Source organism: Momordica charantia (assembly GCF_013281855.1).
Source record: "Momordica charantia cultivar OHB3-1 chromosome 4 unlocalized genomic scaffold, Mcharantia_2.0 BLBB01000004.1, whole genome shotgun sequence".
In the NCBI taxonomy this organism is placed as follows: domain Eukaryota; kingdom Viridiplantae; phylum Streptophyta; class Magnoliopsida; order Cucurbitales; family Cucurbitaceae; genus Momordica; species Momordica charantia.
In genome coordinates, this window is record NW_028275162.1 from 3,830,347 (window position 1) to 3,891,294 (window position 60,948).

A 60,948-nucleotide genomic window follows, 5' to 3' on the forward strand; every position below is an offset into this window, starting at 1 on the left:
ATGATGAAATGAGTAGAAAGACAGAGCAAGAAAAAGAGATCCATTCAAAAAGTGTATTTTTATAGTGAAGAAAATTTCAACGAGAATGAGATGCTTAAAGATAAGAGTTCCAATAATGATTTGGTAAAAGTCAGAGATTTCTACATCAACAGCAAGTTAATCATTCTCAAAGATAAGAGTTCCAATAATGATTTGGTAAAAGTCAGAGATTTCTACATCAACAGCAAGTTAATATATAATTTGAGAAGGTGGTGCTCTCATGACAACACTAGTCCCCATATCTTATAAAACAAATTAAAAATTTGTTAAGCTGAGTGTAAATAAACTGATTAAGCATCTATTTTTTACCAAAAATGCGTGAGTTCAAATCCCCACATCATATTGTATTAAAATAAAAATAATTAATACCTCCTACTTAAGTGACTATCCAATGAAATAAAAACTTTTTTTTTTTTGCTTCTTTTGCCATAATAATATAATCTTTCAAAAGGTTGTATACTTTATATGCTAAAAACTTTTTGCATTATATATATGATTGGAAGTATATATTTCATCACATTCACACAAATATTATATTCTCTTCCTAGAAAAGAGGTATAGGCTACACTAAATATCCATTGGAATATATAGGTAATTAAGGGTAGGGGGAAACAAGGGCATCAGGATCATAAAAGCTAGAATTGTCCTACCATGGCTTTAAGCTGCAACTTGCTCTAGGGCAGTCCCCAATCCTAAGGGCAATACCTTGTCACACTTGATGGTTTATTCTATTCACTTCTGTGAAGATCTAAAACTTGTTGGGACATATTTGGTATGATAAATATTTAAAGGGTTTCAAGTTTTAAGGCTATATATGGAATCTTATAAGAAAGGCAATTTGAAAAGAAAGAACCCTAATTGGTTAACTCAAATCAAAAAGGTCCTATAAGTATTGTGATCTGACTCTCCCATGAATTTACTTGTCCATACATTTCAAATACATGTTATTATAGTTGCTTACTTCATATTAAAGAGGTTGATGCCGAATTTTTTGGTGAGGTCCACGTAGGTGCCATATATGCCCACGTCTCTAAAATCCTGATGCCCATGTAAAGAAATTATCTGGCATAAGTGTGGTGTTGATCTGTCGAATGCATTGCAATGCTTAAGTTAGAATCCAAGGATGGAGCAAATAAGTATGGAGCAGAAAGAATAAGGAGGCACTAATCTCAAGGGTGAGAGTCTGTTTCGAGGTAAAATGTGGCTTACCTTCAATTAGAATTGCTCACTTTTTTATATATGGAGACAGATCATTATATAGAGAGGGGGTTCCTCCGACTCACGTGTCCACAGGGAGCAATATGCTGCGCCAACTAGTAGCCCAAGTATATTTATTATAAATCTTTGTTAAGTCCCTTATTTTTTTTCAATGTAGGATCCTTAACACTGAGTGATCGTATTGACAAAAGGTAAAATATTCGGCTCCGGTGAGTATACGTCTGAGTTCGGATTTGTGTTAACCTTCGGAAGCAACCAGCATATATACGATTTAGCACCGTGGTCGTGCCGAAATTGCTTTCAAGGTAGTGGTTCAACCATGGCACAACAATCGTTTATCATCTAATCTCCTCTTCTAGTTCCAACAGTAGTTTGTGTACATAGTTTCAACACTCTACCCACTGGTTGTCCTCTGTATGGGACGTTCAATAGCACTTGGCCTCTCTATGCACCCGGATCTCCTCCAATGTGCTCGAACGTGCTGGATTGGTTTCCTGACCTAGCCCATGTAGCTTAATTGGCTTTTTGACACCACTCAGTTTTTACCCGGAAGGACTATACTCAATTAAATACAATTTCAATGACTCGTTTTGTTGTATGTAATTCAATTTATGTTTCACTTTGTATCTAGAAAAGATAATAGTAATACCATTTCATTTGATCACTAAATAGCTAGATTAATGCATGAATGTATCAAAACTAAATCACCCAAGGTACTTTCTTTCCACATGACTTTTAACAAATTTTTCTTTGTCAAAATGAAGAACACCAATTAAAGAAAATGAAAGACAAAGACTCGTGACATGTTATGATAATCAGATTCGCTAGCGATGAATATTAGACCCACACTTTCAAGATGAATTGAATGGTGATGATTATTTGAAAACTACACATGAAAATAAACTTTATGCTTAGAATCTTTGTCCATTTGAAAGTAATATATATCTTCAGAATCTCCCCTTTTTTCCCTTTTTTTTTTTTTTGGGACTATTCCCTTCTATGGTGGTCCTTGAATTAGTACTTCGAGTTATCTTTGACTTTCATTTTTCTACATATAAATAATACTTGGTCACTGTGTTTACATATATGATGGTTCTTTTTAAGATCTAAGAAAAAAATAAGGAAAAGTAAAAGATTATGACCACCGACGAGCTATGTAGAAGTAGAAATTTGAATCAATATTAAGATTATTTCCAAAAGATATGACTCACTTTGCGAAATAGTGTTGTTGGATTTGTAAAGTGTGCAGACGAAGTCTCACATTGATTAGGGAGAATAGTGATTCATGGTATATAAATGAGAACAATTATCTCCATTTATATGAGATCTTTGGGGGAAAGCAAAAGTAAAGTCGTGAGGGTTATATACACAGTGGACAAATTAGTGACACGTGGCTACAGTGGCGTCATTGATAGTCAGTTTTACCTAGTTTTTTTGTAGTGAGTATTGATTTTATATGAATTTTTAAGAAGCATATTTTTATTGGTTAAAATTATTTGACTAAACAGTTAAGTTTGGTAGATTCCATGGGTGAAAGTGAATAAACCAAAGACAAGTGTGACAAGTCTTGTCCATAGAACCCAAGTTGCAACATAAAGCCATGGCATGATAAAGCCCTAGCTTTTGAATCCTCAATGCCTTTTGTTTGCCCCTATAGCCTATTATATATTCCAACATATATTTAGAGTAGCCTATACCCTCATGAGGAAGTGTCATTTTCTTTTCTTTTGTAGGCTAAGAATATAATATTGAGTGAAAGTGATAGAAATTCTTCCAATCATTTATAAAGACTTCTTTTTTTAGTAATGTGTTTTCTAATATACTAATTTCAAATATATATTGTCTACCAAACTATTTCAAAAAATAATACTTGAAAAATTACAGATTTGTCTCCTGAAAAGACAAAAAGACGACCCGTGAGTTTTCCAATCACATGGCGCTTCTTTGGCACCATGTATTTTTTTTTTTAAATCCTAGCATGTCGTCTCTTAGAGATGACATATGTTAAAGTTATACAAATCTGATGCTCTGGTAGTAGTCTCTTGAGTTCAAGTCACCATAATGTCATTTTTTTTATCGAATAAAATGTTATATTGCAATTTTTTTCTCTTTTAAACAAAATTTAAATAAATATTATCTATTAAATTTTATCTTCCTTTATACAATAAAAAGACATACTAATTATAAGAAAATAAAATAAAATCTTCATATTAAAATTTCAAATTCAAAATCGGAAACCACAAATAACATATGGATTGCCTACCAAACAATTAGTCTTCCTTGGCGCCCTGTTTTCTTTTTTTTTTTAATCCTAACATGAGATGTCATATGCCAAAGTTATATAGATCCACAATGTCATCTTTCTTTATCCAATAAAATGTTATATTACACTTATTTTCTCTCGTAAAAAATTTAAATAAACCTTACCTATTAACATTTATCTTCTTTCATAAAATAAAAGAACATACTAATCCTAAGAAAATAAAATAAAATTTTCATATTAAAATTTCAAATTGAAAATTTGAAAATAATAAATAAAATCTTGATTGCCTTCTTATGAGACCTAAAAGAAATTTATAATATACCTGAATTATCTCTTATTGCTAATTAATTTTAAGATGGAATCCCATAAACATCGAGAAATTAAAAAAAAAATTCAAAACAAGTTTTTTTTTCTAACATTCTAGATAATTGGCTAATCTCTTAGATAAAAGGCTGCTTTTGATATATTCTCCTCTTAATTTATTTTATGGATCTGAGTGGGTTCATGTTGACATGAGTATCTCATTTTAGGTTTTTTTTTTTTTTTTTTTGGTCATTTGTGTGTTTGTGTGGTGTGGTGTAATGTTTTTGCATAGGAGAGAATCGTGTAGAAAGTCTTATCTTCGAGCATCTCATTCTCGTTGAAATTTTCTCATTATTCAACATACTTTTATTAAGTGTCTTATCTATCTTTGTGCTTTGTCTGTTTATATATTTAGCATGTAATAATTTCTAAATGAATTTAATTTAAACTCTCGTTTCTAATTTATTACTTTTTCACAGGAACATCAACATAATAATAATTTTTCTCAATCAATTACATGAGAAAATACTCCTTTTGAAGAGAATGAATTATCTAGGCTTTAAATTCCAAATGAGGTATGCTACTTTAATAATAATTGAAAAAAAGACAGAAACCCTTTATTCATATATATAGCTCAACTCATTATATAATTCTGATGTTTATGTTAAGGATCTTATATTGAAAAGAAAATGGATCTTACAATAGTTTATAATAGACATTGGTTTTGAGATAAAATCCCATGAAGAGCTTAAAATGCTAAAACGAGGCTAAGATCGATGAGCCAAAAATAGCCACGATCTTGAGGGAGCATGTTAATTAAGGATCCCACATTGAAAAGAAGAGGACCTAAATTTATAATAGACATAGATTACTAGCTCCTCTTATTTTACCCTTGTTTGAATCGTAATACTTTTAAATACATGTCGATCGAAAGTAGGCTTAGTTGATAGTTAGATCTAATTGCTAAGTTTTGAAAAACCAAAAATATTTTTTTTTAATAAGAGAGAAAAAAACTTATTGATCATCATGAAAGAGTATTTTTTCTTTTCCTTTTTAAATATATCATCATGAATCAAAATGAAATCACATAGGAATTGCTTTATTTCACTTTGTAATACAGGTGTGTGGTAATAATGGGAAATATATAGAAACTGTCAAAAACTATCTTTGAAAAATGCAAAAGATTATTTCTTTGAGTGTGTCAAAATTTACAGAGGACCAAGAAATATATTTATAGGATTTATGTCATCTTTTTGTATTATTTAGTACATTCTTTGAGAGACTGTTCAGTGTTTGTAGATAGATAAAATAGTAATTAGTTTTCTTGATATTATCCTCTTCCTATTCATCATATTTAGAATTCACTTCTTACACCCTAATATAGGGTTCTAAATACGACGTAAATAATTTGATATATGTATAAATTAAGGGTGTGTTTGGGAGTGATGGTAGAATGAGTGATTTTGAAAAAAGAGATTTAATTATAATTGATTTTCCAAAATTACCTTGCAAATGTTACCTTAAAAATCAATCTAAAAGTGATTTTAAATTTTTCTAAAATCAATTTTTTATTAAAATTTATGGGGTTCCATCCCAAAATCAATTGGCAACGAGAGGAGTAGCCCATGTCTATTATAAACCATTGTAAGGTCTCTTTCCTTTTCAATGTGTGATACTTAACATTTTTTAATTTGTCAAACATGATCACTGGAAAGGGAAGTGATTTTTGGGCAAAAGTGATTTTGGTCATACTAAAATCACTCTCAAACACACCATATATAAATATAGATTTGGCAGCTAGCAAAATCTCATATTACAAAATAACATAGTTCAAAAAATAAATTGTGCCAAAGCGAGTACAGCACAATTGTAATTGGTATATATCTTCAACTGAGAGGTTGTGAGTTCGATCTCTCACCACACATGTTGTATTAAAAAAAATTGCAAATACAGTAAAAAAAAAAGTAAAATATGTGACTGCACATCAATTAATGTTGATGGAGATATATTAAGAGTATACTTCTATCTTGCTTTAGCTTTCTTGGTGTCGAGATATTCAAATATGAATTAAATTTATCCAATCTATAAGCTTAAGCTTTTGAATTGAGTGGTAGTTTATTCATATTTAACACTTGGCATAGATCATATTCGTAGGATTATTGTTAACGATCTTACATTAGATACTCAAAAAAGTCACCATTAGATAAGGAATCTAACAAAGGTTTATAATATATGGATCTAATTCAAATACAACAAAAAAACGTTCTTCATTTGTGGAATGGCGAAAATTTCGAAATATATCTATGATAGACCAACATATAAAACCTTCTTCCACTACTCATCTCTCAAGTAATTATATTGATGTCAACCTTATAAACAATACTTAATTCTTCATCAACTATATTAGTACTTGTCAACACAACAAATATTAGCAAGAGACATTCAACCTCATTGAACACTTCTGATTACAGAGAATATTACAACCAACCATATCTAGATTGTTAGCCCCTCATCTAATTAACTTCTCACAAATTCCATTACAATTTCTTGTTCTTTTGGCCGGGATGGGAAAAAAAGGAAAATATTTGGCTCTATATCGATGAGGACTTATAGTGTTCTTACCGCCATTAAATATTTGACAACTAAGAGAAAGAAACGTAACATGTAAATTTTTTTCAACAAATGTGAAGTATTTTCTAAAAAGCAAAGCCCTTTCTGAAAGAGGGACTGATTCTACAATCTCCAATTGTTTCTACCATATTTTTTTTGTTCTTACTTCATCTTGTGGTTTCCTAAGGACCCAAATCATTAAAATTCCCTTTTCCAATGCAAAAGATTTCCCATTGCCCAACTAGGAGTCACCCCACCTATAAACCCTATTGGCTTCTTGCTTATAAAGAGCCCCCAACTCCCCAGTTCTTTTGGCACACACATCATTCTTTTCCTTGCAAACTTTTGAGTCCTCTTTCCAACCTTCTTGTTTTCTCATAACTTCATCAAAAGCTTCCTTTTTGTGTTTTGTATTTGGAAGCATTATTGTCAATGGCTTCAATGTCGTCTCGTGGGTCGAGTGCATGGACTGCAATGCAAAACAAGGCGTTTGAAGAGGCTTTGGCAGTGTATGATCAAGACACGCCCGAGCGATGGCTGAATGTTGCAAAGGCTGTTGGAGAGAAAACTGAAGAGGAAGTCAAGAGGCACTACCAACTTCTTGTGGAGGATGTCAAGCATATCGAATCCGGTCATGTTCCCTTCCCCTATCAAACCTCGAACGATGATGATTTTCCGACAAAAAGAGGTATATGGTAGTCTTTACGTTAGAATATTAATAAAGATTTGTTAAGAACAATGGTATTCCAAGTATCCCTCGTATCTCCATAGGGTTACGGCTTAACTTTTAGTTTCACCCAAAAGACCTCATACTAGTGGATATAAGTGTCCATTATATATCATGGGACTCACTCTCTTCCCTAGTTAGTACTTGCCCTTTGACGACGTAAAAAAATGTCACGATAATGTCACAATGCTCACACATTTCGGCTTTTTTATACTTCAAATTTATGTCACGACACCTAATCATATATTTGAGATTCTCTTATATTGACATTGATCTTCTACATTATTTGAATGAATTTGAACCGAACTTATTTGAGGATTAAGAGCTCCCAGATTTAACAGTTTTTTTTTCTCTCAGGATGAGAAACAAGAGCTAATCATTGAACCAGCTGGTGCAGTAGCTGGAAGAATAAAAGAAGAAAGAAGCATTTGAATTTTCTTCCTATATGTAACCCTTTAAATGTAATTGTACTACTCAAAGAATAAAGAAGAGTTTTATTTTGAAATTTTGTTCCTCTCAAAGAGGAGAGATTTGGTTTTGTACTTATGGTATGTATATGGCATTCATATCTATAAGGAATGTCTTGAATAAATATCCAAATTTTCTTAGAAGGGTTTAAAATCCAAATTTGGAAAGATTCTTCATTTCGTAGTTTTATAGTACAAAATATATAATCATTGATCATACATCCTTTTTTTCTTTTTTCCTTAACCAAACGTAGAGGTGGATTAAAATCTCTGACTTTTTAGTCAAAAATATATGTCTTAATCAATTTAAATCTCTCCACATGGCATGATATTGTCCGCTTTGGACATAGCCCTTACGGCTTGGCTTTTGGTTTCACCCAAAAGGCCTCATACCAATGGAGTAATTGTCTCTCCCTTATATATCCATGATCATTCTATTTCCTAGCCAAGTGGGACTTTGTTTGCAATCACCTTACAAACCCAACATATTTAACATTAAAAACAAATGCAAATTAACTTATATAAAACGACAATGTTAAAGAATTATTTAGGTTTTTAATCCATATACTTATAATCTTTTGTCATTTTTTAAGTATATAATAATATGTGAAGTTTTGGAGATTTAAATTTGTGACCTTTTAGTCAGGATATATATTTTAACAAGTTAATTATACTTTATTTTAGTAGAATAAATATATATGAGAATTGAGAATTGAATCTTTAACCTCTAAAAAATTAGCAAAATGTCTTAACCACTAAGCTATACGCATTCATTCTTTTTAAGTTGTCAAGGTTTATACTTTTTTCCATTTTGATTTTCGTATTTCAAAAGGTTTCATTTTAGTCAATGTATTTAAAAAGAATGGTTTTAGTCCTTTTGCTTTTTTTTTTTTATCTTATGTTTTTCTACCGCAACTTCAAAATAATACTACGCTCAGTACACTTCTTGAAATATTGATGAAATATTTGCATAGCCTTTAAGTTTTTTGTTATGTATGAGAATTTGTGTTATAATTTTGCATACAGGAACCAAATTATCATTTTCTAGAATACAAAAACCAACAAAGACGTTTCAAAAGTATATATAGGGATAAAAAATTGACAAAATTTGAAAGTATGGATCAAAATGGACATTTTAAAATATATGGATTAAAATAAATAAAATCCGAAAATAAGATATACCAAATAATATTTCAACATATTTTTTTATAAGCAATGAAATTAGTATTAAAAGATAGTTAAATTAGTACCCCTCAAAACCAAATTAGAAATTTGCTAAAAACCAACCAACCAATCACACTAAATTCAAACACTACCAAAATTGATCTTCGTCCAAATATAGCCTCTCAAAAAGAGAGAATTTAAAAATTAAAAAAAAAACAAAAAAAAAACAAACAAACATCGATCATCGAACATATATAGCAAGAAAAACCGATGCTCCTACAAATGATATCATCGTCCAACCATATAAAATTAGCCACAAGTCTTAAAAATAATAATGACAATAATAATTTCACTGCTAAATTTAATGAATTTTTTTTTGAGATATGTCAGAGATTGTTTTAGAAATTTATTTACACAAATGTCTAAATTTTTCTATTTTTATATTTTTAGATTTTTAGTGGTAGGATTTTATTTTAATTCTGATTTTAACCTTATTTATTACATTTACATTTATTATAGTTATCCTCACATATACAATATTCCACGCCAAATCAGAAATTGAAAACATCCCTTCCAAACCTTTCAATCTGGAAATGGACTGTTCTGGCGACTGAGAAAAATTGAGGCGGTCAGAGATGAAGGTAGGCTAACGTCGGCCGGAGACGAAGGCAAGCAGAAACACCTGGAGAATAAGAACCGATGGAAATCTCTTTTCGAAGGCGGTCAGAGATGAAAGGCTCTTGCGACAAAGAAAAGCGGAGTCGGCCCGAGAGGAAGGCAGACGGTCGGAGAAGAGGAACGAAGGGTCGAAGAAGAGGAACGGATGGTCGGAGGAAGGAAAACCGACGGTCGGAGGAAGAAAAGAAAAATGAGGAAGAAGAAAATGGTGAGTTTCGAAAATGGATGGATTTTTTGGGATTTTGAGATTTTTTTTAATTTTGGAAGGTACCATTAGCGGGATTTGACCCCCAATTTACCAATTCTAAATTTTAATAATTATTTAAGATTGAGATGGGTCCTAAAGATATACTATTAATTTGTGTTATGGGTACCATCTAATTAGGATTGTTTCATGATAAGAGTATAAATTCTATAATTTTTCATCCTTCTATGTAATTACGATTTCTAAATAGAGCATCTATGTATTAATTCCATTTTTTTATATATGTATTTGTCATATATTTTTTATATATGAAAGTAAGGTCCAAGTCCAAGTGCTAAGTTTATTTTTGGCTTTTGTGTAATTATTCATCCATATGACCCATTTGAGTGTGGGCTTTTGATCCATATATTAAAATTGTGTAAACCATCTAATAAATATATTTCATATATTTCTGTCTCAACAAATTTCAAGTGATTAGGCATTTTTATATTTTCAAACTCAAATTTGAATTCTCACATTTATAATATTCGACAAAAATTTTCCACATATAAATATGGTTTAAGAACTTTTCAAATGAGTCTTTTTTTTATTCATCACATTTAGTGAATATGGTTTTTTTTTATCACTAAACAAAATTTAGACCTAAGGTTTGGAGAACAAGATTTCTCTTCCTTTTTTTTTTTTTTTGGTCCAACCCCACATAATAATAATAATAATAATATTACCATTTTTAAAAATAGAAATATGACCACTAGAACCTAGACTAATTTATAAATTATTTAGAATTCTTTACCTTTTTATAAAAAAGTAGCATTGAATTTTCACAAATATACAATTTTGATTCTCATCCTTACACTTTTTTTTCTTTTGTTTCTAAACTTTCGCACAAACTTGTTTGAGTATTTGTTAGTTAATTTTTGTTTTACATTACAAAAAACTCAAATTCATCCATTCTGAATATAAAAGTCAAACCAAATAAATGTTATTTTTAAAGAGAGAGCAAATTCATCCAGTATTACTTAGATTTTTGTCACGTGCAATACAAAAACTTGATAACAATAATAATCCAAAAAAAGTCAAAGCGAGCCTTGCTCAACCGTAATTGATATATAGCGAGTCTTGCTCAACCGTAATTGGTATATATTTCCAATAATAATAACAACCCAAAAAAAGTCAAAGCGAGCATTGATCAACGGTAATTGGTATATATTTCCAATCAAGAAGTTGTGAGTTCGATCCCACCCTCATGTTGTACTAAAAAAACAACTAAAAAAAAAGGCATGGTTCAATATCCAAATTAAAATCATCTAAAACAGCTCTCAAAAACTAACATAAAATAAATTATAAAATTTCAAGGATGAGAGCAATATTCAAAACTAACATTTATAATATTTCACATATGTGTGTATATATTAATCACCTGTAAAGTCACACCACATCAATCATAATAAGAAAATTATTGTCTTGCAAATATTTACTATTTTATATTGACCAATATATGAAAATATGACAAGATTTATTTTGCTATATGTCAATATTCTCACTTTATATACATACATGTATACGAGGTTCAAATTCCAATCCAGATTGAAGTCAAATATATATATATATATATATATATATATTTTGAAGGAAAAATATATAAATACACACTTTATTATATAATAAAATAATTAAATGTATGGTTCCCATATTCACATTGAAATCTTATGTGACTTTCCATTGGGCAGTTGGATCTAGATTTTTTTTGCATTAAATATTACAAGTAATTGTAGAAGAAAATCAGTGTGTGCTTAGCCACTCATTGACAATGCATTAATTTATATAACCAAACTTTTCTCTTCCTTCCCTTTCTAGGTTTAGAAAAAAAAATCTAAATAATTATATACTTTAAGTTAGATGAAAACCCTAAAATACCCCTGATTCCTTTCTTTTTCTTTTTCCCTTTTTTTCTTATTTTTTTTTTTTTGAAACACCCGATTCCTTTCTTAATGTGCAATTAACAGTCAATTCATTTATATTCTAAAAATTATATTATTTGCCTCAATGGAGAGAGAAAATATTTTGGATCCTTTGCCAAAAAAAAAAAAAGTAATAATAATCTGATGGCCATTAATTGATGTTTGTGAGTATAAATTATTTGGCCTCAAACTTCAGATGCACCTTGTGTGGCTCAGTCACATTGTTTGTAATAAAATATTAGATAATTATCTCATAAAAACTCTTCTAATACATGTTTTTATTCACTCATAACTTTACCCTGTTTCGAATACTTGATTCATATATGATAGCATTGCTTATTGTATGATTATCATCTCGGTGTGCTCAAACCATATCGTCGCATAACCATCATCAAACTCGTGTAGCTTTCTCGTCATAGTGAGCATGCGATAATTGGCATATATTCCAACCAAGAGGTTGTGAGTTCAATTCTCCACCCCTCGTGTTGTACTAAAAAGAAGAAGAAGCTAAGAGCGTGTCTCAAAGTTATCAATTATTTACTTTAAATTAAAATTTCAGTTTCTATACATACTAGCTCTACCAAAATAATAATAATAATAAACAAAAAGATCCTAAAAAGAAATTAAAAGGGTAGAAAATAATTTCAAGAAACTATCCTGAAAGAAGTTAAAATAAAAATTATTCATTTATCATATTTTATTATTATTCCAGAAGTGGATTCCAGTAATAATATTATATATATATATATGTATATATATCTTCTTTTTATCAAAATATTCTATATATCAATTTATCTGTTAAAAATAAACAAATAAAATATTAAAGTGGTGGAATATCTACGTGAAAGGTCGTCAGTAGTATATCTGGTTTATTTTAAAATTAAAAACATATATATATTAGACCCTGATCTCTGTCTCAGTATTATTTTATTCTATTTTAATTTAAGAAAATTTCATCTTACTGTTCATTTTAATTTCACCAAATTGAATCAGTTCAAATTCCAAAAATTATTAAATATGATATCCACCTATGTGATTGGTTGTAATGAATACATATCCAATAAATATATAATTTTTAAATTTATCTCTCGTCAACCTAACTTCTATACTATAAAATCGTGTCAAAGTGAACATAGCTCAGCGGTAATTTGTATATATCTCCAACTAAGAGATCGTAAGTTTGATCCCCACCTCATATGTTGTGTATTAAAAAAAATATAAAATCGTGAGCATCATTAGTGTAACTATAAATAATTTATGTCAGCTCAAGCATAGTTCAAGTGGATAAAATCTTGTTATCATTCTAATAGTTTAGAGTATGTCAGCTCTGTTGGGTCCGAGAGTAGACGGATGAGTGACTACTTGAGGGGAGGCTCGGTGGTACTTTGTTTGAGGGGAGGATTGTTGGGTTTGTAAGGTGATTGCAAACAAAGTCCCACATTGGCTAGGGAAGGGAATGATCATGGGATATAAGAGAGGACAATTATCTCCGTTGGTATGAGGCCTTTTGGGTGAAACCAAAAGTAAAGCCGTGAGGGCTATGCCCAAAGCGGACAATATCATACCATTATGGAGATACGTGGGGTACTCGGGGTACCGTTGTCCTTAACCAGTGGTAAGTGGTGAGTCTCGAAAGGTGTGGTCATGGTGTAATCCGTAGGTGTGCTCTATCAGGTTGTGCCTCGTTCGGGTCCGAGAGTAGACGGATGAGTGACTACTTGAGGGGAGGCTCGGTATACGTGGGGTACTCGGGGTACCGTTGTCCTTAACAAGCTCAAGCATAGTTTAAGTAAAAAGATTGATCAATTTAGAGGACCAAGATGAAGCAACCGTTTTGATATCATCCCGAGAAGCATTCAAAAAGAGATGGGATATCAGAGGGCGTGATGTAACATGTAAATTTAAGGGTGGTTTTTCAACTTCTCCTCGAAGTTTCGAACAATTTATAGGACCGTAGGATTTTGATCCAACGGCTCCAACCACTGCATATATTTCTTCATGCTCATGGGTTCTCATGGACTGCCATTGGAGCGAAGCCAAGTGGTCCACATTCAGCTAAATTTCGCGTTGACTCACCTTATCATTTACTTTTTGTTTATTTTTTTTTCCCATTTTTAACTTTCAGAAAGACATCAACGTCGGAGGATGGAAAAGCAAAGGAAAAAGCTGAGGGAATGGAAAGATGAGAAAGCTAGCTCTTTCGAAATTTTAAGTGTCGGTCAAATTTCAGATCGATTAGTTAAATAAAATATACTTGATGCGTCGAATAATTGTATGTTTATTTAGCGAATGTTGATAAAAATCGCGTGAGATGATTAGGACTGTCTAGCAAAACTTACTGTGCAACAAAGAAGAACAACGAATATGTCATTTTTTTAACAAAAGAAGGTAGATGAATACGTCAACTTCTCTAGCATAGTAGATTGAGATCTAATTCATATTCCTCTTTATGGTGCTAGCCACGTGCATAGGTCCTCAAAGAAGTCAATTCCAAGCTTAAGGGGAAGACAATGCCCAAAATAATTATCACCTTTTTAGTTAATCAACAAATGGAAGACAACCGTAAACAACACCAAGTCAGAGGTCACTTTTCTTAATAGACTAGTCACAATAGTGACAATGACAGATTAATAATAATTATTCCGCTTCTATTTTCGGGAATTCGAGATTCATTGTTAGAAGACATAAATCTTTCTCACTTCTCAACTTTGCTTGACACCATCTCTAATCTAATTTAGGATCGAAGGGCATTTGATCCTAGAAAAATTTTCTATTCTTTTTAATATATAACTAACTCTACAAGAATGAATATAGTAATTAATAGTAATGGAATAGTTTTTAAGTTAATCTATATGTTTCTATATATAATTAAAAATTCAGAAACAAACCCATGGATTCACGTGACCAGCTCAATTGAAAAATTCAACCCAAATAGAACAAACTTTTTTCTTATCGGGTTAATTTATAAAGTTTAGGGATGTGAAATCGAGATTATAAGCCGTTTTGCAAGCTCGCTAATAAACTCAAACTACTAAAGATCGTATTTCTATTATTATTTTTTTTAAAAGAGGAACTAATTCCATTTCATTGATGTATGTGAGGAATATACACACAAAAAAGGAGGCATTAGATAAAAGCGCTCCAATTCAAAGATATAGTGCTTACATCATAATTACAAAAGAGAAAGGATTTTGTAGACCAATGAGATGCCGAAATTTTAATATCTTCACATAAGTTGGATATAGATTTTCTCCTATCTGAAAAGATCCTGTTGTTTCGTTCCAACCGTATTTCTATTACTCATCTCTCACATTAATATTTTTTTCCCTATAGCATAAACTTTCAAACCAAACACACAATCTACATAAACAAGTTTATGTGACTCGTTCATCTACACAATTCAGGTAGAATCTATTCAAATTTTACACTTTGATCCCTTGTAAGTTCATACTTATTAAAACCGTAATAAAGTATATGATTAGGGTTAGGGCAAAGAAATATACATGGGAATAGAGAAAGAAGCTATGAGCACATGATTGTGGAATCTATGATGGGGCATGCACTACAAGGAAAAAAAATTTCCTAACGTTTTTATTTTCGACGCGCAAAAAAATGTCGGAAAAAATCACTTCTCTCAACACCTTTGAGTCGTAAAGGGTATAACGAACCTACCTTGTCTCCACATTGGATCAAGAACAGGATCGGAGGGATCAAAAACTGATAATTTGTATAGGGCCATTGAACCGGCCCACGCTCGTTCCAATCCTCAATTCTCTTTTCTAGGCTCATCGATATTGAATCAATCGAATGCACTTTAATATACTTGTTCCACTTTTGGAGGACATGAGGGGGTGGGGATGGCTATATTTCTGGGAGCGAACTCCATGTGAATATGAAGTGCATGATTACAAGTTATGCCTTGAATTTCTAAATCTGTGAATTTATCAACATCAAGTTCGTAAACAAAACCAAATTCTTGTTGATTCAAACATTGTACCCGCGGGATAGGGATAGAGAAATAGGAAAAAAACGAAGATTTCACGTAGTACTTTTGATTGAAAAATATTGGAACATCTATTTGGAAGAGATGATAGAAGCAGGAGTTCATTTTGGTCATGGTACTAGGAAATTAAATGGAATCCTGACGTTTTATGAAAACAATCGAAAAAGGTGAACTTTATCCCAGCGTTTGAAAATCCGTTCGGCCGACGATTTTTCTGACGAAAATTTTTCATCCGGAGAAATCATTCTCGACGTTTTTAACATAGGAAAAAGTCTTTTTTTTTTCCTTGCAGTGATGGGAGTGGAATAATTTTCAAAGTCTTTTAGGGTTTTTTCATAAGAAGATGAGAGAGAGATCCTCTGTTGCATGAGAGACAAGAGTAATGGACTAACTGGCCTCTCCACATTGACTGATTTGCAGAGTGTTTGACCACTACAAAATATTGTGGTTGACTCTCTCTTTCTCTCTCCATACTTTATTGTCTCTTTTCCAACCACTTTCCAAAAAAAACACACGCATACATTTGAAAACCCTAAAATTATCATGTGATTTGATGTTTTAAAAAAGGCAATTTGGAAAACTTTTATGATTTTTTAAAATTGTGATTGTTATTGGTGAAAAGTAAATGCTTCCTTGTAGGTTGAAATTACTGTTTACAAATATGTGACTTGAGTATAAATGGTGAAATTCTCTCCCATTTATGAATTGTTTCTAATTTTTATGTTTTTGAACTTTTAAAAACTATTAGCATTTTGTATCTAAAAGATTTTTAGATTTTAGAAAATGTTTAATAAATCATAGACTTATTATTAGACACAAAATTGAAAGTTTACTCTCTCTAATAATTATTTTGTTTTCTATTTTTGGTTTTTGATTTTTGAAAAATAGGTTTTTTTTATAACAAATTCAACTTTGTGTTTCCGGTTTCTTTAAAATGTTTTTAAAATTCTTTGTAATTTTTAGAAACAAAAAAATAGTTTTTGAAAATAAATTTTTGTTTTTCAAAAGCTCATTTTATCTTCTAATGTTCAACTTTTTTTTTCTTTAACATATTTTTCTCAAACAAATTTCTTTATCGATCTAAAAGTTTTTCCCGCCTAAATTTCTCTTTTTATCTTTGAATATAAACTATTATTTCTTTCTCCAAAATTTTCATCTCTTTATAGTTGTATTCTTTCTTTTTTTTCTAACATATCACTCTTAACTTTCTCTCTCTAAAAATTGATATCTTCTCAAACTTTTCTCACTCTCAAGTTTCGTCTTTAAATATTTCATCAACTTTTATATATCTAAATTTTTTCTCGTTTTAACTTCTTTCACTATACCTTTAATTTTTTATTTATTTATTTTCTCTAATAAATATATATTTCGAAATTTTTTGTCTATCTTTTCTCACTATAATTTTCCTCTCTTTCTATTTTTCTTTCTTTTAACCCGTCTTTTGCTCTCAATTTTACAGCCTCTATAATTTTCTATTTTTGTCTTCAACTTTCTCTCGCTAAATTTTTTCTAACTTTTCTCTTTCTTTAAATTTTTTCTTTAAAAGGTTTTTTTATCTATCTGACAAAGAATGATTATAGGTTTCGATTCTCACTCAATGATCAAAGAATGAATTTTCCACCATGTCTCGACCCGACTCCGTCCCCATTCCATTTTTTTTAATAAACTAACATACATTTTTAGCAACTCTTTTACTAAACTAAATATTAAATATTTTTTAAAACTAATTATTTATAGCAGTAAAAATAATTTTTTTAGTAAAATATATATAAATTATATATATGTATTACTCATTTATTTTTAAAATTAAATACTAAACCGGTAATTTTTCTCGCGAAGATCACACTTCCTTCAATGAGGATTCCTCAACCTGGACCTCGATTCTCAAAATCGAAAAACGAAGTGGAGACAAAGACTAAAAATTTATGGGAGGATGAGGATGGGAAAGAGCATCTCGACTCCCGCCTAACACCATTATCATATTTACGATTTTTCTCTCTTTAATGCATCTCTCCAAACATTTTTTAAATATTGGACTTTGAAATTGAAGGTGTAATATCAATAGTTTAATTAGTTTGAGTTGATCATTAAATTTATTTTGTCCCTGTTTTTTTCCCTATTTTTAGCTTATTTATATTGGCTTATTTTCTCTTGATATGACCTATTTTCTGAGTTGATCACTAAATTTATTTTGTTTTGCATCTTATAGTTTTGCCTTTAACTTTGTCTAAAAAAAATATTTTGGTCTCTGGCATAAAATTTTCTACAGTAAATTTAATATAAGTCTTGTGTTAACTACATGCATATATTGAGTTTGGTACTATTTTAGGTGTTCAAATAGTTAAGTCACAAACTATGACAAAATTAAGTAGCCAATAACGAACATTGGAAATTTTGTAGTATTTTATACGTACTACCTATGATAATAATTAACTGATTAAGATATATATTCTCGAAGATAGAAAGTTTAAATCTCTTTCTTCACATTTTATTGAATTCAAAACTATAATAATAATAATAATTGAATAATTAAAAGTGGTGATATATATTGAATATATCTTTTGAAAATGGGTTCCGGAATTAATTTTACAAACTAATCTTTTGAAACTGTCTTTTAATAATGCTTTTAATTCTAGAATTGGTTGTAAAGATAATATTTATTTATTCCACATAATAATATAAAAAATCTAACGTATTTAATTTAAGTTATACTTGTGAAATCTAATAATAATTATCTAAAAACAATTGACTTTTTTTTTAGAATATATAATAACAATTGACCTAGAAACCATCAATATTCTATTTTATATTTTCAATTATTTTTAATTTTAAAAAGAATCTAAAATTATTTATCATGTTAAATTATTTTCAAACATAATTTCCAAATCAATATTAGAACTTTTCTCATACACTCAATTCAACTTAATATCACTCGTATTAAATCTGGGACCAAAAAGTCGTATATCTTAAAACCCTACTCCAAGGTGTTGTTGTATTAGAAGAAGAAAAGAAAAAAAATTCTTGTATTAAAGGCAAATCCCCAAATGTGAGGTTGTGGATTGGCCATCAATATTGATTCCTACATTGAATTCTTAAGGGATAGTTTGAGGAGGAGGTTGATTCCCTTGCAAATGGAGAGCATCCAATTCAATGTGAAGAATCCCTCTAGCTAGAATTGATTTTTGTTGAAAAAATGTCGTGTGGTTTGTCTACGTTAAGTAAAATTGTAATCAGCGTCGTTTTTTAACCCAAAATCTCATGATAGATTATACCACAAGACTCGAGGATCTTGCTGTTACGTCATCTCTAGGGAACTTTCATTTGTGTTCTTCTAAAATGGATTGGTCATATAATAGTTGTTTTTGAGCATTCTATCGTTTAGAAATATTTGTAAGTTTTTTTTTTCAAGTTAGCTATAATAAAATAAAATATTATTTTGTAAGGAATAGAGGTAAAGAACAATCTCCAAACATTCTCTCTTTTTCTTTTTTTGTAATGATCTCCAAACAAATTTATTATAAAAAGAAAAATGAACAAAATGATTATAGTTTGGACTCTAATTGTATCATCAAAAGCATACGATCTTAATCAAAAGGATTAGATGACACAATTTAATTAGAATCCAATGAACAATTATTATTTGAAATATTATGGAAAAGTGATTCTTTGAGTGGGAGTGGCTTTGATGGTCATAGAATCATCAAAATGCAATGACAAATCAGGGAAAAGATTCAGTTTTAAAAGGAAAAAAAAATCTGTAAAGAGAGAAATTATTGTTTGGTTCTTTCCACCAAAAAAAAGGAGGAAGAATCCTAGAAAATAAAATTCCGCCTTTTATAAAATCCATGCAATGTTTCAAAATTTATAATTTATTTTTTTATTTGTTTTCGTTTTATTAAAATTATTTTTTAAAAACTTTCAAACATTTACAAAAGTATGGATTTGATTTAAATTGTTCTAATAATAATTTCCTATTTTCTAGAATAAATATTCAAGTACTATATAAATAAATGACTTCGATGACATTGTTCTTTCATACTTTATATTATATATATTTACATTTTTTTTCAAAAGTAAAATTAATAAAGAAAAAGGAAAAAGAAAAGAGAATAGAAAAAGTGGAAAACAAATCATGGCTTCAAAAAATAATCAATCTCTTTAGAAGATATGTAAATAGAAATTTCTCTCACAAATATTATTTTACCATAAAATCTTAATTCTTCATTTTGATATCTCAAATTAAAAGGGTTTTTTATTGCCAACCTGAACATTATTCAATTAGACATATATATCAGATCAAGAAATCTTGTTTCTTATTTTTTGTTTCTCATTTTCAATTTTTGAGAAGCATGAGGGTTTGCTTACCATTCTTGTTTATCATTTCTCTTTTTTAAGAAACATTTTCAAAATTGTGTAAAAATTTTGGAAAAGAAATTTGGAAACAACAAAATCAAATTTCTTATTTATGGTTCTCGATAAAGAAAAACTTTATTGTATCATTATTGACCTATAAAATAAGTAAAAAATATAACATAAAATTTTGAATATTTAATTAAAAGATTAAATGTCATATAAAAATTAATAACTTTAGTTTAAAATTTTAAACAACGAGAAACAATACATTGTCACACAAAAAAAATATATCCTCTTCTTTTTTTATAAAAATAAATAAATAAATAATAGTTACTCAGTGCAGTTCTATTTTCATTCATAAAAAAAAAAACAACAGATATAGATAAATAAAAAAATAAAAATTAGAAATACATTACCAATGGTATCTTTGGTATTCTCAATTTTAGTTATCAAACTTTTATTAAATTTTATATTAGATCTTTTAATGTGATATAAAATCAATAAATAAGTTGCATCATATTTTGACACAGAAATGTAAAGTGGTTTAAATGTATGGTTGAAATGTTATTTTCAAATCGTTAATCGAATATAGTTCAAATGGTTAAAATTCCCACTACAACATGTTGCTTAATTTAAAATTAAAAAAAAAAATTGATCAAACCTATTTTGTAAACTGATTTTTAAAAACTGTATTATCTTTTAAAATTTACTTACTTTTAAAAGGATTCTTGAATGTATTTTAATTTATTTTTTAACATACTAATTGAAAAACAACACATTTTATTCAAGTTTCACAGATGGTAATATGTAAACACATTCGACTTAGACAGCATTTTTTTTTTTAATGTTTTATTTTATATAAACAAAACTTTGTTTTTAAAATTTTTTACCTCAAAAGACAAACTTTTTATTTTTGAACACTAATTCGCTAACAATGCCCACTTCAATCATAGATGCTCAAGCAAGAGATCTCTTAGACTCTCAAATCAAACCTAAATGCTTTATTTGGGACATTCCTAAATGTTATTGCTATTCACGAAACAAAAAGAGCGACGAAGAATTTACGAGAATCCTACAAGATCTATTTGTTCTTTTCTTTTTCTAAAAAATAGTCACAAAAATTTTAGACGGGTTAAAATTTTATTGAGATGAGTCATGGCATAGTTATCCATAGATCCATACTTGAAGATCAAAGATTTTTAGTTATTCTAATATTACCAATCCTTCCACATTTTCAGATATATTAATAGACATGAAGTTTCATCTCAAAATCAATTAGTAATGAATGGAACATTGTAGCTCTTTTAGGCTCACCAGTCAATCTTGGTTGAATCCCATTTTTATTTTTTTTACACCAGATGCTCGTTTGAGTTTATAAGGTTCTAATAACGTCTCAACAATAGATGAGTTTCATCTCAAAACTAATTAGCAACAAGAGAAGTGTCCCAATACCTTATAAAACTTGTTAAATCCCTTGATCTAATGCGAGATCCTTAACATGCTTAGATTGAGCCTTAGATTTTGTTGTTTTGCTACTTTTGCTAGCTCAAAAAAAAAAAGAGTAAAATATAGGTTATTTTAAAAAATGGTATAAAGTTCATATAAGTTTTCTCTGTCAACATGAACTTAGTTCGTCAATAATTGACACTTATCGATCATGAGTTCGAGTCTTCCCACTCCTATTTGTTGTCCTAAAAAAACATTTTGAAAGAGAGAGGTCCCACGTGTTTTCATCTCACATTGAAGCCATAATGCAACAGATCTACCTTCCTCTCGCACATCAAACTTACCATATATATTAAAAGTACATCTCCCATTTTATTTTTCCACAGATGCCCTTTCTCTTCCTCTCTCTCTCTCATTTTTTTTTTTTCAATTTCTTCAACTGTATTCTGTTCTGCCATAACTTGGCAGAGACATGGTTTCTTTCTCTGCCCAAACAACCAAAATCCCTTTCTTTTTTAGACCATTTCCAAAAAAAAAAAAAACTAATTGCATTTACACCATTGCACAAAACTCCAATATCAATTCCATATTATTATTTTATAAAAATCCCTTTTTTTGTTTTTGTTTTTTATCTTTGGTCAAATTTTCTAGTTGTTCAAGTCAACTCTTTAGTGTCGTAATTAAGAAACTTCCATGACAACAACATATATATCTTTTCTTCTTTTCAAAAAAAAAAAAATAGATTTTGGAGAAATATTATCTCTCTTTGAACATTCAAATTTAAAACTATATGACATGTAGAATTGAGATATCTTATTGTAAGATCTAGAAAAGGAAAATAAAAAGATAACCTTTTAAAAAGTACACCCAAATAATAAGCACCATGTGGTGTGAATTATTTAATACATATAATTATTGGTTATATATTGTTTATACATCCTTGAAAAAGGTAATAAATTTTGTATTAGAAAAATTAGTCATTTGGTAATGATTAAGGTCCACTCCATGATCATCAAGGTTGTATTCATCATGGTCTTTTTTTTTTTTTTAATTCAAGTAAGAAGTAGATTTCAACCTGAACAAAAAAGTCACAAAGTGGTAAATTTCACAAAAAATATATTTAATTTATGTTAAATAATTAATAAACAAATTAGTAGAAAAATATTAAATAAGACTAAATTACTTTTTTATGCAAAGCTTAGAACATTTAAAAATGGGATGAAAATGAGATACTTTCAAGACAAGGAGACTAAAACAGAACATATGTGAAAGATTAGAGGCAAAATAAGATTTTAAACAATAAAATTAAGAAAAAGAAAATAAACAATATGTAATAAGTAATCTTAGTCCTTAAAAAATTGAGAACTGAAACCAAAATTGTTATCGAATGTAGCTTTAATTCTATCATGTCTAGATTTATTAACATTTTTGTTTTCATTTACGTTTTTTAAAATTAAGAAATAATATTATCGTTTTTTTTAAATCATGCTGTAAATTTTTTATTTTCTGAAAACTATTTTCTAAATTATTAATTTTCAACGAACATTACTCATAGGTTAGGTAACAAAGAAAAATACTACTAACTAAACATAACTTTAAAATTTTAAAAATATATATATATCTGCTATGCATGCCCCCAATTTTCTGTTTTCCAAAACAAACTTAAATTACCAATAATTTTTCATTTCCCAATGTGTTTTTCTTAGAACACTTTTACAACTATTTAAAGAAGAAAAAAAAAACTTTTAGAACTCCAAAATAATTATAAAAAAAATTCTTTATAATTTATCTATTACTTTAAATATATTTTATCTCAACCTAACTTAATAAGTTAAGACATTCTTACTTTTTCTATTTCTATTGAACATTCAAATCTTCACTACAAGTTTGTAATTAATATTTAATAAAAAAAAAACCTCTCAAACATAAAATGAAAAAAAAAAACAAAACAAAACCATGAGTCTATACTCTAATTATTCATTTCATATAGTTATTTACTTATTTTGATTCCTTTTTTTTTTGTTTTATTTTGATTCTGTATTTTTAATTTATTTGTTTTAGTTCATATATTTTAAAAGGATCTATTTTGATAAAATGAACAAAATTCGAGAGTCCATAAATTAAAACAATATTTATTTATTTAACCTCCCACGCGATCAGAAGCTCTTAATCGACAACGACGGAGGGAGAAAAAAATAGCAACCCACGGCTCCAATTTTCGAGAGAGAGAAACTCCCCAGAAAAACAAAAAAAATTAAAACTTCCAAACCTCCGGTTTCGGTTCCCGCCGGCCGGTGGCTCCGCCGTGGGGGCGTTACCGGTGGCCGAATCTCATAAACTTAACTGCCCATCACTTGCCTCTGGGATTCTGGTGCCGGCGTTTTATTACCTGCTTTGGCCCAGCCGGCCACTACAATTCCCGGCTGAAATCCGCCGTGGGCAGCGGCGAAGGTAGCTCCGAGTCGCTTTGCCATACCCTTGTGGAACTTTTCAGCGGTTTTGAAATCCAAAACTCAGCGTTTCTTCATTCTTACTTTCCGGCTGGGCAGTTGGCAAGAGGGTCGGATTGAAAAAGAGAGAGAGAGAGAGAGTGATAGTCCACTCTCGTATTTGACTAACCTAATTTCTCTCTCTGAAATTATTATATCACTGCAACTTCTCTGATTTTTTTTTTTGGTTTTTTCTTTTGAGTTTTCCCTTTTTCTGGATTACCCATCTCTCTGAATCAAAGAAAGTGAAGAACGATGGATTTTGTCACAGAGAGGGAGGATGAAGAGTAGAAGTAAGAGGGCAGAAGATGAAGGTTGAAGGCGACAGATGAGGAAGCTTCTCTGTTGAGGAAAAGGGTACGAGTTCCTTTGGGGTTTTTCAGGAACAGGGGAAGAAGATTATACAATTTTGGGAATTGGGTAAGTTTAATTTTGTGCAATTTGATTACAGTGAAACTAGAGTAGGTAGTAGCCATGTAAATAGAAAATTGTGAGAGAGATGGGAAGTTGTAGGGTTTTAGATTTAGTCCTCTGTTTATGAACCATGGTTTTTAAGCAACTTATGATACAGTTTGCATTCTGGTTGTTCTTGCTCTTTGAGCCCACATTTCAACAACAAGACTCACTGAGTTCTTCACCAGCCGACCGAGCTGCGTTGCTCGAACTCAGATCATCGTTGGGTTTGAGAAGCAAGGAGTGGCCCATAAAGGGTGACCCTTGCTCTGGCTGGAAGGGTATCAAGTGTCAGAATGGTAGGGTAACTGAGATCAACATTGCTGGATTTAGAAGAACAAGAATTGGTAAGCAGAACCCTCAATTTGCTGTTGAGGCCTTGACTAACTTGACCTTTTTGCAGTCCTTTAATGCTTCAAATTTCTTGCTTCCGGGTGTCGTTCCTGAGTGGTTCGGGCAGCGTCTCGGCTTGCTGCGAGTGCTTGATCTGCGGTCTTGTTCCATATTTGGTTCTATTCCATTGAGTCTGGGGAATTTGAACAACCTGACTGGTCTTTATCTGTCTGATAATAGACTTACTGGGACACTGCCTTCTAATTTGGGCAAACTGTTCAGCCTTTCATTTCTTGATTTGTCACATAATACATTCACAGGAATGATTCCTCCCTCGCTTGAATCTCTTGGCAATCTTTCTCTGCTTGACCTTTCATCTAATTACTTAGCAGGGTCGATCCCTCCAGGCATTGGGAGCCTATTGAAGCTTCGGTATCTAAATCTTTCAAATAACAGTTTGTCTTCTTCAATACCTGCTCAATTTGGAGGGCTTGTTAGCTTAGTTGACCTTGACCTTAGTGTCAATTCTTTGTCTGGACCATTGCCTACGGATTTAAGAAAATTAACGAGCTTGCGAAGCATGGTATTCAGGAGAAATTTTCTTGTTGGTTCCTTGCCTGACACTTTGTTCCGCACTTTAACACAGTTGCAATCCTTGGTTCTGAGAAGTAATAACTTTTCTGGCTCGATCCCTGATGTGTTCTGGTCAATGCCCAGATTGAAGCTTGTTGATGTTTCCGGGAATAGTTTAACGGGAATGCTGCCTAATTCTAGCTCAAGTTTGAATATTACTGGTGCTGTACTTAATGCATCTCAGAATATGTTTTATGGGAGCCTTACACCCATATTGACAAGATTTAGTGCCATTGATCTGTCGGGAAACTACTTTGAAGGCAGAATTCCTGAATATCTACTCGCCAACCTATCTTTCGTGAGTAACTGCCTCCAAAATGTGGCTAACCAGAGGACACTGGCTGTATGTACATCTTTCTATTCTGCAAGGGGCCTCACTTTCGATAATTTCGGCTTGCCCAAGGCGACAGGCCCAACACAACCTCCGCCAGCAGAAGAATCCAAGAAGAGCAGTAGAAATGCTATTATCTTGGGCAGTGTTATTGGTGGAAGTGCTCTTATCTTGCTACTAGTGTTGCTGATACTTTTCTTCCTGTGGAGGCGGAAGAGAAGCACTACTAATCAAAGAGGAGGAGGGGGTGTTGTGGGACCAGTTCTCTCTGGGGATGCCGAACCACCTCCCGAATTGTCGATCAACTTTTCGAGTTTAGGAGAAGCATTCAAGTTCCAGCAGTTGCTTCAAGCAACTAACGATTTTAGCAATTTGAACCTTATCAAACGTGGCCATTCGGGGGATCTTTTCCATGGTGTATTGCGAAACGGGATCCGTGTTGTTATCAAACGGGTCAATCTGCGTACAATTAAAAATGATGCTCACTTGGTGGAATTAGAATTCTTTAGTAAGGTTTCACATGTAAGATTAGTTCCCCTTGTTGGCCACTGCTTGGAGAATGAAGACGAGAAGTTCCTGGTGTACAAATATCTGCCAAATGGTGACTTGTCATCTTCCTTGTTCAAGGAAGTTAAGGCAGATGATGACAGTTTGCAGTCACTGGATTGGATTACAAGACTAAAAATTGCATTAGGAGCTGCTGAGGGCCTTTCTTTCCTGCATCATGATTGTACTCCACCCCTTGTGCACAGGTACCACAAAATTTTTCCTTTTTCTTTTGCATTCATCTTTTCCATAGCTTTCCCATTTAGATAATCATACTTATTTTTGCTCCACAAATTGCAACATTGTCTTGCATCTCCTTCATTAGCCTTAATTTTCTTCCTAACCATCATGTTTGGCTGTCTATTGGATGTTTGGGATAGCTTCCAAAGCCCCCTTAGGCCATAGGTGAAAAACTCGACAATTTAAAACCGTTGTTGTCGTCTCCTGAAACTAGCTTTTAGATGGGAGAAACCTCTCAAAGATTAGTGCGGTGGGCCATGAGCATAATTCAGGGTGTGAGGCCCCTCGGTACCTGGTCGTAAAAATTAGATACATATTTGGCTGCTTAATGTGCATCACTGCATCTTAAGGATTCTGCACTAGCATAGTAGATTACCGACAATAATAGTATTGACTTTGATTTCTTTTGGTAATCAAGAGATGTTCAAGCAAGTAGCATACTTCTTGATGATAAATTTGAAGTGCGGCTCGGAAGCTTGAGCGACGTGTGTGCCCAAGAAGGGGATGGCCAACCGAGCAGACTTACCAAGTTGCTGAGGTTGCCACAGTAAGTAGTTTCTCAACAGACGAGTCTATCTGTTTTCATCATTTTTATGTTCTCTATTTGTGATCATGGTGAAAGAACTGTTGCAAAGATTTGACTATTGTGTGATATTATTCTTTTATTATTTTCTGATAATTGTTTTCTCCAAATGATGTGCAGGTCATCTGATCAAGGCTCTTCAGGTATGTAGAAAACTAGCCGATTTTTCGTCTTTGTATCTGTTTTCCACCAACAGTTTCATGAATCATAGTGTCGTGGATGTAGTAATAAACTTAGCATTTCATTCAACTCATGTCATGGTCTTGCTTAGCATATAACATCAAAGTTTAGTTAGAAAGGAAATTTTAATTCATTTTCGTTTGGCTGAAACTACAAACCCCTTGAAATTAGTAAATTACAAAACTATCTAGTTTTCCTGAACTAGTTGTCTAATTGGTTTGCACTCTTGGGTCTGGCTACCCATTTCTCAAACATGAGGTGAAGGGTCGTCTTCGAGAATTAACAACAAAAAGTTGAATCCATATGAACAGTGTTGCACCAGGCTCTTAGATATATCGGTTGCCCACGGGCTTCACATTGGAGAATTGTTGTTGTCATTTACTTCTCTCTGGTATTAGTGATCACATTGATAGGCATAACACTATTGAGTGGCTATGCCTATTTGAGAATGAGTTGTAAAATTCGACCCAAAAAAGTAGCCATTTTAAAGTTCTCAGTAAACATAGTTGAATATGTCCTACCATAGTCTAGTCCAACTTTGCTGAACTTTTCTTTGTTCAATCAAACATTACCTACCCAACAGAAAAATCCTCATTTTCTACGGTTTCGGTATTCGAACACCGCACTTTGTTTTACTTGTTCCACTGACAGCATAGAACTCTGTATAAGTATATACTAAATTCATCCATTTCCACAACCAGGTTTGCAGACAGCAGTATGTACCTATGATGTTTACTGCTTTGGCAAGGTGTTGCTTGAGCTGGTGACAGGAAAGCTCGGGATTAGTGCCTCGGCCGACGCCCAAATCAGAGAATGGTTAGATCAGACCTTACCGTGCATCAGCATAAACAACAAGGAACTCATGATGAAGATACTGGATCCATCCTTGATTGTGGACGAGGATCTATTGGAAGAAGTGTGGGCTGTGGCTGTTGTCGCCAAGTCCTGCCTCAATCCGAAACCTTCAAGGCGGCCCTTAATGAAATACATCCACAAGGCTTTGGAAAACCCATTGAAGGTAGTTAGGGAAGAGAATTCAGGCTCAGGACGGTTTAGATCGACTTCCATCGGCAGTTCTTGGAATGCTGCTTTGTTCGGCAGCTGGCGTCAAAGCCTGTCTGATCTAACAGTGCTTCCATCGGCCTCCTTATCAAAAGCAGGCGGGAGCAGTTTCAAAAGATCAGGAACAATGGGTTCACAAGGAAGCGGTCAGAACGGCGGTGGTGAACATTCGTCGTCTCGTCGACAGCATTCGAAGGAGATATTCCCGGAACCGTCGGACGTGCAAGACATTGAAAGATTGGAGAATGAGTAGGCAGAAAGACATTGATTTGGTGTTGATTCTTTGTTAATAACACAGCACAGTTTCAGATTGAGCCCATTTTAGCTTGGTTTTGCAGCAAATGGTGACACAATCTCTGCCTTGTTCTACTGTTTTATTGGAGAGAGAGAGATAGAGAGAGTTCTGTTTTTTATAAGAACAAGCTGCATTTTTTCTGTAATTGATCATTTGTTTGTTGTAGCTTTTGGAATGTAAATTGTAACTTGTTTTCTTTTTGAGGCCAATTCTCTTTTGTTGGGAAAGGAAAGTTCAGTCTATAAACAAATCATACTTTTGTTTTGCCCTTGGAATTCAATTCTATTTCATCCATTTTTCCTCTAATAAAAAGTTAGCTTCATTCATCACATCACTATATACAAATATCATTTTTAAGTAGAATTTTATTTTGTATTTTTACCCCTTTTTTTTAGTTTTTTTCTTCTAAATTAGTGGCATTTGTCGTGAAAAAAATTTCACTTTAAACTCCCAATTTCATCGAGTTTGAACCATCGTTTTAAAAAAGTAATAATAATAATAAAGAAGATCTTTAAAAAAATCATTAATTTAATGAAAATTATATTTGCCATAAAATTAAATTTGATTATTGCTCAAAATGGATTAATGAATAATTCTATCAAAACTCACAAATGGTAATGAAAAAAAATCAGCTCTATTGTCATTTTTCTCTAAATCGCTATCAATGTTATATCATATAATTATATATATATAATTATATAATTTATTGAAATCACGTGAAATAAAATTTTCAATTACTTTTCAAATGGAAGTTTATCAGAATGTAGAAATTGAAAATTCTGTTCAAGTTTAAGATAAAGTTGCAATATTTTTTCAAGTATGTGGCAAAGACAGGCTACTTTTATCCGAATTTAGACATAATTGGATGAAATTGAACTCACCAATTTTAACCCAAAAAAAAGTGCTACTATTTCTCTTAATCATACCAATTTCATAGCAAATATATACTTTATAATTCATTGAACATAAAAGAAAATACATCTTTCAACAATTTTTTTGACGAAAATTTATTAGAAAGTAAAAACGGAAATGCTTATTTAAGTTTAAGGTAAAGGTTGTTACACTTATTTAAATTTAAGTGTGTATTTGATAAAATTAAAAGTTTATAGTAAAATTTGATATAATATCCCAAGTTTGAGGTAAAAATGATATTTTTCCACAACAAAATTCATATGAAACAAGCCTTATGGTGAAAACATTTTGATGGTTAATTCTTAAAGATTAAAAAAATTAAAATACACTTTTGGTCCATCGACTTTCATTAAAGTAAAAAATCTATAAACTTTAATATCTCAGAACAATTTAATTCTTATAGGCTAAAATTTGTAACAATTTAGTCTTTATCAAATTGAAGTGTCAGTTTTTATTAAATATAGATTTAGTCGAGGTAGTTTATAAACACATTTGGCCTATTTATTTTATTGATCTACATAGGTAAAAAAACCTATTGAATCTTAACAATATTTTTTTATGTTAGTAATTTTAAACTATAAGAAATTATTTGTTATACATACTAAATTTACAAATTAAACTGTATGAATAAATCATTACTTCAATATAATGAAGTTATAAGAATTTGATTTTTTTTATTTCTCTTGATAAGAAAACATCATACAACTTATAAGAAAATAATTTTCCCTGCCCCTTTTTGCCCTTTTGTGCTATAATATAAGGGTTATACTGATCCAATGAATAAGAATATAGTCAAGCAAGGATGCATTTTCTGAGAAATTTGAAGCAACCTTTTATATGCATTCCAGGTCTGCAGCGATCGATTGTATTGAAACTTCTCTGGAGTGGGTTAAGATCTTGTCGTCTGAAAACTCCAGGGCATCTTGAGCTATGTACATCACCGACACCATCAACAAAACCGATTTTGATGGATCTTGTTGCATTTGTAATTTCGATGAGGTTCGTGCCAATGAGGAGAACAGCGATGAGAATGAGCATGCTTTTCTTGGAAACAGCCATAGTGTATAGATAGCGAAAGTAGATACGATGTATAAAATGTTGAAAGACCACGATTGCTTGTTGTGACGAGAGGTTTGAAACGTCGATATTTATATTCGACTTAGACTTCTGTGTTGCTTGCTTGGCCGAGTTAGTTTTAAATGGCATCTTCGAAATTTGTTGGGAGTTAGAACAGAAAATAAATAAATAAAAGGAATGAGTTTGAAGTTTGGGGTTAACACTTTTCCAACTCTTTTTTTTTCTATTTTTACATGTGTACAGATCATATTTTGTCACACTAACACCATCACAAATTAACAACATTCATCTTTCTTGTTTCACACCCTCTAACAATTTATATTTATCATAGATTGTCAAAATTATCCCATTAGATTCCAATAGTTTTTTAATTTGTTAAATTTGTTAATAACACAGCACAAAATCACTGTATATTTGTTTTATAGCTTTTCGAATACAAATGGTAAGTTGAAGCCAATTCTATTTTGTTTTGGGAAGGAAAGTTCAACCAATTTTTTTGGGCTAGGGTGGGGTAGAGAGGGTTTTTTATTTTTATTTTTGTTTTTATTTTTCATGTCGCCAAAAAATAAATATTTTTTTTTCATCCGCGTAAAAAATGATATAAACTAAATTTCATCTTGAACTAAATAAGAATCCAAGTCATAGATTTTAAGGACTCGTTTGGTAAAGTTTTCATTTTTTGTTTTTCGTTTTCAATTTTATGAAGTAATTTAAGTATTTTGCAACTAACCATGTTTCTTGTTTTTTTTTTTTGGAAACGACAAACAAGTTTTTTTTTGTTCTCATTTCCCATTTATTGTTGTATCATACTTGAATTTATGGATATTAAGGTCATGGAATTCATTTGTCTCTATTAAAAAAATGAAGAAACAGAAACGAACTCTAAAAGCAAGGACAACCATATATATCTTATGCTATAAAGTACATTTTGGTACAAAGTAAAAGCAAAATTATGAAAGTTTTGACCCAAAATCTAGATCATGTTTGGACTTTTTTATGGTAACAAAGGATCTTATCATATTTTGCCCAAAACTAAATATCAAATCTTTTCACATTTAATCAATATATATATGCCATATTATGTTCTCAAATTCTTCTTCCAAAAATTTTATATTTTCCTTACTATTGTCTCTCCCCTTCTATTAATTTTCATTTTTATTCATATCGGGCGGAGGCCAATCCAATGAACTTTACATCGTGTTCGTGTTCTTGCTTTCTTCTCTTACCAAACAAATATGGGTACTATTTTCAAATATATGTACATTATGTACCATTTTACTTTAATTGTGTACAATTATATAAATTATGTGTAAATTACTTACCGCTTATATTGTTTATTAATCATATATTAATACATGTTCTATATACGTGCATGTTAATTTTTCTTTTCTACTATATATGTCTATAAGTATATAAATTATATATGTCGAGAGTAGTTACAAAATTGTGAAAAGTAAAATTTTACTCCTAAATTTGGTAGAGGTGTATCAATTCTTACCCTAAACGTGAACAATCAATTTATTTTTGAAAATATTTTCTGCAATGGAATTAATTTCTCTTTATTTTCCTTCAAAAAAAATTCTCTTTATTTGAATAGGGACTTGTAGATATGAATGATCCTCAAATTATTTTAGAAAAAATCATGTCATAGATTGTAAAGGCTAGTTGGTCGTATATAAATTCATATTATTTTATAGGAGATCAAATAATCATTTATTTCTTTTAGTGTTACAATTTGCAACAAAATGAAGATTTAATTCTGCGATTTTTAGGAGAAATTACTAATATTCTCATTAGCTATGTTTAGTTTTGTAATGATATAATTTAATGTAATAGATAAGAACTATGATTTTGATATTGTAATTAAATTTTACATTTTTGGTGTTTGAGCTTTTAACTCTAAACTTTTACAATTTCTATTTTAATCTCGAACTTTTAAATAATGACATTTTCGGTCCTTGAACTTTCATAGTATCCTCTAAACTTTAAAAGTAATCATTTTGGTTTTTTTTTTATTTTATTTTTAATAGATTAATAACACAACTTCAGGTGTATATCTATAGTCAGTCTTAGCATAATTCAACAGGTTAAAGCACCTGTATTCAGCCAGAAGGTTGTGAGTTCGGGTCTCTCCACCCTACATGTTGTTCTAAATAAAAAAGAAATACATATATGTACATATTAACATGAGCATAACTTTAAACCATATATGTAAATATATATGTATAGTATTAGATAAGCAAAATTTAGATGGCAAAATAATAACAAATGCCAAAATGAACCTTTTTTAAAAATCTAAGGACTAAAATACATTTTTGAAAGTTTCGGGACCAAAACAAATAAACAATTGGAAAGTTCATGGATCGAAATGGAAAAGAAAAATTTGAAACCAAAATAATATATAAAGAAAATATAATTTGACTAAATAAATATTGATAGGTAAAAAAAAAACTAAATAAATGTTGTAAAGATTTTACTATTTATGTGATTAATAATTACTATTTTAGAATGAATATTACAATCCGGCGAAAATTAAGAGATGCATAATCGGCTGTGTGAAAAAAAAAATCATAAATTTGTTGAGAGTGGGATTTGAACCCACGCCCTTTCGGACCAGAACCTTAATCTGGCGCCTTAGACCAACTCGGCCATCTCAACATTTTTATTAATGAGTGCAGAACTATATTAATTATTCTCTATATATTTCAGATTATTTTCTTTTCATGTGCAAACAAATTTCTTTCTACTTTATAACTTTTTTTCTTCTTGGGTAATATGACAACAATTTGGATGAACTTTTTGCCCCTAAGTTCTAAATGTTGAACATTCATTGAAATATCAAGGTTTTGATTTTATAAAAACATTGATGGAATATGAATGAATACTTTTTAAGAAATTATAAAAACAAAAAAGTTTATTAGAAATAAGTATTTTAATTTTTTTTAAATAGGTTAAAAATTATTAATATTAAGATTATATCTCATGTTATGTTGATGCTTTTATATTTTGTATAATTTTTTGTCATACATGAAAATATCAATTCACCTCTCGTGTCTTCGTAGAATCCAAAAATATATAATATTGTTGATTTAATACCCCACCTTCAACGTTAAAATATTATTAAGTTAAGTTTAAAGTTATCCAACTAGTATCCTAGTTACTAAGCTTATAATTCTAAAATTGAAAAGGAAACTCAAAGAAAGGATATTTTTTCCTTGAAAAAGATTTTTAAGTATTATCCAAGAGAATTGGGAGATGAAGAAGAAAGGAAGCTATCAAAAACTTGTCACACAACTGAAACCACTGTTATCTTCTTCACAAATCACACCCACAGGCCACAGCTGCCGCCATTTTTTAGCAAAATCCAAGCTAAAATGTTATCCTCTTCTTCTTTATGTTCAAACCCACATCTCTATCCTCTTCATTTCCGCCCTCCCAATCCCAATTCCAATCCCCTCTCCAATCTCTTCCACAAACCCAATTATACCGCCGCCGTCGCCGTCGCCTCCGCCGCTCTCTCCGACGACATCCACCCGGAACCACGAAAACACAACTCCAAATCCGCCGCCCTTCTCAGCCACTACCTATCCTCCGGTGACTCCCCGAACCCAGAAAAGCTACAGCCCCCTTTACCCGAAGAGGAGAAAGTGAAGCTTCTTGAACTCTCGCTTGTGACAAAGCGAACCCCTCAATTTCCTGGCTCCATCTACGTTCAATCCCCGAGTCATGATTCCAATGTGGATTCCTCTCTGCAATCTCGGTTTCGAAATGGGGGGAGCGAGTTGGACGTGGAAGATGACCGGAGAATTATCAATCGGGCTCTGGAGATCCGCCGGAAGGTGACCTCGGAGATTCTTAAGGAGGCCATGCGGAAGGGGAAATTTGGAATCACCTACGCCACCAATTTGCTTGCTTGGTTGCCTGATTTCATTGATTTTGTGATGATTCAAGCTGCATCGATGAAGCAGTCGCCTGAATTTTCTCGTTTATCTTTCAGTGTTCGTGCCAAGACCGTCATTGAAGATTCAAATGTGGTGCCACTTATCAGGTTAGGTAGATGGGAGTAAAATATCATCTGGGTTTTGATTTGTTTCACATTATAGGTCGATTAGGAGTAAAATATCATCTGGGTTTTGATTTGTTTCACATTATAGGTCGATTAGGAGTAAAATATCATCTGGGTTTTGATTTGTTTCACATTATAGGTCGATTAGGAGTAAAATATCATCTGGGTTTTGATTTGTTTCACATTATAGGTCGATTAGGAGTAAAATATCATCTGGGTTTTGATTTGTTTCATATTATAGGTAGATGGGAGTGAAATATCATATGGGTTTGATTTGCTTCATATTATCTATCAGGTTCTTGGTTTCTTTTGGGAACAATAAAAAAGGGATTCATGGTTGAATAATAACCCTATGAGCATATCACAGTTCAAACTTGTTCCATATTTTTCAGTCTTGGAAGTTCTTCCTTGAATTCTAGTGAGTTTAGAATGGATTTTGACAACATGCTCTTTCCCTGAAGCACTCTAGAAGATGTCCTACAAGAGGAATTGTTAGATTTTGAACCTATATCCAACTATTATTTGGAGTTTGGCAGCACATTGAATAATGTCTCTTTGATCATGGAATTGGCTAAAGCACTTTTCACCATAACAAACTCACCCTTCCTTCATCTCACAGGTGGTTGAAGCATAACTCATTGTCATATCCACAGATAGGAAAGCTCATTTGCATGTCAAGGGGAAAGCTTGAATCCATTAGACGTCTGGTGGAATGGCTGAAAGGGATTCATGTGAAGGGGGGATATCTTGGACTTACACTCACGAAGGCTGGAGGGAATATATTGGAACGAAGCAATGAGGAATTAGATGAGATTGTGGACTACTTAGAGAGCAATGGAGTTAGAATGGTTTGGATGGGGTTTGTCATGAGTCGATGTCCTTACTTGTTGTCTTACAGCATGGAAGAATTGAGAACTCGTGTAGAGTTCTTCTTGAATATGGGTATGAATGAAAGGGACTTTGGCACAATGGTTTTTGATTATCCCAAGGTGCTTGGTCATTATACTGTTGAAGATATGAACCGAAAGGTACGTCGAATTTAGTTTGAGCATTATGTCTATTGAGTCCATGAACTTTAAAAAGTTTTCGTTAAGTTTCTAAACTTGGCAGACTCTGCCGTTTATGCTGTTCGGAATGCAGAGATGACATGCTTATTAGATAAATGTTAGTTCGTTTGGCGTGGCATGTTCATATTGTGTCTAATATGGCTTTCGAACGCAATGCGGGATGTCTAATCTGCGTATGTGCATGACATTGTTCTCTTGTCAGGATCATGAGAATGAGGAGAGGGAAATTCTTTTCATTGATGAATGATCAGGGGATTTCTAGATGTAATAGTTGTCTTAATTTCTAGACCAGCTCATTTTCCTTTAACCTATTTTTGCTTTCTACCTTTTCAAAGTAGTAGGATTAATGTACCCTTAAGGTTTGCTTTCCTAAAAATGTGAATCACTTATTTGGTCGGGGTAAGCGCTAACACTCGTGTTGATCGTCTTATACGTCCAGGTCAACTATTTAAAGGAGTTCGGCGTTGAGATTGAGGATGTAGGCAAATTACTAGCATATAAACCACAATTGATGAACTGTAGCATTGAGGATAAATGGAAGCCTCTTGTCAAGTACTTCTACTACCTTGGAATTTCTAAAGATGGTTTAAGGAGGATGCTTACAATCAAGCCAGTAGTCTTCTGCCTTGATCTGGAGACAATCATTGTGCCAAAGGTATTTCTTACATGTCTTTTTGTGTCGTGTCAATATTTTAAGACAAAAAACAAACCGCAATGCATGAATTGGATTATGGAGATTATCAAGCGAAGGGAGAAATGGGATGTGTTTCTGTCATGCCTTAGCAATGCCAGAAGTTTCAGTGAGAATATCTATGATGAAGTCTGAAGGTGCATTTTTTTTTTTTCTGTTGCGATGAAGGTGCAATTCTTCAAGGACATTGGAGTTCAAGATGATGGGATTAGTAATATGCTTGTGAAATTTCCATCATTATTGACGTACAGCCTCTACAAGAAAATCCGTCCAGTTGTGAGTTCATTTTCCTATTTATCCTGTCTTTATATACTATGATTCAGATTATTTATTTGTTTAACCACCAGCAGAAATCAATCCCATTTAGATATTTAGGAATCTGGATTTGTGAAATCTTTACGCGGGGTGTGTATCTGCAGCATAGCTTCATAGGCATGACGGTTTTTCCTATGGTGCATTCCCATCACTCTTTTTAATAAGAAATCCTATCCATAAGATCAAGTGGTTGTCCCATGAGATTAGTCGAGGTACTCGCAAACTAACCTGGACACTCATAGATATCAAAAAAAAGAAAAGAGAGGGAAATGCTATCCATTTGGGTTTCTTTTTCAGTACATAAGTTATCCATGAATGTTTTCTGTAACACATGGGTGAAGAGTAGAGTAAGAGAAGGGTTTAAAATGTTGAGATTTTGCTTGTCTTTCGGCCTACTACGTTTTCCTTGCACCTCATGGGCATTTATATTCATTTTTCTCCATTTTCTCCTATTTTTCGAATTTTGTTAGACAAAAATACGACGTGGGACAGCCTTTTCAATATTAGTTGGGAAAAATGGCGAAGTACTTTCTCGTATCAAAATGAATTCACTTTTCAAGATATACTTGCCAAGAACACATTATGCTCTCTCCTCTGCTGATATAAGAGTATATTAAAATTTTTGAAGATTTGCTCAACAGCCTTAGCTGAAAAACCATGCAGGTCATATTCTTGATGACCAAAGCAGGAGTCAGGGAGAAAGACATTGGGAAAGTTATAGCTTTGGGACCAGAACTTTTCGGTTATAGCATTGTGCATAAGCTTGAGGTTAATCTAAAGTACTTTTTGTCGCTCGGGATAAACGCCCAAAAGTTAGGGGAAATGATTGCTGATTTTCCTATGCTGCTCCGATACAATATCGACATTCTTCGACCGAAGTATCAATATTTGCGGAGAACCATGGTCCGCCCTCTGCAAGATCTTATAGACTTTCCGAGGTAAGAATCCGCATATGCCTATGTTAACTTCTCGTAAGCTTAGTTCGAATATTATTTAGGTGACTATTCAACTAATACAAGTCCTTTGGCTTGTTAATCTTAAGAAATTATGATCTGTGTATATATTCCTCTAGTGTTCAACATGATTAATCATGTGCATTTGTACAATGAAGCCAACTTAGTGGAGTCAAAGTTCTTATGATATTATATTACAGGTTTTTTAGCTATTCTCTCGACGGGCGCATTATCCCGAGACATCAGGTTTTGGTCGAGAATCGTATGAATTTCAATTTACGTTCCATGTTGGCTTGCACGGATGAAGAGTTTAAGAACAAAGTTGCAGATATTGTGGAAAAACGTCAAAGATTTGAATCTGGTAATGTGGATGGTTCTCTCTCTACTGTCCTTACAACCAGTGATTTGATAGATTCGAGAACACCAGATGACTTTTCTGGAGAAAATGAAGAGTGATTTCATGGTTGAAATCTCAGAACTTTCTCCCCCACTTGAGCTTATGGAACAGAAGAATAACTTGCGACAGAAACAAGGTGAGGAAATCAAATAAATGTGTTAGAACTCGAACAAGAAATATATTGAAAGATAACGAGATATAGAAACTACAATAACTACCAAGTAATTATTGGATACCTTCATTCTTACACCTCATTCTATTTATAACAACACTCCCTAACAACTTTCCTATATAATTACTAAGGTACCCTCGATACTCTAATAATATCCCTGTATTATCCTAAGGGTCATTCCTATCATTACCCGACCCATTAAAACACACCTTGTCCTCAAGGTGTGGCTAAACAAAAACTTTTTTTTTTTTTCACAACCACAAAAATTGGGATTCAGCCTTCAACAAAAAACTGCAAAAAGAAATCCCTAGTTGGTTCCACGGCTACTAAAACACAAAAACACACCTTGTCCTCGATGCATTGTGCATAATCGTGACCCGTACTGTGACCCGCCAATTTACTATACTGCCAATCACTTTATCGACATTGTTTACTATACTGCCTACTCCTGTTTCTTTTCAACCAATTTTCTTTTCGTGCAGGTAGACAGTAGGTTAGAATGAAACAGTGCTGATTGACGAGTTCAAGATGATATGCAGCACAGCGATTTCACAACGAAAAGGCTGAAAGAAATAGGAGGACCTAGTTAAATCAGCAATCTCAACTCAAAGGCAAGGGTGGAAACTACTGTGGCTCCAAGGTATCACCTATCTGGATGATATCAACATCTCTCTTAGTGTAAAAAGAATGTGGCACCTTCTCATTGTAATGTAAAGAAAACAGTGTACATCGACGAGAAGGAAAAAAAGCTTCTTTGTGAAGCATTGAAGCTGCCCCTGAAAGTAGACACAAATGCTCGTCTCTAATAGGAAACGAGAGTTTTACCTCTCAAGAGAAAATGCCACAACTCCATGGATATAAGATTATTCTTTCAATACTTTCCTCCTAAAACAAAGGATCCAAGGTTGACTTAATGGTCGGGAATTCTGTACGTAAGCTGCCTCAAGTTTGTTGTCATAAATATCTCCAGATTATGTCAGGTTCAGTGTTGGCTGAGCAGGCAACTCAATTTGATTGAAACAAGAATAGCTTCTATTAACAAAAATGTCCAAATAACGATATTCAATTACAAGCCCAAACCGAACATAGTTCAACTAGTTAAAAACATATATCTCTGATTAAACAGTTGTGAGTTTGACTCCTTAATTCTATGTACCGGAAAAAAATGCATATAAATGCCTTACAATTTAAAGTCTCTTGGTGCATCCTAATCTTAATTCTATCGATATCCATCTTAATTTATCCATCATCAAATAAGATTATATACTCAAATTGTGCATGTTCTATGAAAATTTCTAATATTTTCATAGATTTTCTTTTTTAGAATTAATACCAAGGATTGAAGTCATGAAGAACATTCAAGAAATGTTGAGGATAATTGTTCATATTTTAACTACATTACAACTGTTTGATGAGAAACCATAACATTCCCATTTTTATTGGGAAGAAAAAGAAAAGTGACTTTGAAAAATCCCAAACTTGGGCCTAAGAGCAGAAGCAGCAAGAATTATGTTCTCAACTCACGATTTCAACAGCATGCACGGGTTTATGTTATTATAAACGCACTAAGAAAAGTCAAATGCAGAGTGCACCATTGATAACATATCAGCGATAGAGGCTTTCAGATCTGAGATTTTCTGCAATTTCGGTCTCCCACCGGTCTCCGTTCTCAAGCAACTTTTCTTTGTCATAGAGGAGCTCCTATAACATCACAAAACTATTAGGCTCACATTCATAGCAAGACTAGCGGCTTATATAATACAATTTAGAAACGTAATAAAATCAACCTCGTGAGTCTCCGTTGCAAACTCGAAGTTGGGACCTTCAACAATGGCGTCAACAGGGCATGCTTCTTGACAAAATCCACAGTAGATGCATTTGGTCATGTCAATGTCATACCTGAAAATTAAGATTAATTAGAGACATGGAGAAAAGATGACGGGGTGGTGCGGAGGTGATAGATCACCTTGTGGTCCTACGACTACCATCTTCCCGTTCCTCAGCTTCAATTGTGATCGCTTGGGCTGGACAAATCTAAGAAGAAAATAAAAATAGAATAACAGACATAAGTTCAAAGCCGTAAACTCAGAGTAATGATCAGCTATGCTCGAATGGTTAAACACGTAATAAAAGATTGAATTCTGTCTCCAAGGCTTTTTAAGAGATCAAAACCCTCGGTATTTCAAGTATGGCCTGCTAAAACATTATGTAACATTATTAAATCTGTACAAAATTTTGAAAATAATATCAACTCTTAAATTACGGGGCTACCAAGCAAAACTTCTACGAAGATGCAGTGTGATCAAATTAACCAATGATGGAATATATGAGCACAAATAGTTCTCAAAGTTAGCATTTCTTACAGAACTCATATTATTAGGCTAGATCCCCTGCTAGACCTCCCCAAGGCCCAACCCCTTTGCCCTCTTCGAATCTCCAAACCTCATTACTCGATGTAGTTTTTAGTTTCTTACAGCATCATGTCCATTGATAGGAACTAGAAATTGAAGTAGAAAATTGAGTATGGACTGTTTTTACACACAGTTTCTCCACACCAAATGCCACACCATCAAGACTATACTACCATGAGAGTATGGACTGTTTTTTTAATAGGAAAATATCTCTCCCCCAGATTTGCCTCCGTCCTCACTCCAACCCTTTATTTACACTAATAACACCTCTTTTTATAGTGTAAACACCTCTTTTTGTAACTCTAACTAACAACCTGATATAACTTTTACAAACTATAATTTTAACTTCACATACAACCACTTATTGGTTACTGAGACGAGAAAAAAGATAGCTACTTAAAGACTTTGTGACTGTATTACCTAATAAATCATAAGCATATGGGTTAAAAAAAGCATACAGTAGAGGCATACAACCAGCCACATTTGAACATAAAAATTTAATGGCAAAAAGGACACAATAAATCCCTCTCAAAAACAGATGCTTGCACAAATACAGTCTTCAGTCAACGAGACAAAGCATGTCTCTTATTCCTGATCACCTTAGGTGCATTCTATCCTAATTATATTTCTCAATTGACTGCATAATTAGGACTAAGACACAGTGCTATAGCCTAAGAGTAGGAGTCTAGTAGGAACGACAATTATTATCACCTTCAACTATGAGGATGGTTGTTAGACTAAAAGTATTATTAAGAAAAACTTGTTGGCAAGATATATACAGACTTCTCTAACTCTAACATTTCTTTGCAGAATTATACTGTGCAATCCAAAATGACTTAAAGTAAAAGATTAAAACACAGATCCAAATTCTTACAGCTTCACAAAGTTTGCATGCAATGCATCGTTCTTCTCCAGTTGCATATCGTCGGAGGGCATGCTCACCTCGAAAACGAGGGCTTAGTGGGCCTTTCTCGAATGGGTAATTGATCTAGACAAAAGATGTACAATAATCAGGAATCAGCCATCAGGATCAACCAGAAGTTTAGCTGATTGCTAGAGAATGCTGGGGGAGGACACTTACAGTAACTTTTTTCTCAAAGAAGTATTTAAGAGTCAACATCAAACCACGAACCATTTCAGTGAGAAATAGTGTGTTTATGCTACGCTCAAAAACTACAGATGGAAAAGAAATTAATTTTTGTAAGAACCATCAAATATAATCAAAACAAATAACTTTTAAAGATTTAAAAGAAAAAATGGAAGAGACGATGGAAGGAAATATAAAATTACTAGAACTCCAATCCTTCGAGATCTCCTTGGCAAGCTGCTCTCTTTCTTCATCGTCTGCAGAAGTAATGAGATGCAAAAGAAATTTAAGCAAAGAAAAAAAGAAACCTATAACATAATTTCAGTAGAAATAAAACCAATAAGTTCATATCACGGAAATCATCTATATACTGACTGCTTAGTTCATTAGTCATTAGCACAATTTGGAGATAAATTATACCAACATGTACATAAAAGTGTATGTTCAGACAATGAGAACCCGAAACAAAACCTTTTTTGGTGCTGAACAAGTGTGCACTTGACCGAAGACCATGAAAAGGAGAACCTTGCAGTGCTTGTCCAGACACGGCCTAACAACAATAGATTACACAAATAATAAATAATAAAGGATAATAGGTTGCTACAACTACCAGAAATGAGAAATATTATTTTTGTGGCATAATTCCTATCATGTTTTCAATCAAATTGGCATACATCTCCGTGACAATAAGAGCTCATGAAATAACATTTTTCATCGAACTTGAAGTGTTCACAGCAAAGCTAATAACACCTGAAGGCCATCCAAAGGTGAACATTGAACAGGATCCTCCCACACCAACGTAGAAATAGATGAATAATAAAGATTACAAAACAAATAACTGGTAATTTAGATACAAGAAAAATAAGCCACATAACACCATAAATTAGATCATTAATTTTTTTTCCCAATCATGAGCACATGGATAGAATTCAAGGAAGGAACATGAATAGCATAACTCTCACTAAAATTCCAGAAACCATTTGCAGATCTTAGCGACATTATCTAGATAAAAATCTACATTTAGCCAAAAAGTCCAGAAATGTTGCATTGCATAAACAACCTAACCATCAACTCCCCAGTCCGCCAGCAGTTATTACCCCGTTCACATGTCAACCTCGTCTAATTAGCAAATAAAACAGTAATGGAACAAATTATTTACGCAAAAAATAATTCACAATGACCATCACTAGTAATCATGGTTCAGCCAGATTGCGCAAAACAAAAGAAGTAAATCATCACTCGGAAAACCACGGCTCATTCTTCTGCCAGCTAAATTTATAAAAAAAAAATCTCCTAAAACAGAAAGAGAAGCCCATCGTATGGTGTTTTCAAGCAATTTGTTGTCACAAGTCCATCGCCAACAAAATAGGAGAGGGAGAGAGAATAAAAATCAGGGCAAAGAAAACTGCTTACAAGGTGTCGAGCACGAAGAGCGAGAAGGGATTTCCGAGCTAAGATCGCAGCCATGGCACACGGAGGCTCTGCAAGTATTCTTCACCGCTACACGGAGGGTGGGATTCGGAAATGTTCTGCAGACTGAGCTATGCGATCGCTGCGTCCCTGAATCGTTCCGACTTCCGGCCGATAAAACGCCGCGTCTTGGGCTTGGGCTTGGGTTTGGGCTTCTTGCCAGATATTTGAGCAGGCCCAGATCTAGGATGACACGGGCCCATAAAAGATGAGAAACTTGTGTGCTGATTAAATTTCAGACTTAAACCATGAAAGTATAAATTTAGTTTGATTGGAAATCTAATCGTCATTTGATGAATATGATAAATGGGTAGCTGCAAATCTAGCAAATTTTAATTAAAATATTAAAAGGATGTAAAATTACAAATTTGGCTCTTAGGAGGGAAACACATAAATATTTAGATGTACTTCATATTGAATGGATAATTTACGGACCGAGTTTCAGACCTAGAATAAGAGTCCTTAGACCTTGTTGTTCTGGCATACAAGTAAACACGAACATGAACCTTTTAAGTTTTTTTTAGTTCAATAACATGTGGGTCAGATATTCAAATTTCATTTTGTTTGGTCAATAATAATTTTTTTTAGTAGTTGAATGATGCTCAGGCTTTGAAAGTTTTAATTTGATTCTTATTGTTTATTCAAACTTTCGTATTAACAATTTGTTTATAAAAAAACAATAACTCGAAATTTTCTATTTAAAAAACTATTTTAATTTACTATACAATAGTCTAGGGTGTGATAAATATAAGACAACTTTGAAGAATAAACCAACTTTAGAGTTGGGTATATGGTCACCACTAATCCTTTAGTTTTTTTTTTTATATATACAAAATGTGGGATAGAGATTTGAACTTTTTATTAGAAATAGGTACCTTAACCATATGAACTATGTTCCATTTCGCGTAGTTTGATTTTTTCTAATGGGGTGTTTCTTTGATAAAGTGTATATATAATGACTTAATTTTCTATCTCAATCTTCGATGCTTCGAACCCCGCAATGGGAACTGAAAAAAGAGAGAAAAAAGTTCTCTGGATATAAAGTCAGGCCTTCCGCAGTCTGCCGGCCCGTTCCAAAGCCCATTTGCGGCGGTGTTTATGCGAAACCTGCTCTGGAGCTCACCGTCTTCTGAAGATTACCAGAAATGGCGGCCGTTTGCCGATCACTTCTAACGGCCGCGGGTTCGAGGTCCATCGCCGGCCGTACCAGAACACTGACTCCTAAAACCCTAAATCCAATGCCTGTTTCTTCTTCTTCGTCCAGAGGCGTCCCTTCCGTTTCCAGGTACTTTCACTTCAAATTTGCAGTTTCATTCAGAGGTTCAAGTCAAACCACTGCTTGCGTCCGGTTCTATCCTTTACCTGCCGGAATTTCATTCGATCTTAGTTAATTTTCTGTTATTGACTTTCTTTTTGCTGGATATATTTGATTTTTCTCAATTTTTGTTGTTCGTACTTTGTTTTTGTCCAGAATTGTTTCGTCTTTGGCTACTGTGGAGTCGCTGATGCCACTCCACAGCGCCGTCGCTTCAGCTCGGCTGAAGTCCAAAATTGCTGTCGACTCGCATTGCTGGAGCTGGCTTTCTGAAGGTTGTTTAATTCTCCATTTCTCTATTTAGATTGTTCTTGTATAGACGTACGTTTTTATCTGCGATGTGGAGAGGATTTTTGTTCATATTATTCGTTTTCTTAATGCTGCGTCTCTTCTCTTACTCTATGTTTGGCTCTCGATCCGCTGCAACATCTAAAGGAGGAATTCCTGTAATATTGCTGCTATTTTCCAATTTTATCTCTGAACTCATATATTTGATATCAAATGAAGTTAGAGAACTTGGGATTTGGGAGATGCCTTCTTACTTCCAAAGAATATACAATGTGATTTGTTTGCCTTGAACTTCAACTCCCTGTTGTTGTCCTCCATCGTAAGTTAAGCTCGAGTTTAAGCTTAGTTTGAGAACAATTTTGCTTTCAATTTTAGATTTTTAAAAGATTAGACAGTTTACTAATAATTTCTTTATTTGGTTTTCTACTTTTTTAGAAAATGCTTCTGAAACCTTGGCCAAATTTCAAAAGCTATAAACATTACATCGCCCAAAACCATTTAAAAAACAAATAATTAGAAACAAAATTGTTGTCGAAAGAGTTGTTAGTTATTGATTAACATATTGTTACTTGTGTCTTGTGTGTATTTACGATCTCTGTACTGTCAATAAGATTCAATAAATGGTAACATTCAATTATATAATCTACATCATCATCCATCCATACTACATCTCTCGTATCACATTGAGTTCATATCTAACTTCGTTTTACTTTATCGTTTAGGATTTGCAACACCTTTGTGACGTAAGATTGGCACAGACGAATGGAAATCGACCATACAGCTCGATAACTGGTTGCTGATAGGGGCTCTCAGTAAGAGTTGCGAGGTTTTCGCTTTTCCTACTTATCTTTGTTAGATACCTTTGTCACAAGGTAGAATCATTTGGGCTGTTCCTTTTCATCATTGTATTGTTCAATGCGGCCACATTTTCTGGATATGCAGAGAGTTATTGTTTTCAGCCTCTAACCACAAAACTTGAGAGATAGGATTTTTATCAGGCATCTCTCTGTTTCTTTATGGTTTTAATGTGGGGGTTTTGAGCTGACTTCTTAGAACATTCTGCTGAGCTTGAAACTTTAAGAGTTGAGTTTAACCGATCATCAGATTACCGTTTTTCAGGCATTTCTTATCCTTTGAAGCTAGTTAGATTATAATAGGAATGGTTTAGTCTTATTTACTGGCTTAGTCTGTATCTGTGCCAAAGATGTGATGAATTTTTTTCTTCAGACTGTTGTCTTCTAATGTCATCAATACCTGTTTCAAGTCTCTACTTGGATTTGGGATTAGATAGTCTAAACTGGTGAAAGACTTCGATCCATCCCCATAAAAAACAGTGTAATGGGTCTATGCTAATGTCTAATGGGGGTGAAATTGCATGTTTATACCCATTTAAAACACAAAATGAGTTTGCAAGATGAATTGCGAGATGGAAGTAGTTGCAAGATAAAACGACCTTACTTGAACAAGATAACTTTGTATAAAAGTTGTACATCTGTATACTTGAGTTGATAGAATATGGCTAACGAGATTGAAAATGTCTGCGAGTTGGATTTTGATGTTCGATTTTATAATATCTATGAGGCATATTTGTGTGGCACTGTTCACAGCAGGTTTAAAAATATTTAAACTTCGAGTTAATGGAATGAATAGTTGAAACTTGAGTGAGAAAATGACAATAATTTTTTTAAAAAGAAGTTAGATTTTGATGTTTGATTTTGTAATATGTATTACACGTATCTATGTATCCCTGTTCATAGTTTGTTTAACAATATTTAAACTTGGAGTTTATGGAACTTGAGAGAGAGAAGTACTCTTGACTCACTCATATTTGGCATAGAAAATACTGAAAATGGATTTTATTGATGTGCAATATGTTTACTTTATAAGGAAGAGTTTTATCAAATTTGGCCATGTTGACCCCGTAGCCCCTCTCCCTCCCTAGGGGATGAATCGCACCTAAAATATTAGAATTTGAATGAGATTTACGATACTATCATTGTATATAACTAATAGTAGTACATGACTTGACTTAGCATCTTTCCTATCTTCGCTGCACTTGCGCTTTCCCTTGCTCAGATGTTCGCCCTTCTCAATCTTGGAAAGGTGACCCGCGGGAGACGGGAGCCCTTTTAACATGCTAGCAGCTTTTTAGCATCTTTCCTATATTCTCTTTCTTAAAGCAATTCGACCCCTCACCCACCTTGCCACTTGTGAAATTAAGAGCTCCAAAACTTTCATAACATTTTCTGTCTAAATTATACAACCCGTCGAGCAGTATAGTTAGATCATCTCGAATTCCTATATCTCGCTGACCCTTTTGAGCAATACTCTGTATTAACAACCTATTTTTACAACCATCTTGAAAGAAAGATAGAGTAACTAGCAATAATCTTCCCGGAAGTAAAAATGAACAAATTATCCAGCAACAACTCTTCTCTGAAATTATTGGCCATAAAAACGATTTACATGTGCCAAAAGAAAACAAATAAAAAGGGCAAAAAAGGAGAGTTGCCAAACTATTAGATAATTATCAGCTTCTTCTTATGTAATTACATTACAACACCGAAAAAGAGGAGTCGTTTTCGTGCTTATGCGAGAAATGGGACACCAAGAGCATGGACCATTTCGGTTGCTAAAGGGAACACCTTTCTAGGTTTATATACAAACTTAAGTTTCCATTTCCTTTCCTATATGCACAATACTGAGAGAGATTTGGAGAACCCAACTCACAGTACAAAGCCACCATTTTGTTTTGTTTCATCATCGGAGTTTTTCTGGCTGCGGGGGATGTGTTGCACGTCGGAACCAAGTGTTGAAGGCTCTGAACAGGTGAGGGCAGTCGTCAACATTTCTGGTGAAGCTAAGACACTGCTGTAACAACTCCTGTGCATCTGACAAGGGAAGCGTCGAAATGATTCTCAGGAATGTTTCCTCCAGCTCCATACACAGGTTTTTGTTACTGGAAAACAAGGGCGAGTGGTCTTTGCTGACTATCAGAACTGGAAGCCAATTTTTTATGAGCTTCTTTCGAACCTGAGAAGTTAGAGCGAAAAGCGAGTAAATAATGCAGTTTCCTAATCAAACAAGAATATCATCAAACCCAACAGTGGTACTCTACTCGGGTTAATATAGATCTACTACTTCTGCAATCAACTGTTTTAAGATGGATCATCTAGGAAGACTTGCGGCAAAAAAGCCTCATTTATGCCAACAAGGGACAGTTAGGGGTCAAAAATAATGCTTTGATTCATCATGTATCAGTCATCTTTTTCTTTTCTTTTCTTCTTTTTTTTTTGTGAAAAATTCAGCTATCTGGCCTTAATAAATAATTTTCTGCAAGTTCAAGAACCCTCCCTCTAATTAAACCACAGAGACAATAGAATAAATTAATTAGCTAATAACATAAAAAACCAAGCTATATCCCTAACATTTTTACAAAAATACAAGGAATATTCTGCAACTGATTGTATAGTCAGCTTTTTTTCTCATCCATGCATCATTAAAGTTCATTTCTCGTCAAAGAATTGCCATACAAATTCTAGATGCAAGGCCCTGTTTCTCCTAGTCCTAGAAACTGCCTCTACACTAACTCCTTACTCTCTCACCCTTCAAAGTGTAAAACATGGCAAAATCTCATTTGAATTGATCGTTCAATGTTTTCTTTAATCCAAGCTCTGTGAACTCGAGGCCCCCAAATCCTTTAAAGAGCAAAAACTTCAAAACTACCATACTCCCAAGGAAAAATGAAGGTATCACATCACATAAGCAAGTAACCATAACCCTCCACGCCTCCATAAGAAAATTAGACAAAATTTGTAACTAGATCACACTATGTTGTTAATAACTTGCCTCCACTCAAAAAGATAACAAGGGGGAAAATGGGTCCAATAAATTAACACTCAACAAAATCTCAGAAAACTGAAATGCGAACTGTCTATTTCAGCTGCATTCCAAAATATGGAAACAAAATCCTACGCAAGCTAGCTACTACACATAACCACATTTCATTAGATAGAAAAATCTGATTAACACCAAAATAGAACATCACCATCTTTCAAAAGTCACACACAGACAGCACATTTAAACATAGGAGTCAATTGGAAACAAAAAAAATATTTTACTCGCAAGAAGTTGGAAAGAGCTATGCAAAGTGATTGATATACCTGTTTAGTGGCCAAAATGCTACCAGCAGCAACTGCATTAGCAAGCTTGCCAGTGCATCGCAGAAGAACAGTAGGAAACCCGGGGACAATGCCCCTCAACGCATCGTCTCGAAATGTTCGTTGTAAATCGGCGGTGAAAGAAGCCTGTTCACTCCATTCAGCCACAGCAACATCGGCCACCCTCAATTCAATCATCCTTTCAACCAGCCACGACAAATGCTTAGCATTTGTCATTGCTGTGTGCAAATTGAGCCTTTGAATGGCCTCCGTCTCGTTATGGTTTCCTCTAAAATCTGGGCTTGAATATTCCTCCAGAGACTCCTTCACGACCTTCAGGCTCGTCTCGAATGCTCTCTTCAGCACTCTCTTGGCGGACTCTCTTGAGGAGAAGTCCTTCATAAGCCTCGCCACGAATGCCTTCACGAAAGCCATATTGGGATAGTTATGAATGGCAGCTAAAATCAGTCCCTGCAACATTTCCTCGCAAGAATCATTTCGGCCCGGCGAAACCCTAGCAAGAAGCTCCCTCGATTCTTCCTCCTGCAGAAACGGAATCAAACCCATGACTCTTTTTTCCTCCTCGTCACTCCACGGCACGGCCTCGAGAAATCGAACGCAGGACTTCACACAATCCTCGAAGAGAAATTTAAGTGCAACAGGGAGGAGATCCAGCGCGGCCTTCGCGTTATCTATAGCGTCCGACATATCATCGGCGTAAAGAAGCTCAAGAACAGCCAAATGGTTATCCATGGAGCCCTGCGCTGCCGGGACACCAAAATCCAACCTCAGAGGACCGGAATCATCCTTCTGTGGCTGCCATCGGTCGGACAATCGGGCAGCAAAGTACTTAGATCGGCGAAGAACATGAGAATGAAGATAAATCTGGACATCGGAAGACGTGAGGGAGTCGGAATCGGAGGAATCAAAAGGGGTAACCTCCTCGAAGAGGCGGAGGACAATATCGGCGGTGGAGGCGTCGTTGAAAGCCGCGACCGACGAAAACGATGTGGTACGACGGAGAGTATGGGGCTTTTTGGAGACTTCAGTTAAGGATTTGTCCGGTAAGGAGGAGCAATCGATGACGGCGGCGATGGAGGAGTGGCGGCTGGTGGAGGCAGAGTGTTGAACGCGCTGCCTCTTCTTGGAACCTCCGACGGTCATTTCCTTACCGATTCGCTCGTAGATTAGCTCCTTCCACGCGAAATCAACCCTAGGAATCAATCGAACAGAAACGAAGAGGATGAAGAAGAAGATGAAGAATACATTTCAGATATGGAATCGGGATTGTTCTGGATTTGGACGTTTCATTGAGATGCCATTGCCAACTGAAATGGAAACTCTTCGAGGAATCGACAATTTTGGTGATTTATATTTAAACAAATTTTTAGTTCTCGTTTTGTTCCTACCCTTTGCATTTCGAGTTTTTTTTTTTTTTTTTTTTTTTTTTTTTTACAAATTGGATTGGAGATTCGAACTCGTGACCCTAATTGGAGGGTTCGTTGAACTATGTTTATATTGATTAGGGTTGAGCATGGATCGATCAGGATTAATTTTTGGTTCACTCCAACATCGAAAATCGACTCTAATTTGAAAACTGACGGTCTACCTACAGAAATTGTCGATTTGATCCGACTATGTATTTTTTTTTTAAATTCCTTTTTTTAATTTATTCACATTCTTTAAATTATTTTTATTCAATTTCTCTAGTATATATTATTTTTCATTATTGTTACATTCGAGTTTAAATTCTCTTGTAGTGAGGGTGAGGGTTTCAAACCTAATGTCTAAAAACATAGAAATAAAACTAAAAAAATAAATTTAATAGGTATATAATTATTAGTTGGTCGGTCAAAATTTGGGGGTGCAGGACGGTAGACTGACTGAATTGTCGATTATGAAAAATCGAAACCTATGATCAAACTAACAAACTAAGGAACCGGCGACCAACGTTGGTTTGGTTGGTTTCAATCAGTTGAACCAGTTTTTTTATCTCTTTACTCACCCCTAATGTTGGCATTCTGACTCACATTTAATTTCATTTTTTTGTCTTGAAATATTTCCGTTGCAATTTGATAATTCAATTCCTGGAGTTTTATCACATATTTTGGTCAAATTATCAACTTGAACATAGTTGAATTTAAATATATCCAACAAAAAAATCGTTATTTAAATATTATTTTAATCTCTATACTTACGATGTATATTTTTATCCTTATACATTTAAAAAATAATCATTTTAGTCCATTTATTTTACTTTTTGTCTTAATTTTTCAAATTTCAACACACGCTCGAATCAACAAATTTCTTAAAATGAAATATTTTATTTTTGCATTTCTATCCCTTAGTTATAGATATTTAATGCTCACAAGTCAAATATTTTTCTTCTTGAAATATAACCTAACAAGAAAAAAATTAGATATAAAATTTGTATTAAAATTTTAACCATAAAATAAAAATTAAAAATACAGAAATCGAAATAAAATTTTGAAAATAGATGGGACCGGAAGAGGGAACTAAAGCGGAAACTACATTCATCTTTGAACCTAAATATAAAATATCTAGATCCAGACATCTAGATAAGTATCACATTAAAATATCATTACTTGTTTTTTCTTTAAAAAATTTACAGATGCTCCATAAATGGCAACCTTATCCTTATCCAATCTCATAGAAATGATAAAACATAAAAATCTAATATAAAATTGACCGGGACACGATTATTCGAAGATGTCTGTCGAGATAAATTAATCATAAAGTGACGATGCATCCATCTACGTATAGGTGTGATTGGAAACCACCTATAAAAGAAAAGAAACTCATGTATTTTTTTATTTTGTCCAAAACTCACGTCGAGACACTGTAAAACTTCCTTGAGAATTGTGTGGTAGGGCAAAAACAGGTGGTGCAAGTGATAATGATGAAAGAAAATGAAAGTTATGAAAATTGGAGACCTCCATCAGCGACAATGAAGACGACGTTGGCGTTATATATTTGTGATTGAAGGTTTATTTTTTTTAATTGTTGATCAAATATATATAGACTTGGGCTTCTAATGTCCTATTTTAAATGGTTAATGATGCTTCGTTCAATTTCCTTTGGTTCGCATTGGTCTACAAGATAAATTTTTTTCTTTTCATATTCAAAAGTTATGAAATAAGTTGTTAGATCATATCCGTTCATGAAAGATCTTTTCGTTTATTAAAAATGGTGAACATCGCCAAAAACCTTATACCTTATCATCTTCTCCAACGAAAATCAACAAAAATCGAAGATCCAACTAATTTCACGAAGTAGATTCAACAAGGACCTGATCAGATCATATAAAATGTAAGTCCTAAATTATTTGAATACTTTAACTTATTTTTTATTCTAAAACCCTTTACGTTCATTATTCAAACAAAATGTTTCACACTAGTTATTTACTAATTTATATTCAACATTTTTTTACTATTCATATTATATTTCTAAATTTTAATAGATTAACTTTCAATACAACTTTGTCGTTTAAAACTTCTTATAAGTATTATTAACTTTAAATATTTTCTTAAAACAATGTTCTTGATTTTTTTTCTTTTCCAATATTTCGTCATCCTAGAAACTTTGTATACTATGCATATGATTTATTGTTTCTAAAATTTGTAATGATACAATTTTAGGGTATTATTAATTTTTTTTTTCAAATTTGTTTAATGTCTTACTTTCTTAGATTGAATATATTATGAATAATATATTGTTAAAACTTTTGAAGTATTATAGGAAACAATAATAAGAATCAAATTCATAGAAAATAAAAATAAAAATAAGAGGCAAATTTTTTTCATAAACTAAAAAATTGACAGAATTTTAAAATTTAGTTTTTAGAATCTATCTATGGAGAGAAAACATTTGTTTCGTGTCATACTTTATTGATAAAAATATTATAATTGAAATATACGTTACAATTTTAAAATATAACTTAATATAGGTTTTATAAAAATAAGAACTAATTCATCAAAAAAAAGTTTGTCTTTTTTTTTGTTCAAAAACCAAAGATTTTAACATTTTTAAACAGAGAATGCAAGAAGTCTATAGAATAAAAGAAAATAGAATGACCTCATTTAATCGTTTAATAACTACTTCATAACTACTCCATCATTCACATGATTTAACCGTGAAAAACTACTTTTTAATGGATGAATAAAAAACTTTATTGTAGAATATCGACATAGTTTTGAGTTCTCTATGTATGTTTCACTCTTAATTAATTACAAATTTTAACCTGTATACATTTTTGTGTTAGAAAAAAAAATCATACATTTCAATTGTGAAAAAATTCAATAATTATATTAAATAATTATTTAATCTAAAATAACTGTGTTAAAAAAATATTTCATTAACTTTTATTTATTTACTATGTAATGATAGTCTAATTATTATGTAATTACTTTTATCAAATTTTTTTTAAGAATTCTTAGTTTTTTATATGTATATATTGAAGGTAAAGTTTCACCACAAAAATATCATGTTCCAAAAAATTTCTAAACCACGTGAATCTAACCAGTAGAATAAAATTATGGGATCCACCTTAAACTTTGTAAAATTTCTTTCTCATTCTTTATTTCATGACCCCACATATATATTATAATTAATTTATAATTTTTATCATTTCTCTTTCTTTATTAATTACATCAGTATAATTTTTAATTAATTTTTTATACTTTTATAATTTATTTTCTATTTATACTTCAATTTTTATTATTTGATGTGATTTTATTACATAATATTATAAATTTATATTAATTAATATAATAGATTTTTTAAAATATAAAAATATAAATTATTATTTTTAAATATTAGAATAATAAAATTTAATAATATGTTATATTAAATTATGGTTCTTCAACTAAAAAATATTTTATTTGATGTAATTTTATTTTAATTATTTATTATTTATTAATATTAAATAAATTATTTAATAAAAGATATTTAATATTAATAATATAGTAATAAATTAAATTAAAATATATTATTATTGTAATTAAAAAATATTAGTAAAATAATGTATTTGTAATTAGCTAAAAAAGCAGAAGGGATATACTAGTTATTATCATATATCTAATTTCAATTCCGATTCGAGAAAGTATCAAAGAAATTCTGATTATGATTCTAGAAAACTTTTTTTTAAACAACATCCAAATAATAACACTCTCATTACGATTAATTTTCATTTCGATTTATTCTCGTTAAACAACACCTTAATTCATTCTAGTCTTTATCAAATTTTAAATATTTTGTTTTACTAAACTTTACCTAAAAATACTAGTTTATAGTTTTTTCCTTTTTTATGCGTCACCATTAATTTTTCTTCATTTTACATAATGAGAAAAATCATTTATATAAATAAATTTTTGAAGTCACAAGAAGTGAGCTAAAATTAAAGTTACTAAACGAGTCGATGTTTTCGTCATATGATTAATTAACTATTAACTACAATAATTAAAAGGTTTAATAACTACAATAATTAAAATAGTTTTTTAAACCACAATACTAAAAATAGTTTTTGATACGAATTTTTTGTAGACTTCACTTTTTTTAAAGGGTAATTGAATGGTTACAGGATTGATATCGAGAGAAAACTAATAGTAATGATCAAAATGATTATTTATTTAAAATTTAGGACTAAAATAGATTGCTAAGATCACAGATAAAAATGTAATAAAATTAAAAGTTTATAGACTAATAAACATTTTGAAAGTTTAAGAATTAAAATCAACTAAATTTAAGGTGTCTTTGACAGTAATAACACAATGAGTGATTTAAGAAAAAAATTAAATAGAATTGATTTTCTAAAATCATCATCCAACTATGCCTTACATCAATTTAAAGTGATTTTAAGTTTTCTTAAAGTAAATTTTCTAATTTGTCAAATATGATCAATGTGAAGAAATTGATTTTGACATAAAAAATACAAGAGTGATTTTGACCATACCAAAATCACTCCCAAACATACCATTAGAATAACATATAAGAATTAGAGAAATTGTCTTATGTGGGTCGTTTTGAAAACCATTTTTCACAATGTTTACATATTTTACATATTTAGATTTCGAGATTACATTTTTTTTATTAATATCAAGATTGCCCTTGTTTATTCCTTTTACAATTAATAAGATTTGTGTTTTATTTAAATGTTTAGATTTTATTTTTAATGAAATGTTTTCAAATTTGAATTTTCCATATTTATATTTAGATTTTCAAAACATGACACAACTCATTTATTTCAATAACTTTCTTCCTTCAATATTATATTCCAAATCATTCGTTTATAACAAAATAAACCTCAATTCTTTAATTTTTCGATGGTTTTTGTTTGAATTTTCTGACGATTATTGTTTGAACTTTTCAACGTATATTGTTTTTTTCTGGCGTTTTTTTCTAACGTCTTTTTTTTTCAATAGTATATAAATATATGCTCCTCTAAAAGCTTATATAATATATATTTTTTATTAGTTTATACTATATATAATATATTCCAACAACCCTTATATAATAAATTTTTCCTTTTAATCTTCAGCGGGATAAACATATACTCCTCATTATGTATGAAACTAGAAGGTTATATAATATATACTTTTTATCTAACTTATGATATGATAGTAATATACCCCAATATATTACATAATATTTCGTGGTATATAATATTTATCTCCTTTATAACATCTCTATTTTCTTCTTAAGGGAGGAAGGGAGTGGCAAATTTTGGTGGGAGAGGAAGAGAGAGTTTGAGATGTGATTTTTGAAACCCATTTGTTGGGTTGGGCTAATTGAAAACATGGACCTAGTGGGCCGAGCCCATCTTCATATGTCAATGTTTAAGTGGTTGGTAAGCTCACAAATTTTGTTTTGAGTATTCTATTAACAATAAATTTTTATTTTGGTATTTTGTTTATTTATATTTGTAAATTTGAGTATAGCTCTAGTTAAAGCACCGATTAAAAGTTCTAATCTCCTATTGTGATACCAAATTCGAGGAAATAAAATAATAAATAATATGTTGAGGAAATAAAAATAAAATAATAAAACACTAAGAATTTCTAAAATTTCAAACTTATTCATTATTTTTCTCCCTAATATTTCAAAAAACAAAAAATTTATTTTATTAGTTTTTAACAAATATTTATTTAATCTTTAAATTGTAAAAAGGAAAAGAAAAAAAGAAAATAGTACTAATTTTGATCCTTATTATTCTTCAATCAATAGCACATATGAATGACGTGATTTCCATTGTGTCTATCAACATACGTACTGATGTGAGTATGAATTGAGACCATAGAGACTAACAAAAGTCGACATTAAACGTTGATGTAGGTATATATTGAGACACTCTACCTAATATCCACCTCACCAATTTATGGCTTTGATAAATGCTCATGCAACATTTTAATACATATATTTGAAGTAATGTAAACATTAAAAATCAAAATAAATTTTTTAATATTATTCAAAATCGACGATTTGAATTTTCAAACAATAGAATTTAAACCTTTATATTTTGATATATACTTTTTTTTTGTTGGTTGGTTTGGCAAAGGAGACAGACATTGATTTTGAAATTGGACATGAGCTGGTTTTGACCTATAGCCTAGTGCCTTGGTGCCTGTGTTTGGACCCGACCAACCCAACCACACAACATAATTACTTTTCGTTTTTGCTCTCGATTTTTTGCTGAGGTTTTTTTAATCCAATACGTTAGATGTGGATTCGAATTCAAACCCTTTAATCAGATTTAGGTATTTGAATTAGTTGGGTTAGATTTAAGTTGATAAATTTTTGTTAATTATTATGTCTGGATAAACTTCAAACACAATTTCAAAAAATATATTTAAAGTTAGAAACTCACCGCCTTTAAATTAAAAATAAGTGCCTTAACTAGTTAGAATTAAGTTCTAGTTAACCACAAATTGAAAGTTTTTTTATTTTACACAAAATAGTCATTTCATTTATGTTTTTATTTTCTAAAACAAAAATTTGTAAGAAGGTGGTTGAATAACTATTTATTAAAATTTATTGGTCATAAATTATAACATGACATTTTTTTTAATTCAAAGACTCTATTATATATAAAATTGCTAGTTCTTTTTTAATATGACAACATGTGAGAGTGGTGATTCAAATTTATGATTTTATGTCGGAAATAGGTGCTTTAATCCATTGAGTTAAGTTCAAGTTAGCTACGGGATTGAAAATTTTTTTAGTACACAAAATTAAAAATTTATAGACCTATTTGACACCTAAAATTTATATATATAATCGAAAATTTAGAGCTTCATTAAACGCCTTTTAAAATTTTGAAAATCGTTCAATGCAATTTTTAGAGATTAAGCTCGTAATTTAACCAAACTTATTTATTTTGCTTCTTTGTTCTGAAAGATGGTATTTAAAAAAAAAGTTGAATTCATTTTCGAAAAATTGTAAAGGGTGATTCACAATGATTTTAATTTATACAAGTGATTCCATCACAAATTTTGAAAATAATGTAAAGAAGAAAAATATAGGTTGTTTCTAAAAATATAAATTTCAAAAAGAAAAAAAAAAATTGAAGAACCAATCAGCGATTGGCGCCGCTTCGAAATTTTTTCAAATAGGGCATTAAATTACACTTCATATATTATGCTGCCCTATCTACTTCCCAAAGTGCTCGTGATTTTCATTAAATTTACGCCTTCTACCCTCGTCCCTCGCTATCCCTCTCAAAATCTCACCTGGACTCTTAAGCCATCTTTATCGTTCATTTTGATCCATATATTTTAGAGAAACTATTCTTCTAGTCATTTGATTATTTTCAACACAAATGTAGTTGTCCTAACTTTGTATTAATCTAAGAGGTTAACTTTGTGTATAGAATTTGTTTTAAAGTTTTGTAAATAATTATCAAAATAGTCATTTTTTAAAAATAGACGAATCAAAGCAAATATTTTGAAATTAAATTAATAAAATTTGAAAGTAAAATGATCCAAATGAACAAAAAAATCAATATACACTATTGGAATCGTAAAATTATTGTTTTTTTAAATAATGGTAAATTTATTTGATTTTTTAATGATAATCTAAAATTATACTCAAATTTTGTTGATTTACTAGTAATTCAATGGAATTTTTTCTTTTTGAATTCGAATTCATTAAATTTTAGTTGTAAATAAATACCTTAATTAATTGAGCTATACTGGAGTTGCCGTCAACCAAATTGGTTATATTTTAAATTATTGACTAATATCTCTAATGTCAATCAATGGTTTGGTAGGTATGTTACACATGAATTAGGCAACTCAATTATTTTTACAATTTTTTATTTGGAAATGATATTTATCTGAATTTTTGTAATAATAATGTCAAATTTACAAGATTCCTCCATGGAAACTCTATTTTATTTAGTCAATTAATTATGGTAGTATTTATAATTGACCTTTCATTGCTTAAAAATGCCCCCACAATATTTGGTTAGTGTTAACCCAAAATTTAAGGTGGATTTTTGAATGTCCAGATCATCTTTTCGTGCCAACGTTTTAAAAAGGGTAAAAAATATTTTTGATTCTATTCTGATTGAAGCAATGTTTTAACCTTCAAACTTTAGTCAATTTTTAAATTTAAAACACTTTAATCTCTGAATTTTAGTATATAACAATTTAATATATATAATTTAAATTTTGTAAAGATTTAGTCCTTGCTATATAAAATTTTGTTAAGTGTTTCACCTATGTAAAACAATAGACGCTTAGAGATTATGATTGAATGTGTTTATAAACTATTGAGACTAAATTATTATATTATAAGAATTTGATAATTGTTACAAAGTAAAAAATATAGGAATCAAATCGTCACCTGCTAAAACATAGAGTCTAAACCAATTATTATTTCACCTTTAAAAAAAATAAAAAGCAGCTAATGCACAGAGGAGAGGTATTATTTTACACAATTACAAAAATCGACAAAAAAAAAGACAAAAAAACAAAACAAATAAAATGGAGCCACGTCATTGTATTATTATTATTTTTTTAAAAAATAAAGTGCGAGTATTATGTCAAACGGAATCCATTAACGTTAGGGTCAAAATCAAGGGTTGTTGAAGAAGTCAAAAGGGGGTGGAGTAAACTGACGGCGTGAGGTGAAACGTCGACGTTGGGGAGAATCAGACGGAGAAGACAAAACAACTACTAAAGTTTGGATTTTGTAACAATAAATAATACAATCTTTCTTCTTGTAATAATAATAAATTACGTTTTACCAAATTAAGCTCCTTAATTGAACATTAACCAATATAATATTTTCTAGAGAAAATTACAAATACCAACACAGAAGAAATATTTACATACATAGCATTAGGTTTAAAATTTTATAAAAAATACATAAATTATAAACTTACAATCACGTGAGACCAATTAATCATTTGTGGTTTATTTTTTTAATATAATATGTAGGGGTGGAGGATTGAACTCACAACTTTATCATTAGAGATTACCGCTGAGCTATGCTCGCTTTGACGTTTGTGGCTTTTTTTTGATAAAAATAAAAAGTAATAATATTTTAATAAATACATATTTATATGGTTATGTAATTTTTTAAAGGAAGGAAATGATTAGAAAAACGTGGTAGTTGAAGTTTCCAATTCAATCTCTTTTAATTATTGTCTTTATCCTTTTATTTTATTCTTTAAAAGGAATAAAAACATCAATAGTAGAAATTATTCCTACAAAAGAGATGGAGAGGAAAAAAAAGTAGCATTCATTGTGGTTTGAGTTTCATTTAATTCAATAGTTTTATAGGTAAATATTTCAATATTTCTATGTTGTTATACTATGTTAATATACCGTCTCGTAGTTTTGTAGACTGAGTAGAGAGAGGTAATAAGCTAACGTTTTTTGTCGGTAGCATTAGGAATTTGAGCTCGCTAAAACTTTTAGCTACTATTTTTATGTTCAGCTAAAATTTAATTTAATTGTGGTGAATTATAGTCCTCAAAGTCTAGCTATCTCTTGTGTATATAACAAACACTATTTCATTGTTTCATTCGTTTTCGATACGATAGTGAACACACACACGTCAGGTTTGTTTGGGGGAAAGAATACACTGGACACGTGAAGGACAGCCATTGGTGCCCCAAGGTGACCCATAAGTCATGCCCCAGCTCGGACCGCCGAGATCACCACCACTAGCGTTGACAGATACTAAGTATGAGGGCCGAGGTGAACCTGGCTGAGGTCCGACCTACCGAGAAGCTCGGTGGGGGCCGATGAGCTACTGTCAGCGGCGTGATTATCGGGTGTAACCGTCGGTCCCGAGATTACCGGGTGTAACCGACGGTCCTGAGATTACCGGGTGTAACCGTCGCGAGATTAGCGGGACTACCACCCATAAGTAGAAGACTTCACTCCGCGATCAGGTACGATGATTTCTGACCTCGAACTAAACTGGGAATCCGACCTATACTGACTTGATCGTCGGAGTGCTCACCTTTTTATGCAGGTCCGCCCAAGTATTCAGATCGGTCCGAAGGCCGAGTTCGAGCTGCAATCTGAAATACACTGTTGTGCATATCCTTGCATAAACATTTGGCGCCGTCTGTGGGGACGACAATCTAAGTCATCCCAATTCTTTTAAACCAACACGCGAGCGAAAATGGTTCAACCAGCAAACTCGACCAATACGGCAGATCGAAGGACTCTAGCTGCCAGCGATGCCCACCAGAGGGAGGTCGGAGCAGCAGTGGTAGCGGGGCAAGGTCACGACGGCCTAGCAACAGAACCCCTCCGTAGGTCGTCACGAATCACCGCGCCTGTCCTACTACCTGCGCACCCAAGGACATCCAAGGCCACCCGTGGCCGAGGTGGGATCTCTAAGAAGGGCGCCCGGGGTCCAGCCCCGGCTCCAACAAGTGAGAACTTTGACGCACTCCAGAGAGAAATGGAGGCAATGCGCACACAAATGCGGTCCATGGAGGAAATGTAT

At 32.1% G+C, this 60,948-nt stretch overlaps 6 protein-coding genes and 1 non-coding gene across 9 annotated transcripts; 4 read left to right on the forward strand and 3 right to left on the reverse strand.

The window, feature by feature from the left end:
- The first annotated feature begins 6,752 nt into the window (after positions 1-6,752).
- Positions 6,753-7,690, forward strand: LOC111007913 (protein RADIALIS-like 1). The gene is made up of 2 exons (XM_022280456.2): positions 6,753-7,121; positions 7,518-7,690. The coding sequence occupies exons 1-2, from the start codon at positions 6,866-6,868 to the stop codon at positions 7,520-7,522; spliced, it is 261 nt and encodes an 86-aa protein (XP_022136148.1). The 5' UTR covers positions 6,753-6,865; the 3' UTR covers positions 7,523-7,690.
- A 15,910-nt stretch (positions 7,691-23,600) lies between these two features.
- LOC111007830 (putative LRR receptor-like serine/threonine-protein kinase At2g16250) lies at positions 23,601-28,876 on the forward strand. The gene is made up of 4 exons (XM_022280350.2): positions 23,601-26,428; positions 26,881-27,009; positions 27,166-27,188; positions 27,927-28,876. Exons 1-4 carry the CDS (start codon positions 24,471-24,473, stop codon positions 28,538-28,540), a joined length of 2,724 nt encoding a protein of 907 aa, XP_022136042.1. The 5' UTR covers positions 23,601-24,470; the 3' UTR covers positions 28,541-28,876.
- Positions 28,877-33,148: 4,272 nt separating this feature from the next.
- Positions 33,149-33,229, reverse strand: TRNAL-AAG (transfer RNA leucine (anticodon AAG)). The gene has a single exon. It is a non-coding gene; the product is annotated as a tRNA-Leu (tRNA).
- Positions 33,230-33,813: 584 nt separating this feature from the next.
- Positions 33,814-39,429, forward strand: LOC111007831 (transcription termination factor MTERF2, chloroplastic). 3 transcript variants are annotated; one of them, XM_088122963.1, is made up of 8 exons: positions 33,814-34,487; positions 34,569-34,619; positions 35,257-35,665; positions 36,144-36,359; positions 36,564-36,671; positions 37,374-37,648; positions 37,864-38,196; positions 38,715-39,429. In XM_088122963.1, exons 1-7 carry the CDS (start codon positions 33,946-33,948, stop codon positions 38,117-38,119), a joined length of 1,857 nt encoding a protein of 618 aa, XP_087979089.1. In that variant the 5' UTR covers positions 33,814-33,945; the 3' UTR covers positions 38,120-38,196; positions 38,715-39,429. The 3 variants fall into 3 exon arrangements, with proteins under 3 accessions (XP_087979089.1, XP_022136044.1, XP_022136043.1); XM_022280352.2 differs by having other exon boundaries at positions 33,815-34,619; positions 38,719-39,429; XM_022280351.2 differs by having other exon boundaries at positions 33,816-34,619.
- Positions 39,430-39,589: 160 nt separating this feature from the next.
- LOC111007833 (NADH dehydrogenase [ubiquinone] iron-sulfur protein 8, mitochondrial) lies at positions 39,590-43,304 on the reverse strand. Its single transcript, XM_022280354.2, has 8 exons — positions 43,144-43,304; positions 42,202-42,280; positions 41,934-41,987; positions 41,725-41,816; positions 41,518-41,631; positions 40,199-40,266; positions 40,020-40,131; positions 39,590-39,933 (listed from the first exon to the last, which is right to left on the reverse strand). Exons 1-8 carry the CDS (start codon positions 43,195-43,197, stop codon positions 39,838-39,840), a joined length of 669 nt encoding a protein of 222 aa, XP_022136046.1. The 5' UTR covers positions 43,198-43,304; the 3' UTR covers positions 39,590-39,837.
- An 872-nt stretch (positions 43,305-44,176) lies between these two features.
- Positions 44,177-45,925, forward strand: LOC111007834 (envelope glycoprotein). Its single transcript, XM_022280355.2, has 3 exons — positions 44,177-44,485; positions 44,672-44,790; positions 45,526-45,925. Exons 1-3 carry the CDS (start codon positions 44,346-44,348, stop codon positions 45,543-45,545), a joined length of 279 nt encoding a protein of 92 aa, XP_022136047.1. The 5' UTR covers positions 44,177-44,345; the 3' UTR covers positions 45,546-45,925.
- A 1,397-nt stretch (positions 45,926-47,322) lies between these two features.
- On the reverse strand, positions 47,323-50,324 carry LOC111007832 (BTB/POZ domain-containing protein At3g05675). Its single transcript, XM_022280353.2, has 2 exons — positions 48,967-50,324; positions 47,323-47,836 (listed from the first exon to the last, which is right to left on the reverse strand). The coding sequence occupies exons 1-2, from the start codon at positions 50,125-50,127 to the stop codon at positions 47,564-47,566; spliced, it is 1,434 nt and encodes a 477-aa protein (XP_022136045.1). The 5' UTR covers positions 50,128-50,324; the 3' UTR covers positions 47,323-47,563.
- Positions 50,325-60,948: the final 10,624 nt, after the last annotated feature.

Bases quoted from the DNA above. Each gene is read 5' to 3' on its own strand.
- LOC111007913 (XM_022280456.2), top strand. From the start codon at position 6,866: ATGGCTTCAATGTCGTCTCGTGGGTCGAGTGCATGGACTGCAATGCAA.
- LOC111007830 (XM_022280350.2), top strand. From the start codon at position 24,471: ATGGTTTTTAAGCAACTTATGATACAGTTTGCATTCTGGTTGTTCTTG. The intron at 26,429-26,880 runs GTACCACAAAAT...TTGGTAATCAAG, and splicing joins ACTCCACCCCTTGTGCACAG to AGATGTTCAAGCAAGTAGCA. The intron at 27,010-27,165 runs GTAAGTAGTTTC...AATGATGTGCAG, and splicing joins AAGTTGCTGAGGTTGCCACA to GTCATCTGATCAAGGCTCTT.
- LOC111007831 (XM_022280352.2), top strand. From the start codon at position 33,946: ATGTTATCCTCTTCTTCTTTATGTTCAAACCCACATCTCTATCCTCTT. The intron at 35,666-36,143 runs GTACGTCGAATT...TTATACGTCCAG, and splicing joins TTGAAGATATGAACCGAAAG to GTCAACTATTTAAAGGAGTT. The intron at 36,360-36,563 runs GTATTTCTTACA...GTTGCGATGAAG, and splicing joins AGACAATCATTGTGCCAAAG to GTGCAATTCTTCAAGGACAT.
- LOC111007833 (XM_022280354.2), bottom strand. From the start codon at position 43,197: ATGGCTGCGATCTTAGCTCGGAAATCCCTTCTCGCTCTTCGTGCTCGA. The intron at 42,281-43,143 runs GTAAGCAGTTTT...TATTGTTGTTAG, and splicing joins CTCTTCGTGCTCGACACCTT to GCCGTGTCTGGACAAGCACT. The intron at 41,632-41,724 runs GTAAGTGTCCTC...TCTTTTGTCTAG, and splicing joins TCTTTGAGAAAAAAGTTACT to ATCAATTACCCATTCGAGAA.
- LOC111007834 (XM_022280355.2), top strand. From the start codon at position 44,346: ATGGCGGCCGTTTGCCGATCACTTCTAACGGCCGCGGGTTCGAGGTCC. The intron at 44,486-44,671 runs GTACTTTCACTT...GTTTTTGTCCAG, and splicing joins GGCGTCCCTTCCGTTTCCAG to AATTGTTTCGTCTTTGGCTA. The intron at 44,791-45,525 runs GTTGTTTAATTC...TTTATCGTTTAG, and splicing joins CTGGAGCTGGCTTTCTGAAG to GATTTGCAACACCTTTGTGA.
- LOC111007832 (XM_022280353.2), bottom strand. From the start codon at position 50,127: ATGACCGTCGGAGGTTCCAAGAAGAGGCAGCGCGTTCAACACTCTGCC. The intron at 47,837-48,966 runs GTATATCAATCA...CTAACTTCTCAG, and splicing joins GCATTTTGGCCACTAAACAG to GTTCGAAAGAAGCTCATAAA.